Raw genomic sequence first — 72,089 nt, forward strand, 5'->3', positions numbered from 1 at the left:
TCATACTCCCCCTTAGCTTATATGCTCACCTGTTCTACCCCTCAATTCTTCCAGTGCAGCCATGAGGAGGAGATAAGAAGTTTCCATTAATGTTCTAGAACAGATTAATTGTAATTTAGGGTGTCTTCCAAACCTGGACAAACTGTGGTTAATCATAACCAGTTAGCTTATAGGAACTGAAAACCATAAATTTTGGTTACATTCCCCAAGTAATATGGACCGTTGCCACCAACGTTGCTTTGTCCATCTCAGTCACTTATTTTAATAGTTGGAACTAATATAGGAGATGCTTGCAGTATTTACCATAAAAACTGCTTGCTCACTTCTCTGGCTCAAACAGACTATAGGGACAGCAAACTTTCCGTTCGTTGTTTTGCCAAAGAAATGATTTCTTTTCCAGTTACTTATTTTGCTCCTGCAGAAAAAAGACACAAAATTAGTATAAACTAAGTTAATCCAGAAAGTTGGGTGAGCTATAGGCAAAGGGGGCCCAATGCATATGTATGCCAAAAACATCTATGGTATTCATGGGTAATTCATGGAATTAAAGAGCAACATTTTTGCATTTCCCCCCCTATGGCAACATTGGGGAACGTATTAGACTTAGGTCTTCTACTATTCTCTTTTTTAAGACATTTTGATCTGGTATTCTAGGTGAAATAGCCACAATCATTTCTTTCACAGGGTGGAATGACTAATTTAGAGATCAATGTTGTCAACACTTGGTTAATGTTATATCTGGTAATCTAGTTTCATCTAGTATTTTGTTACTTGCTTATCCAACTGTGTGAGCTCCTTCTGTCTATGAATTATTCTTGGTTGGGTTGGGTCCCCCCCCCTTAATTAATCAGTGAATTAATCATTTAAATTAGATTTGAATTGTTGGTTTCCAGCACATGTCTCTGGTCACTCTCACCTTTCCATTCTATTATTTGGGAATCAGCTACTGTTCAGCTGCTGGGTGACATTTAAATTTATACTTTGCTCCTGATTCAATATAAAATCTTCTTTTGTATTTGGGGGCTGGCTGGCACAATGGTGTTCATTGCTTGACTGCTGTAACATCAAGTGATAATTGAATGAACTAACAGACATTGAGCTTTCATATAGCTTCACATCACTTCAGCATTTCAGTGCAAACAGGTGAAACATTCAACTGTCCATCATCTAGCATACAGTAATTTTAGAAAATCATCAGAGTCCCCTGGCTCCGGATAGATGACTTTCCGGAACACCCAGGCATGCCAGCTCTAGGGGGCGGATATGTCCTCAACCCCTCTATATTTCTATGAAGGGAGTCCAGCCCCTTACCCCATTTTGAGGGGGCCCGGCACTGTCTTGATTGTTCTCTGGTGGTTGGTTGTCAGAAAGTGTGTCCACAAAAATCTGCTGAATATTGGATACAACCCTATTTCCTGCAAATCTTTCATGAATAGCCATGATACAGCATTGTCCCCATTGAGCGATTCTGTGGGACAGAAGAATGCCAACATCTTGTGTCATTGCAAATAGCAACAAAGCTTTTTAAAAAAAAGTAAGGAAGAAAAGCTATCGTCCTCTGCCACCCCCTTTACTAATACTAACCTCTCCCAAAATTTGCAGATGCCCCTCCCCCAAGTCACAAAAAATGCCTCCCCTTTTGTTTGAAACACAATTGAAGGAGGATGATATTCAGCGCAGCACTATATGTGATGGTTGTTGTTGTTTAGTCGTTTAGTGGTGTCCGGCTCTTTGTGACCCCCTGGACCAGAGCACGCCAGGCACTTCTGTCTTCTACCGCCTCCCGCAGTTTAGTCAAACTCATGCTGGTAGCTTCGAGAACATTGTCCCACCATCTCGTCCTCTGTCGTCCCCTGAGAGGCTCAAATATTCTTTCCTAGATAAGGAGATGTTTCAGAGTCTTTGGTCTGACGCAGGTGGGGGCAGAGGAGAAGCCAGCTAGGAGGAGACTCTGGAATTTCATCCAATGTAGAAAAAGAAACTGAAGCAATAGTGCAATCTGTAAAACAAACATTAAAAGAAAAATACGAGCTTGTCAAAGCTTTTACCAATGTAGAAGAGGCAAGCGCAGCCAGGAAGCTGTTCCAAGCATCCAACCTTGCCAGTTGGCACCTTTTGAAGAAAGCAACTGTGATTGGCCACTTTGCTTTGCTTTTCCTTCTTCACTGACCATAGCAATATTTATCGAAGTCTTTTGCAAAGTCTGTTATGTGAATACTAGCCAAGAAATGGAAGCCATACGTGCTTCCAGCATTTGTTATACACTGACAGGTATCAAAAAACAATATAGTTTTTTAAAAAAAAAATGGGGTGGGAATATGCAACTTGAAAAGGCTGGCTAAGAAAACTCTGAGGAAAGTTTCAAATAACTATGAAGGGCTGTCTGCAGTATAGATTCACATTGTTCATATTTTGTATTATCGTAAGTTATTATAGGGACGCAGGTGGTGCTGTGGGGTAAACAACAGAGCCTAAGACTTGCCGATCAGGCGGTTCGAATCCCCGTGACGGGGTGAGTTCCCGTTGCTCGGTCCCTCCTCCTGCCAACCTAGCAGTTCAAAAGCATGTCAAAGTGCAAGTAGATAAATAGGTACCACTCTGGCAGGAAGGTAAACGGCGTTTCCGTGCGCTGCTCTGGTTCGCCAGAAGCGGCTTAGTCATGCTGGCCACATGACCCGGAAGCTGTACGCCGGCTCCCTCGGCCAATAAAGCGAGATGAGCGCCGCAACCCCAGAGTCGGCCACAACTGGACCTAATGGTCAGGGGTCCCTTTACCTTTACTTTAAGTTATTATAATCAGTCTGCAGCATTCAAAAAGTGCCACCAACTCTTAAAAGTGAACAAAAAATAACCTCCGAAGTCTTGAACCTGTAGCATGTGATTATAGCTTTCTGCAGACCCAAAAGGATAGAGCAAAAAGGTGAAAACTCAGCATTTGCTGTAAAATAAATAAGTCTTGGTTTTTCAAACAAGTTTGCCATGGATATAGATCAGAATGCTAACAATGGCTTCTACTCGTCTTGGTAGGGTTAAGTAACAGGCAAGTATGATTGGGATCCAACTGATGTATTTGTGCCTATGAGATCGGTTTTGGATCCAGTGGTTACCTCAGCTACCAGAATAAGAAGGTTGGCAGTTTGGACTGATTCTTCCTCCCCACTGCAGCATCCCTCCCCCTCCCACCAAAAAATCAGCTCCAGAGAGTATTAGATTCACCCTCCGGAACCGGGGGGCTGCAGCAAGGAGGGTGAGCAGACAAAAATTGCTTTCCCCCCCTCCCCTTCCATTTGTGGAGGGGGCCACTGGGTCAAAACTCACTGTGCTCACAGAAAATACACCCGTTACATTACCCCCATTTTTAGTATCAAGATTAAGCTTTCTGTTCCAAAATTACCGTATTTTTCGCTCTATAAGACTCACTTTTCCCCTCCTAAAAAGTAAGGGGAAATGTGTGTGCGTCTTATGGAGCGAATGCAGGCTGCGCAGCTATCCCAGAAGCCAGAACAGCAAGAGGGATCACTGCGCAGCGCTCCCTCTTGCTGTTCTGGCTTTGTCCCTCAGTCCCTTCCCCCACCTCCTGGAAAAGCCCCCAAGAGCTGCGCTCCCTTTCACGAGCCGTGCGGAGCGTGTGTGCGGCTCTTGGGGGCTTTTCCCCAAGGGCAGCTCATCAGTGATGGACTGCCTTTCTGCCTCCTCAGGGAAAAGCCCGCAAGCGCTGCACACATGCTCCACGCGGCTCGTGAAAGGGAGAGCTGAGCAGAGCCTGGGATGCATACAGGCTCTGCTCAGCACTCCCTTAAAAGAATTTTTTTCTTGCATTCCCCCTCTAAAAACTAGGTGCGCCTTATGGTCGGGTGCGTCTTACGGAGCGAAAAATACGGTAGTATTAGTATTAGTTTAGGGGTACTCTCATTTTCCTACACATTCTGAAATACTGCCCCTCAATGAGGCCAAAATTAGATTCACAAAATATTTAGGGGTATGCGTACCCCTGCATCCCCCCCAGAAAAAAAGCCCTGAGTATTACACATTTGAACCTTTGTGCAAACTGGTCTCCATTTGTGATGGCTAGTGATAGGTTGTGCTGTAACAGGTATTTGCATTTTCACACAAGTGAGGAAAAACTGGAAAGATAATTACTGAATTAAATCCTCTCTTACTTATCAAAATCCATCCAACAAAAACCATTCAGGTATCATTAATATATATACAGTGGTGCCTCGCAAGACGAAATTAATTCGTTCCGCGAGTTTTTTCGTTCTACGAGTTTTTTTCGTCTTGCGAAGCACCATTGCATTTAAACACTGACAACGGCGGGGAGGGGCGGGGAGAAGCAGGACAGCTGCCGCAGCCGGTACCTCAGACTCACCCGCGCATTGTGGCCACCATGCGACGCGGCTGCTGGAGGGCGGCGGGGCTCAGGAGCGCGACTCGGCGGAACCGCCACCATCCTCTTCACCTGAGGGAGAGAGGGAGAGAGAAGCGCTGGAGGCAACGGCTCTCTGAGGGGAGCGCGCGAGGGGGGTGGGCAGCGGCGCGAGGCACCAACCGTCAGCGGGAAGGTGGGAGGGAGCCGGAGGAGCAGGGAAGCGAGTGTGCGTGCATGCAGTGACCGTCACCATGACACGAGAGGCAGGGCCGTTTCATCTAGCAAAGCAAGCCCATAGGGAAATCCGTCTTGCGAAGCACCTCAGAAAACGAAAAACTCTTTGGTCTTGCGAGTTTTTCGTCTTCCGGGGCATTCGTCTTGCAGGGTACCACTGTATATTATGGGGGGGGGGCAGCAACATTAGTAGTTTTTGCCCTTTCATTTTAAAAATACCAATCTGCTCAGCGATGTAAGGGAAGCATGCTAGGAAGACTGAAAGACTTCAGATGATGCAAGGCTAACTTTATATTCTGAGATCTCATCACCTACCTACTGTTTTTATGATCTAGAAACCAGAATATTTTGTTTACGATGGTAATAATGCACTGTGCTGCAATAACACAGCAGACGGTTTTCAAATTACTGAGCTAAAACATTGAAGATGGTGCTCAGGACTCAGATTAAGGGGTAATGGTGGCAATGCAATTCCCGTTGGTAAAGTAGTGCAATTAGTTTAATAAATAAAAGGAGAGCAATTAGTTTAATAAATAAAGGGAGTTACTTTCTTAAACAGTTATTTTTTTCGTCAGTTCTTACTACCCTGCATATGCAGAGCTACAGCTATGGGCACAGTCTTGCTTGTGGAAAATTCCTTCCCTAATTGCTATGTTCTATTATATACATGCAAAGTTATTGCTTTAAATAAAACTGGTGGTTCAATTTGTGTCATCGTCATCATCCACCCATCCACCCATCTAAAGGAATGAGATATTATTAGGATGAATGCTATTTCTGTACTGGCCTTTCTCCCAATGGGAGCTCAGGGCAGTTGTACAACTCCATTAAACCACCATAACAAAACAAACAAACAAGTGCCATATATTTACAACTGTTGGGTCCCTGGGACACTTAATTTACAAAGGCCCAAATGAATAAGTAGGTCTTTAACTGGTGCCTAAAGGCCAGTAATGAGGACGACAACCATATTTCCATAGGGAGAAAGTTTCCGTTTGGGCACCAACACTGAGAAGGTATAATCATACAAGCTGCCCGTGGTGGCACCGTGAGCTGAGCCTCCATAGCTGATCAAAATACATGGGTCAGTAGATGCTGAGAGAAAGCTAAGGCTGAAGAAGAGAGAACCAGAATCAGAAGAGAGTGACGAAAGAAAAACTGTCACAGTCTTAGAAAGAGCTCATTCCAGTCTTTTCCTGGGCCATTGGTAAGAGATAATTCTGCACAGTTGTTGAAAATAACTATAGGTGACATTCAAAGGTGTCCACACAAACACACACACACCCCAGTTCTCCATACTTCAGCGAATTGGACCACCATTGATGGAATGCTACGTATTTTCCCCAAAGCTGTTCTAGTAGGTTGGAGGATCCACTGGAGCAGATTGAATGTTGGGGGTTGTGGGCTGGGGGAAGGAGGAAGGAGGAAGGAGAAGTCCCCTCATCTAAGGAGAAGTCTGCTTTCATAATGTCAGATGTCACTCTATAATAAAAAAGATGCATGTACGTGTTTAGCAATTTTAATAAATGTATGTAAGAAATATAGACCAAAAGTAAAGACTTCAGTAGATGATTAAGATGACCTACAATGAAGGGCTATTAGAAAGAATTAAATTTTAAGGGGGGGGTGTTTCCCCCTCTGATCATCATGCATCAATCACCCTTCTGTCATGAAGAACTGAAAGCTATTTCAGTGGTAGTGTCCCCATTTTCCTTTATATTCTCAGATCGTTGACCCCTTTTGTAAAACTGATCCTACTTGCACCTGCTTAACACATGGACTTTACACGGCATTGTCTGGAAGTAATCAGACTTCAAACGGCAAAGTGTGCACTCAAAGGAATGTTTTAAGCTTAAGACTGAGATTATAGGTCAGTTGATTTTGATGTTCTCAGGCCCTTCCATTTTATTGTTGGCTTTTTAAGACTTATAATTGTTTGAATTTATTGTTTATTTACATTGACTTTCATACCTTGGTAGAAATACAACTAAGGTAAAAGAAGATTGAAAGAAGTATTTGCACAATGAAGTAGTGCCAGGATGAATGCTTTTGTTTTAACCGCAAATTCTCACATATCCTTTGTGCAATGTTCTGTTTAGTACCCAAGCTATATGGAAAGACTCAAAGGAGGCCCTGACTCCTTAAATTTATGTTTTGATAGTTCTCATAGCTCCTACTTTTAGAAGGATTTGGTTAAAACTGATTGAGAGTGAAGACAATCTTTCTTCAGTTGGACACATGGATGACCTCAGTCAAACCATCTCTGCTTCATTTTTTACGAGTGAACAATTTCACCCACTTTTTATGTGAATGCCAAAATATCACAGTAGTGCTGAAAATGTTCAAGAAAACCATCCCACTTTGGTCTCAGCCTAGAAACTGAGCATAGTCATGTCCTCATTTCCCACCAAGGCAAGATCTGTCATGAGTTGGAGTGAGGCAGATGCTACAGGTGCCAGTATTTGAGTGTTGCTTACAGAAGACAAATAATCAGTCATTTAACATAACTTTCTTTTTTACTTACATTATTGCAATTGTTGTTTAAATATATTGTTGCTGGTGGGACTGACGTATGCCCAAGTACAAAATAATATTATAAAAGGCCCCGAAATGGATCTCTATCAGTACAGCAGCCAAGACACTGGAAAATGTCCAGGGTACAACTGGATGGTTTGCCTTGCTATTGGCATCATCCTACAAAGTATGAGGTTAAGATATCAGCAGATCAAGACTGAGGTTAATTCTCTGAGACCCTCTGAAACAATGTGCAGGTGAAAAACCTAGGGCCCCAAAGGCCGTGTTGTAAAGAAGCAATCCTTAGTTTATACCCCTGGGGTTACTGATAGCAAAAGACTGCAGCCAGCGTCCCTCTGACTTGCAGGACACATTCTTCTGGGAACTGCCTTTGAAACAAAGAAATGTCTATGGTCCACTTCTCTACCCACATCCAGAGACCACAGGGAACAATGGCAGATAAATCATCTGAAGCTCTTTTGTTTCCAGGTCAAAGGTTGACAAGCGGATTTTGAACAGAACCAGAATGATCAATCAGGGATGCATCCAACTGCCAAGCCTTCTGCTTAATAGAAGCATGTATTTGCCTTCCTTAAATGTCTTTCCATAATTCATTATACATTTTTATGCATTCCTTAACTAATGATTCAATTAATATCAAGCACCAGATGATGGTGATTATGACGACGATGATTAAAGATCTTGCCTTTGTGGCAAATTGTAATAAAGGGATTCCTCCTAAGCAGGTGTCTCCCTTAGAAGGCTAAGGAGTCCACCTGCTTCCTTTGTCAGGATTGTGTCTTAAGCGGCTGTAGCTGTAGCATATATTCTACTGGCATGAGAGAAATCACAGAAGGAGGTCATGAAAAATCATAGAATCATAGAATTGAAGAGGTGGAAGAGATCCTGAGGGTCACCTAGATCAACTCCCTGCAATGAAGGAATCTCAATTTAAGCATGACCATCCAATGACAGATGGCCATGTCTCCAAAACTCCAAGGAAGAAGAGTCCACAACCTCCTGAGGGAGACTGTTCCACGGTCAAACAGCTCTTACTGTCAGAAAGTTCTTCCTGATATTTAGTCGGAATCTTCTTTCTTGTAACTTGAAGCCATGGGTTCGGGTCCTACCCTCTGTAGCAGGAAAAAATAAGCTTTCTCCATCTTCCATGTGACAGCCCTTGAGATATTTCAAGATGCCCATTATGTCTCCTCTCAGTCTCCTCTTTTCCAGGCTAAATATACCCAACTCCCTCAACCATTCCTCATAAGGCTTGGTTTCCAGGGCCTTGATCATCTTGGTTGCCCTCCTCTGCACATATTCCAACTTGTCAATATCCTTTTAAAATTGTGGAGCTCAGAACTGGACACAGGACTCCAAGTGTGGTCTGACCAAGGCAGAATAGAGCAGTACTTTGGATTCCCCTAATCGAAACTCTATACTTCTGTTGATGCAGCCTGGATAACATTAAACCTTTTTTTGCTGCTGGGTTTCAGTGATGGCTCATGTCAATACTTCTGTGGCATTAGCTACCACACCTGGTTTGGTGTCATCTGCAAATTTGATGAGTGTCCCCTCAAATCCAAGTCATTTAGAAAGATGCTGGACAGAACCCACTTGCAACTTTTTTCCAGAATGGTGAGGAACCCTCAGCAAGCACTCTTTGGGTTCAGTCAGTCAACCAGTATAAGTCTACCTACCAGTTACCTTGTCCTGCTCACATTTCACCAGCTTGTCTGCAAGAATATCATGCGGACTTTGTGAAAAGCTTTACAGTTCTTTGGCTTTGCTAACTACAGCCAGAGAGAAAGAAGTTAGATAATAATTGGCCCGGATCTTGTTTTTGCTCTGTGAAGGAAAGAATCTACCACCCACAGAAAGAGGAGCTGGGCTCACATAAGGATCCTGTCTTAAATTCACACAGAAGCTCCCAACACAAATCCTGCTGATTGCTAAATTCATCATATTGAGGTGTACCACCAAATGCTATCCATACAAACACACCAAGTTCTGAATGGACCACTAAGATAATTTAGGGTTACCAGACGTCCCCGTTTCCCGGGGACAGTCCCCGGATTTGTGAATAAGTCCCCGGACAAATTCCATCCCCGGATTTCATCTAATGTCCCCGGGAAATGAAGCAGCGGCAGTCTCAGCACCCCAGAGCGGTTGGCTCTGGCTGGCTTCAGGAGCTGCTTGGAAGTCCCCATATGATGGTGGTGCAGGAGCTCTAAGATACAGCTTCTGGGCTGCCTCCACCTTCCCTGACCCCAGCAACTAAGCTGTGAAGGGAGGCTTCATGCTAGGCCTATCGGAGCAGCCTCCCAACTCCTACTTGCGTAAAAGCAGGATCGGGGCTGGGATCTCTCAGCTGTGAAGCGAGGCTTCATGCTGTCTATCAGAGCTTGTGTGCAAGCAGGAGGGGGCAGGGGTCCCTCAGTTAGGCAACGAGAAGCCTCCCTTCCCAGCTGAGGGATCCCCGCCCTCTCCTTACACGCAAGTAGGAATGGGGTTGGGGCTGCTCCGATGGGAAGGGAGGCATCACGCTGGCCGAGCCTTGCTGCCACTGCGACTCTCGGCCCTCCTTCTCGGCCTTCCATGCCTGACCCACCACGCGCTTCCCCACCACCACCACCACCGAAGAACCAAAAACTCAGGGGCTGCCCAGGCTCATGGAGAAAGGAGATAGAAGCTTCGGACTGACTGGGAACAGTTATGGACCACAGGTATGAAATTTACGGCATGTAATGCCTTAAGAGAAAATTTAATGAAAATGATTTATAGGTGGTACATGACACCAGTCAAGCTTGAAAAAATTTATCATTTGCCCGACAATAAATGTTGGAAATGTAAAGAGACTGAAGGTACATTCTTTCACCTTTGGTGGACGTGCCCAAGGATTAAGGCATTCTGGGAGATGATTTATAATGAAATGAAAAAGGTATTCAAATATACCTTTCTGAAGAAACCAGAGGCCTTTCTCCTGGGCATGGTCGGCCAATTGGTGCTAAAGAAGGATAGAACTTTTTTTATGTATGCAACAGCAGCAGCAAGAATACTTATTGCGAAGTATTGGAAGACACAAGATCTACCCACCCGGGAAGAATGGCAAATGAAGTTGATGGACTACATGGAACTGGCGGAAATGACTGGCAGAATCCGAGACCAGGGAGAAGAGTCGGTGGAAGAAGACTGGAAAAAGTTTAAAGATTATTTACAGAAATACTGCAAAATTAATGAATGTTAAAAGAATGGTGGAATGAAGTTATATGGCTTTAGCAGAAATGTTATAAGAATTTAAGTATAAATAGATTAATAGAATATTATAGGTAAAATAAGGTTAGAATGTGTTAAGAGAATTATAGGACAGAAAACAGAGAAAGATGGAAAGGAATTGCTGAAATAATTGATAGAAGTGGAATACAAAAAGGGAGGTGCGAGGAGGTCGGTGAAATAAGTGAATGAAAGACAAGATATTGAAACTGTCTGAATGTTTTAAACTGTTTTTGTTTGGCTTTGTTAGTTTAATGTGTTAGTGTTATGTAGTGTTTTTGTATTGTATTGTATTGTTCTTTTTTGTTTTTGTTTTGTATTGTAGTGTTTAAATTGTTCAAAAAGTAATAAATATTATTTTTTTAAAAAAAAATAGAAGCCTCGGAGGAAGGGGAAACGTGACGGTTGAGGTCAAGGCGGCGGCCGCTCTTCTGCCACCGCCATCGCTGCAGCATCAATGTCCTGAACCTGTAGTATTTAATTAATTAATTAAAGTGTCCCCGGATTTCATTGGAAAAAATCTAGTTACCTTAAGATGATTAACTTTTAATGAATATATAATGAATAGGCTTCTTTGTAACGATAGTTTCTTTGGATTTTGTAATACATAATTTTTATGCGGAAAGAATGCGACACCCAGAACCTGGCTAAGGTGTCTGTTGCTTAGTTCCACGGTTTCATATGGTTTTGATTTTAATCATGAGGAAGATGAAAATGTACATCTTGCTTTCAACTCCTTGGCTGCTTTGCCATCCATCTTAGTCTATGTGTGGTTGCCCGGGACACAGCATTAATGATAGCTGTCAAAATAATAGTCAGGGCAGAAGGGTTAGAGGTCAGGAGAAAAATGTAAAAGACTTCAGGGTTGAACCAGATGATAAAGTAACTCATTTAGGCCATTAATTTCGGGAAGAGTATGGACTCAATGGGTTCAGAGGTTACTAGAAGCAAGAAGAGTAAATGGAGACGTCTTCAAGTAGTTTACTCTTGTTAAAAAGATGAAAAAAGATGATAATAGCAATACCAAACAAGCATGCTAAAGGCAATTTTCTTAATTACAGTGCTGACCCAGCAGTGCATTCAAAGTAATCTAGCTATTAGAACAAGAGCTTTTTCTCCTTTCAAAAAGAATTAACCCTTCCAAGTACTGTATGGCTTAATTAAGAATATTTCTTGAGGTTCTGCAACTTTTAACACCCCATTGCCTCAGAGCTTGAGAAGAGGGGAAATGTGCAAATCTCTCTCAATCTCTTCCCAACCCCTCTTGGATGGAACTGAAATTTTTATTTCTCGGGCAGGTTTCTTTTTTTCTACTTTCCCCTGAAATCATGATAAGATGCCATGCTGCATTAAAAGAACAGAACATTTCTCTAAAGTGAAACGGATTGTGGAACAATATGTGGGGTAGGAAAGAATGTGACTTTATTTATTTATTTTTTAAACAAATTGCTGGGCACTTCACTTGGTAGGTGGGCTGAGTCCTGGTTGCCCTAATGACCAGCCTTCACTGCATAGAGCAGGCACGTCCAACAGGTAGATAGTGATCTACCGGTAGATCACTGGACGTCTGTGGTAGATCACTGGTAGACAACTGGCTCCCCCCAAAGAAGCTCAATAACTTTGGCTCTCCTAAAGAAGCTCAACATTTTAGTCCTGCACCCCCCCCCAAAAAAATGGTGCTTTCTTTCCTCTTCCCTAAAAAAAATCAACAACAAGGGGGTAGATCACTGCCAGTTTTTAACTGTGAGTAGATCGCAGTCTAGTAGATCACAGTTGGCCACCCCTGGCATAGAGCATTGTTTTTAATTATTGGCTTCGTGTCTATTTTAGGAAATCTGCCCAGTTGGTTGATTCAAAATTTACAGATTCTTTCATGAGTTTGGGGAGTGGGTGGGGGAATATTCTACATGAAACACATCTTTGAGATTTTTTTGTGGACATTCACCCTGCCTTTCATTATGGGAAAACTAACCATGTATTTAAACAAATAATTAAGGATATCATAGAATCATAGAATAGAATCATAGAATCATAGAGTTGGAAGAGACCACAAGGGCCATCGAGTCCAACCCCCTGCCAAGCAGGAAACACCATCAGAGCACTCCTGACATATGGTTGTCAAGCCTCTGCTTAAAGACCTCCAAAGAAGGAGACTCCATCACACTCCTTGGCACACTCCTAATTCCAGTGTCGAACAGCTCTTACTGTCAGGAAGTTCTTCCTAATGTTTAGGTGGAATCTTCTTTCTTGTATGGATTTATAAGATCTGGAGGCCTTTTCTCTTGGAACTTGCTACCCAGCGTATTTGGGTTTGGATAATGGGAAATGTTATCAGTGGGTTTCAGCTAAATTTCAAAGGGTCTTCATGCTGTAATGCTTTGCCAGGAGCATTGATGAAGAGTTGATTTAACTGGAATGCCTAGATTGGTGGTGGAAAGCCTTGTGATAAAGGTTATCGGGACTCTTTGTCATTGTGTGGGATTCATTTTGTTGATTTTGTATTTTTGCAAATGCTAGACTGGAGCTAGGAAGGATTTCATCCTCCCACTTTTAAAATATTTATGTGGAAGACTGAATGGTGTTATGTTGGGATTCTGAATGGCAGGAGAGAACAAGCACATCACTAGAGAAGAACCCCTTTGTAAAAGTTCTGTAACCAAGAGAAGAGCTCAGATGGTCTGAAAATGAGTTTGAGATGGACACCTCATTCTGCATGTCTTGCTTGTGTTGTGCTTAAAACTGTGGGGATACTGCCAAGGAGACGGAGCCATCAGGCAAGCCCCAATCATCTCTGGACGATCACCGGTCTCCTGTGGAACACCATCGGTCAATTAGCGACACGAGCCTCAGAGATATTCCAAGACTTGTGCACACCCTTTCTGCAGAGTCTCCACAACGAAAGAAGCTGACAGGAGAGCATATTTACAACTTTATTCAGCGTAGATCAGAACAAAGGGAAAACATGACTGCTTGCCTCCGTGTCCAGGAAAACAGCCAGAACAAAAGCGATATACAAAATGGAAACACCCAGCGAGCAGGAAGTAAACAGGCATGTGACACACAACAGCCTGTTCCCTTTTTAAGGTGGAACGGAAATATCCTAACAAAAACTATATGTACCCCCTTATTGTTTGGTGGATGATTCTCCTGTTGAATTCTCCAGGGGGACCATATAAAGTGCCACTGTATTCTGCTCTGGTCAGACCTCACCTGGAGTACTGTGTCCAGTTCTGGGCACCACAGTTCAAGAAGGACACTGACAAACTGGAACGTGTCCAGAGGAGGGCAACCAAAATGGTCAAAGGCCTGGAAACGATGCCTTATGAGGAACGGCTAAGGGAGCTGGGCATGTTTAGCCTGGAGAAGAGGAGGTTAAGGGGTGATATGATAGCCATGTTCAAATATATAAAAGGATGTCACATAGAGGAGGGAGAAAGGTTGTTTTCTGCTGCTCCAGAGAAGCGGACACGGAGCAATGGATCCAAACTACAAGAAAGAAGATTCCACCTAAACATTAGGAAGAACTTCCTGACAGTAAGAGCTGTTCAACAGTGGAATTTGCTGCCAAGGAGTGTGGTGGAGTCTCCTTCTTTGGAGGTCTTTAAGCAGAGGCTTGACAACCATATGTCAGGAGTGCTCTGATGGTGTTTCCTGCTTGGCAGGGGGTTGGACTCGATGGCCCTTGTGGTCTCTTCCAACTCTATAATTCTATGATTCTATGATTCTAAAGCAGGCATAGGCAACCTTCGGCCCTCCAGATGTTTTGGACTACAATTCCCATCATCCCTGAACACTGGTCCTGTTGATCATGGGAGCTGTAGGCCAAAACATCTGGAGGGCCAAAGGTTGCCTATGCCTGATATAAAGAGATATAATAACAATAAATAAACTAGCGATTACATGGAAGATTACATACTATAGACAGCTAGCATATCACAACAAAGCAGCATATTCTAGCTTCTAGTTGTGACTCTAGCTTTGCAATAAAAAATACTAGCTGAGCAGGCATAGAGCTTTTCAGTCACTAATGGAAACTTTTCCTTCCATCTAAATGGTGCAGTTGTCTAATTTGTTTAGCTAAACAGCATTAGCTATACTGAAAGTTTTATTAGCACAGCTGAGAGCAGGAAACTGAAGTGGACGTACCATATATATTTTTTTAAAAAATAAAATAAAGCATTTTTTGAAACAAACTCAGCTTGTTCATTGATTAGCTTATTTGTTAAACTAAAGTCTCATTGCTTTTAATAACGGGCTCCTTGTTGATACAGATGGGGGTGAGGGGGGAATCTTTGAATCCTGCTCCATTACAAAGCCTATGTGTATCAAATATTAAACAAGCACTATACAATAAATTTTTCCATTTCCTTTGCCGACTGCTGATACGTGATGCTAATATGCTGTCTCTAAATCTACTTGGACAATCTACTTACTCAGGTAGGCTAATGCAACATTTGCAAGACCATGTAGCTCCTCAGATGAAGGAGCTGTTTCCGTAATGTGCGTGGCCTTTGCGTGATTGCGCGCGGGACTACAGTTCCCAGGGAACCTACTAGTAAAAGGGGGCTGGCTTGCTTCTCAGGTTATTATTCAGAGGCTCACACCCAACCTCAGTAATTAGTTCTTGCTGAGAGGTGGGGCCAGCCCCATTTATAAATGGGAGGCGGAGCCGACAACAGCCAGGCTGTCGGCTCTCGAGATTCATCCTCCCTACTTCCCTGTACAATGATACCTTGGGTTAAGAACTTAATTCGTTCTGGAGGTCTGTTCTTAACCTGAAACTGTTCTTAACCTGAAGCACCACTTTAGCTAATGGGGCCTCCCGCTGCCTCTGTGCCACCGGCGTGCGATTTCTGTTCTCATCCTGAAGCAAAGTTCTTAACCCGAGGTAATATTTCTGGGTTAGCGGAGTCTGTAACCTGAAGCGTATGTAAGCTTTGTCCCCCGCCCCCAGAGGGGAGTGGGTGACCACGTGGTCCACCGCAACTTTTCCCCACTGTGAAGTGGAGCGGATTTACCATGCTTAATAGTCCAACATGAACCTCACAAGCTGCAGCAAATGAAATGTCATACAGAGCACTTCTTACCAGCTTAGTTCGCACTTTTGTTTCAGTGACGTTTATGTTGGGTTGGCCATGCCCACCAAAGGGACGACGGGAAGCCTGACTTCAGCCAGCAGGCCCAACCCTGCATTATAAAGATGTCTGCAAATGTGACATGAAGGCTGACAACATTAACCCTGCCACATGGGAATCCCTTGCACATGACCACAGTTTCTGGAGACGGACAGTCAGGTCATATATCCACAGCGTTGACCAGAGAAGGAATGACCACTGGGAGGAGCACACAGACAAGAAATGCCGTGGAGCATCTGTAACAGCAAAAACAGTTGCCTTAATCTGCCCTGCCTGCAATAAAACATGTCTCTTCCATATTGGTCTTTACAGCCACACCAAGCACTGTAATTCTCAAGCTGTTTGACATTACACTCTTCTGTTGTCTGCTGAGACAGGTAGATACCAACAAGTGTTTATGCATGAGCTTTCACAAAGATGTGCAAAGAAGGCAACATACAAGTGTGTTCCCAGTACACATCTTTTAAAGTTTTGACTAATCCTCACACTTTTGCAAGCAACTTCCTAATATAATGCATTTCTGTATGTTATTGTTCTCATATTGTTTCAGAAAGTGCTAGTTTGATTGAGTTTCCTTTAAATGGGAACTAAGTGGAATTTCTCCACCATTTCTAGTCATGATTAACTTAAGTCCCGTCGATTTCAATGGGTCTCGTGCAAATAAAATCACGTCTGGGTGCAACTCCTGCAGTTCACAATAACATTTATAAAAAGTTTACCCAAAATTTCCATCAACGACCAAATGGAGACATGGCATGACAGATTCTAGAAAATGGGGACTATCCTTAATAAATGGGACAATTATAGTATATATAGAATGGATCTCAAACTGAATCTCATTTTATTAATTTTTAGCGCAGTAAATTCAGTGGCTTCTGTTACTGCAAAACAGCTGCTTTTCAACAAGAGGTAAGGAAAATGCAAGGGCTTTATAGTTGTAAGTCACAGTGCACTGCACATGCCCAGAAGACCCTGAGTCCCTTTCAGATTCAAGGACTAATAAAAATTGGAAGCACTCCAGTAATTTTAAATTACTTTGCACATTGAAGAGTGATTTAAAACCAAGGAGGTGATTCCATTAAAAAACACCACACACACACCCAAGAACAACAACTATGTGTAGTTCAGTTTGTAACGTGAATCTGATAGACAAGCAAACACATCACAGAAGGTTCTGGATGTATTGAACAAAACCAAACGGTTTAAATTCAAGAAGTAAAGGCAAACCAAGAGCACCTGCAGTTTACACCAAGGAGCAAGTCTGATGAACTCCCTTCTGCATCGTCACTGATCAAATAAATGTCTGTAGCCATTGGAAAAGGAAAACAGTAGACTGGTCCTCTCCTAAACTCGTGAGGATGTGGCTTCTCTAATTAAATTAAGAGGTGCTTAGAAGTGGTAGGAGCAGGCAACAGTGCTAAATGTTGCTCGATGTTGCACATAAATACCCACTGGTATTTATACAGCTACTTTTGTGCTTCTCTCAGTGTCCTGGGATAATTGGCTAAACTAGTTGCGCAATGCATGGTGATAGCACTGTGCTGAACATATTCCACCTTGTATGTATGTGTGTTTGAACAACATTTGCCTGCCAGCACGTGGGCTTAATTTCAATATTGTAAGTATTCATTAATAAAAAGGATTCCACCCCCCTGCACTTCTGTAAGGCAAATATTGTTCTTCCTCGTACTTCTTGCCATAGCAAAGTACACTGAGAGCCAGTTTGATGTTTTATTTCTGGCCTAGAAGACAAAACCTGTAAGGAAGGTCTAGCCAGTCTGGTGTAGTGGTTAAGAGCAGTAGTCTCGTAATCTGGGGAACCGGGTTCGCGTCTCCGCTCCTCCACATGCAGCAGCTGGGTGACCTTGGGCCAGTCACACTTCTTGAAGTCTCTCAGCCCCACTCACCTCACAGAGTGTTTGTTGTGGGGGAGGAAGGGAAAGGAGAATGTTAGTCGCTTTGAGACTCCTTAAAAGAGAGTGAAAAGCGGGATATCAAATCCAAACTCCTCTTCTTCTTCTTCTTCTTCTTCTTCTTCTTCTTCTTCTTAGACAGGTGTTTGTGTTCTAAAGTACATACAGTGTTACCTCGGGCTAAGTACTTAATTCGTTCCAGAGATCCGTACTTAACCTGAAACTGTTCTTAACCTGAAGCACCACTTTAGCTGATGGGGCCTCCTGCTGCTGCTGTGCTGCCGGAGCACGATTTCTGTTCTCATCCTGAAGCAAAGTTCTTAACCTGAAGCACTATTTCTGGGTTAGCGGAGTCTGTAACCTGAAGCGTATGTAACCTGAAGCGTGTGGAACCCAAGGTACCACTGTACGCACAAAATAAATGTTCTCATTGATGGTAGTATGCTAATCTGTTTTGGGGTGTGTTATGTCAAATCCATCCTATAGGCTTTTCTGTTACATAGGTATTTTTCTCACTTGCAATCTCCCATGGTACAAAATATAAACTGAGTGTTGATATTGTACCAAATACTAATATGGTACAAAAATAAGCCGAATTGTAGTGTTGATCATTCTGGAGCCATGAATCGCACTCCAGTAAATCAGGTAGAATGGATACCCTGTTGGGATGCTGCCGGGAAGACGGGGGCATCAGGCAAACCCCCAGCTGGCTCCAGCCACTGGCCGGCAACTGGGCGAACTCCGGTCTCCCTTGGAACAGCATCAATCAGCGATTCATAGCTCCAGAAGCCTTCAGAAACTTGAGCATTGTGATGGCCTGGGATTCGGACTCGGATGCTGAACCTGAGGGATCCCAGCCTGCACAGGATTTCTCGCCTCTAGAACCAGCTGAGCCGGGGCTGGGGCATGAGCCTGAAGGGTCCTCACCTGTGCTGGATCCTCAGGTGCAGGCACCAGCTGAGTCTGCTCTGGCTCCTGAGGTGATGGAGGACCCATTGCCTGCAGGTGCTCCACTCTCAGCCCCGTCAGAGGAAGCTGAGGTTGCCTCTGGGTCCGGTAATCCTCCAGCCTCTCCTGAGCTGCAGAGGCTCAGGGCAGAGAGGCGGAGGGAACTAAGTTCCCGCAGGAGGAGTGCTCGCCTCCAGGCCAGGAGAGGCAAGTCACCAGAGGATCAGGGGCCCCCTATGCCTCGGGGCAGATAAAAGCCGGCCAGCCCCAGTCCCAAGTTGCGGGAGCAACATTGTTGGTTGCTAGTTCCTGCCTGAACCCTGTCCTGCTTACCTGCCTGAGCTCCTGACCCACCCTGGCTCCCTGCTTGCATGCCTGTTCCTGACTTCACCCGACTCCCTGCCCTGCACCCAGCTTCAGCTACTACGGACTGTCTCCACGTTGCACCTTTGACCTCACCTCTCGGGTAACCCACAGGACCAACACAAGCATGCTCTGTCAGCAGAGTGAATAAATCTTCACAATGGAAGTGGCAGACAGAGATGTGTGTAAGAATATTTACAGCATTTTATTCAGCAGCAGGACAAAAGAAAAACATGTCTGCTTCCCTTCGTGTCCAGCAATATACAAAGGAAGTTCCCAGCAGACTGTGCTGGAAGTAAACAGACATGTGACATGCAACAATCCACACATCTGTTCTAAAGGTGGAATGGAACTATATCCTAACATACCCAAGATTTTTACTTGATCTGTTATCAGCTAACAAGGTGTCTCAGATTACGCAAGGATACAGAATTATCATAGAATTGCAGAGTTGGAAGAAGAGAAGAGGAATTTGGATTTCATATCCCACTTTATCACTACCCGAAGGAGTCTCAAAGTGGCTAACTTTCCTTTCCCTTCCTCCCCCACAACAAACACTCTGTGAGGTGAGTGAGACTGAGAGACTTCAGAGAAGTGTGACTGGCCCAAGGTCACCCAGCAGCTGCATGTGGAAGAGCGGGGAACCAAACCCGGTTCACCAGATTACGATTCTATCACTCTTAACCACTACACCGCACTGGCTCTCAAGAGTCATCTAGTCCAATCCTCTGCAATGCAAGAATCTCAGGAATCTCTGCTGTGTCCTACCATGCCCAACTGATAGTCAAGAAACCAGGTAAGTTGGAGTATCATGTTGTTTGGAAAGAGCAATGGCGGTGACAGGGAAATATGGGCACACACAGCTCCCTACACACATAATTTTGTGCACGCATACTTTGCAATATTACAGTGTCGGACTAGGAACTGGGAAACCAGGGTTCAAATCGCCACTTGGCCAATAAGCTCACTCGGTGACCTTGGGCCTGTCACTACCTCTCAGCCTAACCTACCTCACAGGGTCGTTATGGGGGTTAAATGAGGGGGGAAACCTTATGTGCCATCTTGGAGAAAGAAATTGAGATATAAATTCAATTAATCAATGAGTCACTGTTCACTGCAGTATATAGTTCCAAATAAATGTGAGTAGCACAGGACTTTAAAGTTTTGCTTTTGCAAGGTCACACAGGTGAAGGTCCTGTGTGAGTGTCTGGAGGCGGTTGGAGGATGGATGGCGGCTAACAGATTGAGGTTGAATCCTGACAAGACAGAAGTACTGTTTTTGGGGGACAGGAGGCGGGTAGGTGTGGAGGATTTCCTGGTCCTGAATGGGGTAACTGTGCCCCTGAAGGACCAGGTGCGCAGCCTGGGAGTCATTTTGGACTCACAGCTGTCCATAGAGGCACAGGTCAATTCTGAGCCCAGGGCAGCTGTCTACCAGCTCCATCTGGTACGTAGGCTGAGACCCTATCTGCCTGCAGACTGTCTCGCCAGAGTGGTGCATGCTCTGGTTATCTCCCGCTTGGACTACTGCAATGTGCTCTATGTGGGGCTACCTTTGAAGGTACAACTAATCCAGAATGCGGCAGCTAGACTGGTGACTGGGAGCGGCCGCCAAGACCATATAACACCGGTCTTGAAAGACCTACATTGGCTCCCAGTACGTTTCCGAGCACAATTCAAAGTGTTGGTGCTGAACTTTAAAGCCCTAAACGGCCTCGGTCCAGTATATCTGAAGGAGCATCTCCACCCCCATCGTTCTGCCCGGACACTGAGGTCCAGCACCGAGGGCCTTCTGGCGGTTCCCTCACTGCGAGAGGCCAAGTTACAGGGAACCAGACAGAGGGCCTTCTCGGTAGTGGCGCCCGCCCTGTGGAACGCCCTCCCATCAGATGTCAAAGCGATAAACAACTACCTGACATTCAGAAGACATCTGAAGGCAGCCCTGTTCAGGGACGTTTTTAATATGTGACATTTTAGTGTATTTTTCATCTTTGTTGGAAGCCGCCCAGAGTGGCTGGGGAAACCCAGCCAGATGGGCGGGGTACAAATAATAAATTATTATTATTATTATTATTATTATTATTATTATTATTATTATTATTATTATTATTAGCAAATGCCAGCCACTGTAAACCAATATCCCATCAAAGACTACAAGTGATAGGATGGGTTGCTGTATCATTAAAAAAAAAAAATCCCTGAAAGCTAGCAAGTGAAGGTGATGGCTTGTCTCGAACCCATCCCCCTAAAAGGGAATGATTTTTTTTTTGTATGGAGAACACATTCATGTACCTCCAGGATGAGCTTGCAGTACTGAACACACAGAGAAGTATCCAGTATAACCTAATTCCAGTCTTTATTACTTTCACATAAATTCATTCACAATCCACCCCATTTGTACATTAATCTGGAAAAAGGGTTCCCCCACAAAATGATGCAACTTTCAATTTCAGTGCATATTTTGAGTATTCTCAAGCATTTCTAAACATATTTCCCCCTCAAAATAAGACTTTTATAATGTATTTCATCCTAAAATACGTGTTTTAAAATTCATGCTTTTGAGCTGAGAAGTATGTTGGAAAATTTGGAGAAACGAGAGATCTGAAAGGATAAATAAATTCTAATCTGCACATTAGAGGGCAAGATCAGCCATTTCATGTCAGAATCCACAAAAACAGACTTCCTCAACCACCACAGCTGTAGAGCTATGGATTATTATTTTATTTCCGTATTTTTCTGAAAGCTTCTTACCTTCGTTTAACGAGGTTTTGGCTACCTCTGATGAGCTTCAAAAATGCATTCACGTCCACCAAATGTGTGGATTTGTATCCCATCCCAAATTGTCATACTTCTGATTTCTGGGTGTCTGGCACATTTTGGAACTGTAAGGAGTTTGCTGCCCCCCCCCATTTTATTTCACATTGTAATAGAGTAGCCTTTCAGAGAGAACCATAATTATTGACTTCTGTAATGGCCACTTTAGTTGAAGCTATTTGGTAATTCTGCAATCCAATAGTCCAATACAAGCAAAAATTATTACCCACCGTAAAGGCTTGAATTGTAAACATTTAATGCGAAGAATTTCCTTCTCGCCTCTGGCCTGCTCCAAAAGTATCCCATACACACTCCTGGAAGGTAGCTATCTTGGCTGCTTTCAGAAAGTCCAGGAAAATTGGTTCTTACAGGAGACATTGACTTCTCCCTGCCCTTACCTATAGAAAAATACGGGCATTTGTGAGTATTTGGAAGATGTTTTCATTGTTTGGTTTAAATAATGTAGACACAATACTCATAGTCTTAAAGCACTTTTGAAACATCCGGGGTGTTTCAGCGCAGCTTTAAATTGGGCTGATTGCCAATTACAGTTTTAAGTGGAAGATGGAGGGAGTCATTTTTCTTGGAGTTCCTTTACAGTTCACTCTCTCGTCTTGGTGCTAATTCTCTTTCTTGCCATTGGGTAAAGAGGGGGGAGGATTGGAATACCCTGCCGGAGGGCCTCCAAAAACTGTACATCTGTCATAGATCATGTCACAGAACAGAAATGTTTGTTTTTTCACCCATTCATTTCTGCTGGCAGCCAGTTATTATTAGAATGAAAAATTAAGCTATTATGCAGTGGGAAGCCTTGCTGGCTCTACAAAATTTATGGCATTAATACAAGAAAATTATCCTTTATAGCTCGTATAAGCAGCTGTATGTATAATGCAGGCTCCTTCTGGATAACCCCACAACAAAATGGCCACCCCATCCATCCTTTTTCTTATTTAAAAGATCTCTCTGCATCAGGATTGCATTCCAAAGGGTACGACGAAGGCCGAGTGAAGCCATATTAAGAATGTAGGCCATCCCCAGAAGTACCGTATTTTTTGCTCTGTAAGACTCACTTTTTCCCTCCTAAAAAGTAAGCGGAAATGTATGTGCGTCTTATGGAGCGAATGCAGGCTGCACAGCTATCCCAGAATCCAGAACAGCAAGAGGGATTGCTGCTTTCACTGTGCAGCGATCCCTCTTGCTTTTCTGGCTTCTGAGATTCAGAATATTTTTTTTCTTGTTTTCCTCCTCCAAAAACTAGGTACGTCTTGTGGTCTGGTGCATCTTATAGAGCGAAAAATACGGTATATGCTTCCAGAGATATTTTCAGCTCAGACTGGACCCTGGCTTAAATTGTAGCTCAGCCCAAGTGAGAAAAATATTAGCTAGCTGACACTGAGGAAATCACCAGGTCTGGTTGATGTAGGAAGTAACAAGACCTTTTTAACAAACCAGTTCTTGGGCATGAAATCTTTTGACTCACCTATTGGAAATGCCAAAAGGAGGAAGGGTCATTTTATCACATGTGAAAAGGCGAAAGGGCTTTGGGAAATGATATCTAATGAATTGAAAAGGATGTTTAAACTGATAATTCCTAAACAAAAACAAAACGAAACAAAAAACCCTGAAACCTTTTTGCTAGGAATAATGGGGACATAAGTCCTGAAAAAGCTGGCTAACTTATTTATGTAGGCGACAACAGCAGCTAGAACTTTATATGAACAGAGATGGAAAAAGGAAGGATTATCAAGGAAGGAGGAATGGCTTATGAAACTGATGGACTATGCTGAAATGGCGAAATTAATTGCTAAATTAAGAGGACATAATGACAAAGTGTTCAAGGAGGAATGGAGACCATGGATGCATTATCTGTCAAAGTATCGCCCAAACATGGAGTCGTGGGCAGGATTTGAAATATAAGCAGTGGGTTATTGAAAGAACTAATGATAGTGAAGTTTAGATAAGAAAAACAGCTAATACGTTGTAAAACAGCTAATAAAAAGAAGAAAAACATCGGGAAAGGAGGGATGGGAAGTCAAGAAGAAACTTTGCGTTAAAAATGTATATGACAATAAATGTTTTGGAATATTAAGATTTAATAAAAATGATATTTAAAAAAAGAAATATTTTGACTCCATAGGCTGAAACACCACACCAAGCATTCCTCAGAGCAGCCCCTTTGAAATTAACAACCATGAGGAAGTTAGGTCCATTAATTTCAGCGGGTTTAATTTGAGTAAAACTTAGTTGACTACAACTGCTTGGGTAGAAAGGGAAAGGCGTCAACCTGGCCTTTACTTTCCACTCTGAATCCAAAGAGCCGCACATCTGCTTAACAAATTCAGAAGTACAGAAGGCAGATGTTCAAGAAGATCATGAATGTGATTCATAGCAGGGCTGGCCCAAGGCATTTTGCCCTCTGAGGCAAACCACAAAATGGTGCCCACCTCCCACCAGAGAAGGGGTTGGGCGAAGCTCTACATCACAAACAAGGGGGTAAGAAAGATCTACGTTGGGAAGAAGGGTGGGCTGGCCCCGATTCAGAATGTGATTCGGACAGTGCCACGGACACAGTCCACATATTCCCTCCCTCTCCTCCTGCCTGTATCCAGTATGGTGAAAGTGGGTCATTGATAATGACACAAAGGTAATTAGAAAAAAGACTAAAACTGCAATCCTGCTTGCTCTGCATGTAGAGAAGGGGGCATGGAATGGCTCTCTTGGAAAAGCAACATTGCTGCCATCCCTATCATGCTTCCTCCTGGACTACAATGGGGCAAGAGCATTACTAGCCAAAGTAGTCAGAGAAGTCTGAATTCTCTGTGACTGAAGGTGGCCCACTACAGTATGGGTTGGAAGTAGAATATTCAGCACCAGCTCCGTGTTTCCTCTTCTCTTTTCCCAACCCCCCAACCCAATATCTAGGGCAGGGATGTCCAACTGTCAATAGACTGCGATCTCCTCCCAGTATTAAAAAAAGACTGGCAGTGGTCGTGGAGCTTTTTTTAGGAAGCCAAAGTTGGGGTGGGTCTTTGTTTTTTTATTAGGAGATCACTGAGGGGCCAGAAGTCACTTTGTTTTAGGGTTGAATTACCTTAGGGGTAATTCAATACCTTAGGGGACGTGGGTGGCGCTGCGGGTTAAACCACAGAGCCTTGGACTTGCCAATCAGAAGGTCGGCAGTTCGAATCCCCGCGACGGGGTGAGCTCCCGTTGCTCAATCCCTGCTCCTGCCCACCTAGCAGTTCAAAAGCACGTCAGAGTGCAAGTAGATAAATAGGTACTGCTCCGGCGGGAAGGTAAACGGCGTTTCCGTGCAATGCTCTCTTTCGCCAGATGTGGCTTAGTCATGCTGGCCACATGACCCGGAAGCTGTATGCCGGCTCCCTCAGCCAATAAAACGAGATGAGTGCCGCAACCCCAGAGTCGTCCGCAACTGGACCTAATGATCAGGGGTCCCTTTACCTTTACGTTACCTTAGGGGTAATTTGTTTGGAGCCAGAAGCAGATGGCAGTGTTGCCTAGATCTTTCTCACCTTTGCTCAGGCTGTATTCAGGCAGCACATCACTCCACCTTCCTGACATTTTCTTACCTGTTAATCTTTCACACAATGTAAAAGCCACTAGTGGAAACCTAGGGGAATCTAGCAGTGGTTTAACACTCATTTCTGTGTTAATTGTTTCCTTGGGGTTGGCAACCCTAAGGAAAATTGTGGGATTTTTGTGTTGCGATTTCACATGATTAAATCAGGGGCTGTTTCCCCGCACACAGTCCTCTTTTGCCATTTAGAAATTAGCACAACGTAGTGGGTGTCAACCAAAAAGCCACCATCCCATAATTCAGCAAATACTGCAATGTAAAAGAGCTGTTCAAAATCAGCACAGAAGCCAGTGTAACGAATGCAAGGAAAGCTAATGCAATAAACCCCATGTCTGAATGCAAGCCCACTCTCATACACACACAATTCCTGGAAGCAATTCCTGGAGGGGTTGTCCAAAGAGCAGGAGTGGAACCATTGCATCTGCTGAGCTGCTGATTCCCTGCCATTAATCTAAGAAGACCCAGCAGGCTTAGTTTAGAATTGTTTCTATAATATTTCCCTACTGAGAAGAACCGTGACGGGGGGGGGGGGAGAGGGAAATGTCTTTCGTGGATTTCCTGCCTTGATACAAAATTCATACAGCTGATGAAGTGACCAAGTGACTTGGCTCCAAATCAGGAATAAAAAGGTAAAGGACCCCTGAGAGCTAAGTCCAGTCGCAAACAACTCTGGGGTTGCAACGCTCATCTTGCTTTACTGGCCAAGGGAGCCAGCATTTGTCTGCAGACAGTTTTTCCGGGTCATGTGGCCAGCATGACTAAGCCACATCTGGCGAAAGAGAGCAGCACACAGAAACACCGTTTACTTTCCCGCCAGAGTGGTACCTATTTATCTACTTGCACTTTGATGTGCTTTCAAACTGCTAGGTGGGCAGGAGCAGGGACCGCACAACGGGAGCTCACCTGCAGGGATTCGAACCACCGACCTTCTGATTGGCAAGCCCTAGGCTCTGTGGTTTAGACCACAGTGCCACCCGCGTCCGTAAATCAGGAATAGTCCCCAGTTTAAATATTTTCTCTGCCTACAACTCACTAGGTAGTACTAAGGAAGCCACTCTGCATCTGCCCCCTCTCTGCAATTTGCAGATACAGTGGTACCTTGGTTCTCAAACACCTTGGTTCTCAAATGCTTTGGTTCCCAAACACTCAAAACCTGGAAGGAAGTGTTCTGGTTTCCGAACATTTTTCAGAAGCCAAGCATCCGATGCTGTTGTCGGCTATATTTCGGGGGCGCCTGCACCAATCAGAAGCCACGCCTTGTTTTCCGAACATTTCAGAAGTCAAACGTACTTCAAGAACAGATTAAGTTCAAGAATCAAGGTACCACTGTATTTGGCGCTTTTGTTTTTGCTATTTATTTTGCGTTTTTGTTTTTGAGGCTTTTTCGGTTAATTAGTTTTTGTCACTGTGTGGAACTCAGTTCAGCTACTGATTAATTGATTGTGTGACTGCGGAAATGGATAAAAGACGCACATCCAAACAATGACTATCATCAGTGCAGGTAAGAAAGAAAAATAATTTTAATTTTCATCATCTACAATACTGTCTTATTTATTTTATAGTACAGTACATTGTTTATTAGGGACGCGGGTGGCGCTGTGGGTAAAAGCCTCAGCGCCTAGGGCTTGCCGATCGAAAGGTCGGTGGTTCGAATCCCCACGGCGGGCTGCGCTCCCGTTGTTCGGTCCCAGCGCCTGCCAACCTAGCAGTTCGAAAGCACTCCCGGGTGCAAGTAGATAAATAGGGACCGCTTACCAGCGGGAAGGTAAACGGCGTTCCGTGTGTGGCTCTGGCTCGCCAGAGCAGCGATGTCACGCTGGCCACGTGACCCGGAAGTGTCTCCGGACAGCGCTGGCCCCCGGCCTCTTGAGTGAGATGGGCGCACAACCCTAGAGTCTGTCAAGACTGGCCCGTACGGGCAGGGGTACCTTTACCTTTACCTTACATTGTTTATTGCTTTCATTTTATGGATCAATGGTCTTGTTACATAGTAAAATTCATGTTAAATTTCTGTTTTAGGGGTTGTTTTTAAAAGTCTGGAACGGATTAATCCGTTTTGCATTACTTTCTATTGAAAAGCGCACCTTGGTTTTGGAACGCTTTGGTTTTGGAATGGTCTTCCGGAACAGATTAAGTTTGAGAACCAAGGTACCACTGTAATAATACTGACCAGGAAAGTTGTAAGCCTGTAAGGACTGCATCAATGTCTTATTAGTTAGTTATTGTTATGAATCAGAAACAGGACTTTGGACCCACCTTTAGGCCCAAACCATCCTTTAATTCACTGTTTCCCCAGAACTGATGGTCATGTCATAAGGGTTTGGTTTTTTTAGAAAAAGTAAAACCAGCTTAAAATACTGCAGTGAGAGTGTTGTCAGTGATGCTGAATAAATAGGGATGGACTGAAGAAGTACAGTGAACAGCAGATGCCGTGGCTTTTGTTCTGAAGCGACTTCTGCCTGCCAGATTTTGCCCTCCAGGCACAATGGCAAAGCAAGGCTTCCACCTGTTATCTCTCACCATTATGGGCTGTTCTTTCCCCCCAGTTGAAGTTTGGGTTTAAAATCGTACGTCTTCCCAGGATTTAGAGCTCATCATCCCAGCTGTGTTCCGCACTGTCCTTACATGAAACATCTGGAGACATAGTGTAAACAAAGTTCACCTCTTCTTGCTCATATCTAAAAGCTGTTATGTGACTTACTTGGTCATTGCTTTATGGAGGAGTATTTTTCTTTTATCATTTTTTCTCAGAATTTTTTTTTAAAATATATTTTGCACTATATTTGCATATATGTTATATACAGTGGTACCTCCGGTTAAGAACTTAATTTGTTCCGGAGGTCGGTTCTTAACCTGAAACCGTTCTTAACCTGAGGTACCACTTTAGCTAATGGGGCCTCCCACTGCCGCCGCACGATTTCTGTTCTCATCCTGAGGTAAAGTTATTAACCTGAGGTACTACTTCCGGGTTAGTGGAGTCCGTAACCTGAGGTGTCTGTAATCCGAGGTACCACTGCACATATTTATGCAAAGGGGTGGAGCAACTTTCCTAAGAGGAAAGGCTGCAAAAATTGGGGCTTTTCAATTTAAAGAAAAAGAGAATAAGAAGAGAAATCATGGAGGTGTATAAATGGTGCACATTGTGGTGAAAGTGGACTGGGGGAATTTCTTCTCCCTCTCCAATAATACCACCTGGGGACTGAACATTGGAACATTGGAAGAATCAGGACATATGAAAGAAATTCTTCTTCGCACAGTGTGTAGTTAAATTACAGGATTTGCTTCCAAAAGACGAAGTGATGACCACCAACTTTGTTGTTGTTGTTGTTTAGTCGTTTAGTCGTGTCCGACTCTTCGTGACCCCATGGACCAGAGCACGCCAGGCACTTCTGTCTTCCACTGCCTCCCGCAGTTTGGCCAGACTCATGTCTGTAGCTTCAAAGACACTATCCAACCATCTCGTCCTCTGTCATCCCCTTCTCCTTGTGCCCTCCATCTTTCCCAACATCAGGGTCTTTTCCAGGGAGTCTTCTCTTCTCATGAGGTGGCCAAAGTATTGGAGCCTCAGCTTCACGATCTGTCCTTCCAGTGAGCACTCCGGGCTGATTTCCTTCAGAATGGAGAGGTTTGATCTTCTTGCAGTCCATGGGACTCTCAAGAGTCTCCTCCAGCAGCATAATTCAAAAGCATCAATACTTCGGCGATCAGCCTTCTTGATGGTCCAGCTCTCACTTCCATACATCACTACTGGGAAAACCAGAGCTTTTACTATACGGACCTTTGTTGGCAAGGTGATGTTGATGTCACCAACTTGGATGACTCTAAAAAAGGCACACCAGGTCACCTGTAAGCAACACATGCCTTCATCTTTACGAGAAAACTCAGTAAGTGTGCATACCTAATAGCAAGTAACACACCAAGCCCTGATCTATATCCAGTTAGGCATAAGTGGAACAAAATATTCAAAAGCCACCTAACACAATGTGGAAAGGTCCTCCATAGTATTAAGCTAGGCATTGTACTGAGCTTAATCCCACAGAAAATATTCCTCTGGGCCAACTGAACTCCAGCTTGTCTTAAACACATAGGCATTGCACCCATGGGGGGCTACTAGAGATGCATACAGCCACAAAGAGACCTCATTCACCTCCTATGGAACAGCCTGAACAGAACCTTCCTGAACACAAGGGCAGGCTAAAATTTACTTGGTCCTAGACAAATCCACATTAATAAGAGGCACCAGCATAATACTTGACTTCATAACTGACAGAAAAAGACCATTGTAAGGTCAGGAAGGATGTTTCCAGCAAGCCAAGCTGGTAGCAAAACCAATAATGCTCTAGCAATTGAAAGTCTGCACCACACAAGCATGGAAAACCGGATTTGAGACCTCCTACAGGTAGTTGTGGATGCGGGTGGTGCTGTGGGTTAAACCACAGAGCCTGGGGCTTGCCGATCAGAAGGTTGGTGGTTTGAATCCCCACGACGGGGTGAGCTCCCATTGCTCAGTCCCAGCTCCTGCCAACCTAGCAGTTCGAAAGCATGTGAAAGTGCAAGTAGATAAATAGGCACCACTCCAGTGGGAAAGTAAACGGTGTTTCCGTGCACTGCTCTGGTTCGCCAGAAGCGGCTTAGTCATGCTGGCCACTTGACCCGGAAGCTCCCTCGGCCAGTAAAGCAAGATGAGCGCCGCAACCCCACAGTCGTCCGTGACTGGACCTAACGGTCAGGGGTCCCTTTCCCTTTTACAGGTAGCTATCAGAGAAAAAACTGCTCTGTAAATGACATGAAGGGTCGAAACAGTACTTTTGAATAGTTTCACATACATTATCCTCTCTTCCTCAAAATGCTTACATTGCAGGCTGAGACTGAAAAGAGGTTGCCTAATGTCACCTTGTGAGTTCATCGCAGAAGCAATATTCAAAACTGGTGCTTTTTGATTCATAGCTCAGTCTCTCAACCGCCACCAAGTCATGGCAATCTGTCACGGTAACTGCTGTTCTTCCTAGGCAGACAGTTCTCACCCTGGGACCCTTTCCATTTAAAACCCAACTCTCTCTAGATGAGCCACACCCAGCCCTAGATTGCAGTACTTACAGGCCGTTCGAAGGAACAGCATGATCTCATAGTAAAACATTTTGGCGGATGCTTTTTGAAAGAGTGGTTGCTTGTTTAAAAGAGATAGCAATCATCTTTGCTGTGTGTTGTCTCCGTTCACAGCCCGGCTCCTGTAATAATCAACAGGTCTCTTCCATCTGGTTGTCTTACCAACTATCTGCTGAAAACTGTGTGCCACAAAAAGCTTTGGATGGCATTGAGATGGAGCTACTCTTCCATCACAAGGCTTTTGGTTGTCATTCTTAGGAGGGTTTTTCGGGGGGGGGAGGTTTTTGGTGGGCGTTCTTTCTTAAGCTGAATAGGTGCCGTATTTTTCGCTCTATAAGACGCACCAGACCACAAGACGCACCTAGTTTTTGGAGGAGGAAAACAAGAAAAAAAATATTCTGAATCTCAGAAGCCAGAACAGCAAGAGGGATCGCTGCGCAGTGAAGGCATCAATCCCTCTTGCTGTTCTGGCTTCTGTGATAGCTGTGCAGCCTGCATTCGCTCCATAAGACGCACACACATTTCCCCTTACTTTTTAGGAGGGAAAAAGTGAGTCTTATAGAGCAAAAAATACAGTAGTTTGCATGACTAAACTCCATTGGATTCCAACCATTTCATTCCATGAGGATGAAGCAGATTCTGCTCTTTGCTTTCCATCTTGCTTTAGTGGCACAAAACTGTGACTCATCGTTTTATAATTCAGTTCTATAATTTGTCTGGCATTATATTGCAGTAGACACCAGTCAGCAGATTTCTAAAAGATCAGCACCAGTGGGGTTAATAAATTATTCCCTTTCCTGGAAGAAAAGGAAAAAGAAAATGGCCCTCAGAACCCTTGCGCTGCCGTCCCCTAGCGTGGTGAGTAAAATATAATATGCTATTAGAAACATATTTTATTTTAAAAAATGGTGCTTCCACAAAATTATGTGGCAGGAAATACCATTTTAAAAGGTTATTTAAAAATAATTTCCCATTTTTGTTTAAATGTGCCTTCATAGAGAGGAGTAGTTTGACTTCCGTGCTCTTTTTCTTAGGGCAGCATTTAAAAGAAATACTTTTGACTTTTTTTCCTCTCTCCCGGAGATAATCTTATGAATTAACTTATTCAATTTCACAGGACCAGAAAAATCAATATCCCACCCCGGCATTTAAAACTCCCCATGCTCCTACTTGAAGGCTAAGGAATATCAAATGATATTGCAAGCATATTTGCCTTGCAAAGATCCTGATATCTGAAAAATGTATCTTTCCCAAATAAGGGTTTCATGCAGGACTCACCGTGCATTGCCAAAACTGTTTTTTTAATTATTTTTAAAGGGCAAGTCATGCACAAATTATTATTTTTGTTTATTTCAGAAAGTGTTAACAGAGCTACCCTCTCTTTTACTTTGAGGTGCTGCATTTGGTGAAGAAAACTAGGAGAGGTGGTATTGAGAATTGTTAGTAGCTTGGTGCAGGGCAATCTTTAGCATATGCCCCCCTGGGGTGCAAAGATCCACCCAGTGCCCCCAAATTTAGTTTAGCCACCCTCTAATTTTTTTGGGAGGGGGCAACTCAAAGTTGTTGACTTTTGGGGTGGGGAAGAAAATCGCTCACCTGTAACAACAACACAGTGGAAATAACTGCTTAGGTTTCCTGACTCGTCGGGAATATTTGACGCTACGGAGTAACAGAGCGACGGAAGAGGGGGGCGGGGACTTTCGCTCCATTGCTTTTCACTGCCGCTGATCAAAAGCGACTGGTATACAGTAGGTATACATTTGGAACCCATCAGAATACATTTGCTGCCCCTCAGAATTCAGTGACCCGGGTGCACTGCACCCCTTGCACCCCCTGATAAAGACGGCCCTGGCTTGGTTGGAAATTACGCTGGATTCAGGGTGTTCTCCTGAATTCTCTTCCAGCTTATTAAAATTGTTCATTAGATCATTTCTCTTTTTGAGGTGTTGAAATAGCTTCTTCCTTTAAAAGTCTTTAGCTATGCAGTCACTTTCCTCTGCAATGCATAGGATGAAGGCAAGCAGGCCAAAGAGGCTGGTCTGATGCCAAGACGAATGACAAGGTGGCCTCGGCCGAGCTGTGAAAATCAGCAGCATGGGAGTTTTTTATAGAGAGTCCCATGGACTGCAAGAATATCAAACCTCTCCATTCTTAAGGAAACCAGCCCTGAGTGATCACTGGAAGGACATATCCTGAAGCTGAGGCTCCAATATTTTGGCCACCTTATGAGAAGAGAAGACTCCCTGGAAAAGACCCTGATGTTGGGAAAGATGGAGGGCACAAGGAGAAGGGGACGACAGAGGACGAGATGGTTGGACAGTGTTCTCGAAGCTACCAGCATGAGTCTGACCAAACTGCGGGAGGCAGTGGAAGACAGGAGTGCCTGGCGTGCTCTGGTCCATGGGGTCACGAAGAGTCGGACACGACTAAACAACAACAAATAGCACCTGATTTGCCCTCCCATATCACCCAAATTCCCAGGCCAGGGAAGATTGTGATGTTATTATGAGGCTCTGAGTTGGAATTGTCTCTACCAGCTATTGCCAACTTGAAGTCATCCAAGTATTTTGGACCACATAGGATAACTGCCTTATACTAAGTCAGACCATCTAGCCTGGTATTGCCTACACCAGCCTTTGCCAAGCTGGTGCCTTCCAGATGTTTTGAATTGCAACTCCCTTCAGCCCCAAACAATCTGAGCACTGGCTGGGGGTCAAGAGAGTTGAAATCCAAAACATCTGAAAGGTAACAAATTGGTGAGCCCAGTCTGTAGTCTCTCTCCATCCACAATAGCCAGCAGCTCTTGCGAGGCAAGCGTAAGCTACCCAGGCTCCATCCTTCAGCCCTGTGGCACCTGACACTCTGATGTGTACACAGAGCTTCCAGGTGTGCAAAGGCTTTCTCATTGGCTGCTATGAGAGCTCCTACACATAAATCATTGTGAACACTGGTGCTTCCATGGAGCTTTGGACTAGGTTTCATGTCTCAAAAATGTATCAGCCTATAATGTCTGGTCATGAAAGCTTTAGGATGTAAGCAAGGTAGTACTGGTATGTGACATAAATGGATTTAGGTGTACTCTATATATGCAATAGGGCTTTGTTCTGATGAGCACACAGAGGAAATAGAATGGGTTAGATTTGTATTGTATCCATGTCTTGATTGCGCCTACACAGTCAAACTGAACATAACTTAATGCTGTATGGGAAGCAGATCCCTATGTACAACAGATAACCTGCCCTAAAGCTGAAGAACACTGGTTTAAGAGAAGAGTTGGGGGTACTCAAAAGCATGAGAATTGCAACCTAAGACATTCACACTTAACCTCTGTGGTATGTAAGCAGTGAGCTTACATGAGCCCCAGATGAGTATGGTCAGCATTCCTCCTTCTGTCTGCTTAGCGGCCGTGATTGATTGTCCATTGCAATGTTGCTGCCTGATAAAGTCTTAGATAACTGCCTCCACATTTTCTTTTCTAACTTTCTTTGTAGATGTCCAATTGACTTACATCTTTAAAACATGAAAGTGAAGAGTCAGGAGGCCCTGCTGGTTCAGGACCTGGTACCTGTGGACCCCCTGTACCCCCCTGTCAGTAGCCCTGGTGTCCTGTGGAGCCTATTAAGACTGCTAGACTATAGAGATGAGTGTGAATGAAATAACTGCTATAGTTGAAACATAAAACATGCTGTCTCCAGGCACATGTTTAATCTACCAGGGATGCCCTTCTTTGCATGTCCATCTATTGTCTAAAGTTGCTCTCTTGTTGTCTTAAGCGCTGCAGGTAAATTACCAGATTAACGGTAGTGTGCACTCAGCCTTTACGCAGATAGCTAAGATCTTCCTCTTTTGAAAGTTCTTTTCTAGGAAGAAGCTACTGGTTAGGTTTTTGAGTAGATTTTATGGGTTTTGCTGGTGGTTTAAAGTATGTGTTTCATTGCTGTGACATTTGATTCATAGCTGATGCACTTTTATGGATATAGTGTAGTGTTTCTTTTCATAATGTTTTCAGAAGCTATGGTTGGGAAGCAGAGTATAGGTTGGTAAATAAATAGGGAAGAGTTCAAGTTATAGGCTGTCATCTTAAATAAGTTTATATGAATAAGTTATTTTCACCATATTTTTTTATTGGGGCTACACAGGCCAGCCTTAGTTACATAAACATACAGCACAGACAATATTCCCCCAATCAATATCAAAAATAAATGAAGAATATATTATCGCAAGTGATGTGGTTACATGGATTATATTTTCACACCCTCTAAAAGCTGTCAGTCGATATTAGATATCAGATTTTGTATTAAACTATCAGAATTAAGATGATTGGGAGGAGCAGGGTTGTAGAAAAATCACACTTTTGACGAAGTGACAGTTGCACCTAATTGCCAAATAAGACTGTGTTGTGGAGGGGAGGCAAAGAATACTGTAAGTCAGGAAAGAAATGAAATCATTACTGGCTTAGAGTACCTCCAGGTGGGAACCTTAGATCACAAATGGATCATTCAGACCTGATCTTTATGTGTGTGCGTTTGGCGCATTAGCTTTGGCGCACTGCCATTTTTTCAGTCTTGGATAAGGGATGTAGGAGAGGGGGCTATTGGCTTGTGGGGGGTTTGCCTTGTTTTTCTTGTGTGTTTTGTGTTTATATCTTGTATTTTTATGTTGTGAACCACCCCAAGATCTATGGATGAGGGTGGTGTACAAATTTAAAAAATAAATATTTTGCCACTTGCCGTTTAGCCCAGCGGGTGATGCTTGATGGAATGCATCCGGAATGTATTTTTGTTCCTCCCCTCAGTTACTTTATCCCAACCCTCTACCACCTGCTTTCTATTCTAGAAATTTTTCACTTCTGTGTGCATATATTTTAAAAATAAAACAGGTAGTACCCCACCATGTCATCGCATCTGTTCTTGGTTCCTATTGGCTCCATTGCTCCCACTGTGCTCAATGAGATCAGAGCATAGCACACACAAGGGAAGATGTGTACCTCCTCTTCATTCAGAAAACGTTAGGACTTGCCATTTGTATTTCTCTAGCAGAGAGAGAGAGAGAGAGAGAGAGAGAGAGAGAGAGAGAGACTGGCTATATTTTGCAAATACCCAACTTGCTCTATCTGATCCATTAAATATTTATTAGCCAGTGTCTGCCCATTGAGGACTTGGAGGGAGGGGGGAGGTTAGTGTTATTGTCTGTCTGGTCACAGACTAATCTCATTGGCCAAAGATAAAAGTTGATTAGGATCATAAATGTAGCCTCCCTGCAAATGTCATTTAATGATGTAAGATGGGGGTGAGGTGGGGGGGGGTTACTCTTTCTGATCAGTCCAAGCAGCAGTTTCTCAAATGAACAAAATGTTTGGGGAGGGTTGAAGCTTAATGACTCTTTATTCAACTGAATGGACAAGCAGCAAGCTCTTGGCATATACTCCCCCAGATCACTGGAGGCAGAACACTCTCCGGAGCTGGCACAGGCAGCAGGCAAATGATAACACTAATGTACTTTCCTTTTTCTGAAAACAATTAAACCATGAGAGACTGAGACTCTTTGTGACACGTAGCGATTTGTTGAAAATCAGTTATCTGCTAAAAGGGGGTGGGGGAGGTCCGTTAGATTAATCAGACCAACAAAGTCATAAATTTATTTTCATAAAAGAAGGGCCCTTGGACCTGGACAGTGCTGATTGCGATGGTGATTCTCATGCACACCATCAAAGCGATTTACTATCTATGGTATACTTAATAAACACTATAGTGTGGCTTTCTGTGGCTAATAAAGCTTGCTTCACATTATGCCCCTTGTCTGCTAAGATTTGCCTCCTAGGGCTCACTTAGAGTGCATTAAGAAGTTGAACACCAAGATCAGGGTGATTTGCTGCAAAACCTAAATAATTCATGCTGCTTTCAGCTGGTGTTTTTGCAAATGCTGTAACGAGACAAGCTGCAAAATGTTTTACATGGAGGAAAAACACAGATTACCACTAAAGGAAAACCCTTTTGCACACAACTTCCTCTTGGGGCCCTGTCTCATGTTGCCTTTGCGGTGTGGGAACCCTACAGCGGAACAGCACGGCTTCTTCCCACACCACAAAGGTGATGCCAGAAGAACCTGGCCATGTTGGAAGAGCTCATTTTTGCAGTTCCTCTCCGTGCCAGAATTGCCCCTTCTTGAAAAGATGGAGGGGGTTTCAGTGTGTGGGCTTTCCCCCTTGCTGTGGGGCTTCTGGTGTTACCTTTGCCATGCACAAAGGAATGGTGCTGTGCATAAGAAGAGCCCTGTGGGATCAGACCAAAGGATGTAATCGAGCGTTTTGTTCCCACAGTGGCCAAACAGATTTGCATGCAAAGCCCAGAAGCAGGACATGAACCCAATAGCCTTCTCTTGCTCAAGATCCCCAACAAGTGGTACTTAGAGATTTTCTTCTTCTTTGGCGATCACTCGTAGCCGAGTAAGATTGTCTTCCATAAACACGGTTTTAACAGTGAGTCCGTAAGTGACTGTGGAGGCCAATTCTGGATCCACACGTCCTACCACAGTGGAGAGATAGGTTTCTGGGCAGGAGCTGAACATAGTGAGGGTTTGCCAAGCGTGCCTTCCTCTTAGCTTCTAAAAAAAAAAAAAAAATGTAGTATAAATACCAACAACTGGGGAACACTGCCCTGCGAGTGCTCCAATTGGAGAACAGCCTTTACCAAAGGTGTCAAGGGCTTTGAAGACTTGGAGATATATCTCCTCTGACACTGGACATAATATATCCAGCATTCATTACTAGTAGCCATTGATATACTTATCTTCCAAAACATTGTCCAATCTACTCCTAAAGCCATCTAGGCCTGTGTCCTTCATCACATCTAGGAAAACCAGATCCCATCCTAGCAAAGGCCTGTGTGAAGGAGTGCTTCAGTTTTTTTATGTCCCAATTGTGATGGGGACGCCAGCTTTGAATGTTACGAAAGAGAAGATCTCATGCTAAAAAGATAACATAAGAAGAAGCTTTTAAATGTCTGCTGCAGCACATTCAATGAAGATTATTGGAAATGTCCAAGCAGTGGTGGAGCTTCATGCTCCAGCACTGGGGGGCGAGGAGCAGGTGGAGGCGTGGCTGGTGCGCGTCCTGGAGGCGTGGAGCGCTGGCCGCAGGGGCGTGGCATGCGTCCTGGGGCATGGCACGCTGTCTGTGGGGGCATGGCGCCCAGCACGGGCGAGGGGGCAGCTGCGATGGCACCCCACCGGGATCACGCTGCCGGGGGCGGTGCGCTCCCCCCACACTCCTCTTCCTCAGCCAGTTTCTCTGAGGCATATTCTGGAACCCAGAGAGGGACGTCTATTTCCTTGTTCTCAAGGACCAAATATTCTGAACAACAAGTGGAATTGATGGGGACATTTCATAGAATCATAGAATCATAGAGTTGGAAGAGACCACAAGGGCCATCGAGTCCAACCCCCTGCCAAGCAGGAAACACCATCAGAGCACTCCTGACATATGGTTGTCAAGCCTCTGCTTAAAGACCTCCAAAGAAGGAGACTCCACCACACTCCTTGGCAGCAAATTCCACTGTCGAACAGCTCTTACTGTCAGGAAGTTCTTCCTAATGTTTAGGTGGAATCTTCTTTCTTGTAGTTTGGATCCATTGCTCCGTGTCCGCTTCTCTGGAGCAGCAGAAAACAACCTTTGTAAGAAACTGAAGAAGTCAGGACAGAACTCTGGCCCTGCAGGGCAAGTGAGGGAAGGAGCGGTATCCTGGCTGGATTCTGGGTAGGACAACCAATGGTTGCTGGAGGAAAGGAAGAAAATACATGCATGTAGCAATGAGAGACGTGGTGGAATTGGCAGGGTGAGAGGGGGCATTCATTAATTTTACCTGTGTTAAGCAAAAATTAGCACAAAGGCTGCATAGCAGGAGACCGCAGTCTATAATACAAAAATATCCCCCTCTTCTCTAAACAGTGAGAAGTCTAGGATGGGAATGAAGGATTTCGTTTCCGTTGGATGATTTATAGTGTCTTTGTAATATATGTTTATATGCTAATATACAAGCAGAGTCTATTGAAAACAAACAGACTTAGATACAAAATATAACAGGCAGCAAAACCACTAATCCTTCACTAGGTTCCCAAAATAGCAACTGCATCCAGATTTTGGCTAACTGCTGCTAAAAACTTTTGTACTTCTCACCGTTTCTTAAAGTTTTGATAAAATTTCATCCTGCAGAACATTACCCAGATAGCACACATCAATCTTCTTTTCTCCCCTGCAACTTTGGAGGGGGGAAAAACACTTAGAGGTTTTCTTCGTGAAGCAGTACACAGGTTTTGCTAAATAAATAAATAAGATACAGCACATCCCATTCATATTTACGATTGTATGCCAATCCATATTTTGTGGTTCAGCTGCTTCAGCTGAACAGTGTTGCTAAGTCTCTCCTTCTTTAATATACATGTATATACAACCTGCATTTCCTAAACACATTAATCAGTATTTCCGCCATCTGTTTTATAGTTTGTTTTTAAAAATCCATGCAGCATGCCAAATGGTAAAGCCAGCTGAGTTCTTGTTTTGGGAGAACGGCTGTAGGACAACACAGTAGTGAAAACTGCTAAAAAGGAAGAAGCGTTGAACAGCTCAAGATGTTATGCTGTTGAATCAACAAGCAGTGACCCAAAACCTACAAAACACAAGATGCTGAAACCTGGTGGCATAAGAGCACTTCTTCTGAAAGGGTCAGTTCTGCACCTTACATTTAGAGCAGTATCACACCATTTGGGGGAAGTCATGGCTTCCCCCGAAAGAATCCTGAGAACTGTAGTTTAAGGGTGATTAGGGTTGTTGTGGTGTAGTGGTTAAGAGCGGTGAACTCGTAATCTGGTGAACCGGGTTCGCTTCCCTGCTCCTCCACATACAGCTGCTGGGTGACCTTGGGCTAGTCACACTTCTCCGAAGTCTCTCAATCTCACTCACCACACAGAGTGTTTGTTGTGGGGGAGGAAGGGAAAGGAGATTGTTAGCCGCTTTGAAACTCCTTAGGGTAGTGATAAAGCGGGATATCAAATCCAAACTCTTCTTCTTCGTCTTACAGAGCTGCAATTCCCAGAGTGCCCCGGGAAGAGGTATTCGCTGTCCACTCACTCTGGGAATTGTAATAGCACACAAAAATGTATTATACTGGGGAAAATTGCTTGCAGAAGATGTATACATTAGTCAAAACTGCATAGGAAAATTAATAGAAACTCACACTGTAATGCCAAATTATTTTAATGAATTTTGGTTTCTTTTTGTTTTGCAAAGGAGACGCTGAGGGTGAGAGATAGTGACCAGCCTAAAGCAGCTTAGAAACTTTAGCAGTAAACGTTGGGCTGGATCTGGAGATGTTGTTGTTGTTTAGTCGTGTCCAACTCTTCATGACCCCATGGACCAGAGCATGCCAGGCACTCCTGTCTTCCACTGCCTCCCGCAGTTTGGTCATACTCATGTTGGTAGCTTCGAGAACACTGTCCAACCATCTCATCCTCTGTCGTCCCCTTCTCCTTGTGCCCTCCATCTTTCCCAACCTCAGGGTCTTTTCCAGGGAGTCTTCTCTTCTCATGAGGTGGCCAAAGTATTGGAGTCTCAGCTTCAGGATCTGTCCTTCCAGTGAGCACTCAGGGCTGATTTCCTTCAGAATGGAGGATCTGGAGATACCCCAATTCAAATCTTCCCTTAGCCATGAAAAACCACAGGTTGACCTTCATCCAGTTACCATTTCACAGACTAACCTGCCTCTCAGCGTTGTTTTGAGGGAGGTGCTTATTTTCTCGAGCTCCTTGGGTATATGTGTAATCAAATTAAGTAAATAAAACAAGATGTATTATAACAGTGGCAAGGGTCTTTCTGGTCCATCACTCAGGCTCTTAGTCTCTACGCTATATCAGCCAAGACTCCAGTGCCTCCTCCTCCTCCAGTGGTGAGGCTGTTTTGAATTTTCTCACAACCAAAGGACGACAGAACAAAGGCCTCTTCCCCACTTAAAAGGGAAGAGGGCTATTCACACGAGAGTGTTTTAAAAGAGCCTGACCTCCTGCTCTGCACACTTTTAGTGGCTGAGCGGCTGTTTTCTCCCCGTAGACCTTTTAGTCCTGTTGAATAAGTATCTAGTTCCTTTCAATAAATTCTGCGCATTTTGATGGCAAAGTGACTACACGTAGCTGAAGTGACAGCTGCTAGCGACAGGCGAGAGCTTGTTAAGCCCAAAAAGATGTCACATCATTTTCATAGCGCTGCTTGTCTTCTTCTTTTTTCAGCAGCTCTCTGCAATGAGCATAGAGTAATGTCATATATATATATATATATATATATATATATATATATATATATATCAGCCAGAAACAGGTAGTCAATGAGGGTGTTTATTCATTGAAGGTCAGGCTTTTGTATTATGAAACTTCCAGCAGATGCGATAAGCAGTAAATTGCAGATCTATCACTGCCCCCCTCCCTTCCCAGCGAGCGTGCGCGGGAAATCAACAGAATCCTGCCTCTGTTTGATTTATAGCCCACTTTTGACCAACCCTTATCTAGTTCCCACAAGCCCTTTTCTGATGCAGCTCATGTCTGAATGACAATAGACAACCACTGCCATTATGCTCCAAAATCCCTCTCTGCATTCTAGACACCTAAGATTACATCTGGGCTATTGATTTATTACTGCCTCCCCCACCCCACTACCCCTCCCGGGACCAGTTTGTTCACCCTGAACAAGATAGACTATTATTAAACTGAGCAAACAACTCCATGTGAACTTGCTAAGGGAAATAATCATTTGCAGCCACCTTTCTCAGAACCTGGATGCACAAAGCAACAGAGGCGTTGAAATATTAAGGCTATTTTTATGTCTGTAGCCACCAGTTGTGCTTTGCTCAGATTATATTTAATTGATGCACAATGTGCGATAGCATAAACATGCTCTCCCCCCCCCCCATCTTGTAGTGCCTCTCTCAGAACCTTCAGATGCTGCAGTCCTCCTGCAGATACTTTCCAGTTTGAATTAAAACCCAAATAATTGCAGGACTCTGCTTCCCCTCCTGTTATGGTAACACCTTCCACATCAGAGGCAAAGAGGTTTTACAGCACCTCTTGGAGCCTCAGCAAAACACACACACACATCTTCTTTCAATTTCTGAGAGATTTCTGGGAGATATAAATATCCTACAGCTATCATCATCTCTGTAGTCCCACTTGCACATTGAAATGTGATGTGAATAACAGTTGTGTTGTTATTTGTTTGTTTTGTGTTAGTTGTGTTAGTTGTTGTTTGTTTGTTTTTATTTAATATCTTCCATCTCAGCTTCAGCAGTAGCATATGATGCGGTTTCTCTTGGGTGCTAACCATGCTGGTGTTGCAGAAAGGCTTCTCCCTGGATAGAACAAAGACAGTCCTGTTTCGCCTCCAGAGGGGTTGCTAGGCTTATAAAATTTCCCTCTGTCACCAGCTGATCACCTGGAGTGCGATATTTCTGCCAACCACTGTTACCCCACCATTGTGGGACTGTAATGTTGTTGTTGGTTGCTGGCATCCACCTCTCTCAGGAAACAGTGGAAGAGGGACCCTTTGGGGACAACGTCAAATCATTGGAGAGTTACAGTGCTTGCTGCAGATCGTGTCCTCCCTCAAAGAGGGGACATGTTGCAGTGCGACCTGACAACCAAACCCTGTGTTGTGGGTGAGTACAACCCAGTGGCATAGCGTGGGTTGTCAGCACCCGGGGCAAGGCAAGTAATTTGCGCCCCCCCCCCCCCGCTGCACTGTCCCTCCCCCAGATAGTCCCTCGCTCTCTCTCCGCACTGCACCACACGCCTGGCACCCTCCCCTCCACAGTGGGCGGCGACCCGGCGGCTCGGATCGGATTTGCACAGCCAGCACTGCAGTGAGAGAGAGTGAGTGAGCCAGGTAGGGGCAGAGAGCTGCAAGTGCGAGCGCCCCCCCCCCAGATGTTGCGCCCGGTGCGGCCAGCCCCCCCTGCACCCCCCATGCTACGCCACTGGTACAACCTCACAAGTTGTGACAATTTGCTACGCGGCAGGCAAAACCCAATGGCAGCAGCCAATCAGCCAAGTGGGGGAAATTCCTGCCGTGCCCCTGTCCCAAAGACAGACGACACATGACGGCATAGCAAGGTCAATCACAAAATGCCCTAAAATTAGGGAGAGGTGGGCGGGTGTTCCAATGCATGAGCGAAAGAGGAAGCTCTGGGACATGTGCATGGGTTTATATAGGTCCCTTGATTCGTTTAGACTGCACCCCATTGGCCAGATTAAACCCAGCAGCGGGGGATCTACCAATCGGGTGTTGTGGCTATCCAATAGACCCACCCACAACCAGGAGGTCAGTCTCCAGGTCTCACCACAACACGTCCTCTTCTAGGGAGGACACGATTTGTGTGCAGGAAGAGAAAGGGACAAGGAGCTTGGACATGGGACCTTTTGATAACCCCTGCCCACAGAAGCCCAGCAGACCCTCCCATTGAAATTATGAGATCTAGCCATGAATTCCTTTGGTCCTTGGGCAGGTTAAAGTTGGTGAACCAGAAAGCGGGTCAGATAGAACCAATTTCAACCTCTTGCCTGTGAGTAAGGAAAGTGCTGTTTACAGCCCAGCCACGTGAAAACTGTTGTCTGCAAAAGATTCCCATGATGCTGTTGCTGCATCTGCAAGATGCAAACATCTGGGCAAGGCTGATTATTAAATGGGCCTTTTCCTGGAAATCAACACCCCACCCAGAGGGAGGAAGCCAATTCCCAAAGAAAAACTGGCCCCACCCATGTTGGTGGGTTATTCTGAGGCAGCCAGCTTTCAGGCCCTCCGGATCTCCTCATGGAGGAACAGCTTTCACATGCTTAAAGCAGGGGTGGGGAATCTGTGCCCCCCCCCCCTGAAGTTGCAGGATTTCAGCTCCCATCAGCCCCAAGCAGCATGGCCAATGGTCAGGAATGGTGGGAGTTTTAATCCAGCAACATCTGGAAGGCCACAGTATCTCACAGGATCTAGAATTCCACACTGTTGTGCTACTTTAAATAATATATTCAATAAAACCCACCGGGTTTCTTTTCTCCTGTTATTGAAGGTGGGGAGGTTGTATTTTGTTTTGCTTCGCTTTGCTTACTGTACGTTTTACGTGTGTTCCCCTCGATCAACTTCCTTGGTAAATACTGATGCATCTGAGAAGTAGTGCCAAAATTCATCCTATTTCTTCTCCCTATCCATCACTTTTCCATAGATTATAACTCTGAGGTGATTTACTGGCTTATTAGTTATCATTTTAAGCTGTTCTGGGATCCTTTTCAGTTGAAGAGGACATACATACGTACAGTGGTACTTCGGGTTAAGTACTTAATTCATTCCGAAGGTCCCTTCTTAACCTGAAACTGTTCTTAACCTGAAGCACTGCTTTAGCTAATGGGGCCTCCTGCTGCCACTGCACCGCCGGAGCATGATTTCTGTTCTCATCCTGAAGCAAAGTTCTTAACCCGAGGTACTATTTCTGGGTTAGCGGAGTCTGTAACCTGAAGCGTATGTAACCCAAGGTACCACTGTATGGGTAAAGGGAGCCCTGACCATTAGGTCCAGTAGTGGACGACTCTGGGGTTGCGGCGCTCATCTCGCTCTATAGGCCAAGGAAGCTGGTGTTTGTCCGCAGACAGCTTCCAGGTCATGTGGCCAGCATGACTAAGCCGCTTCTGGCGAACCAGAGCAGAGCATGGAAACGCCATTAACCTTTCCCACCGGAGCAGTACCTATTTATCTACTTGCACTTTGACGTGCTTTCGAACTGCTAGGTTGGCAGGAGCAGGGACCGAGCAACGGGAGCTCACCCCATCACGGGGATTTGAACCGCCAACCTTCTGATCGCCACCCCTAGGCTCTGTGGTTTAGACCACAGCGGCACCCGGGTCCCAGATACATACATACATACAAACAAAAATATTGGACAAACACTGTGGTTGAACCAAAAAGGTGCTGGCACCTCCCAGCTGCTGCTGCTGCTGCTGTTGTTGTTGGCTTTCTAAAGGTAGCCAAAGTGCTTCATTGTTCTTATTATATTTACCCTTCCATCAGTCATGTGGAGCAGCGCAAACTCGTACAGTCATACCTCGAGTTGAATGCGCTTCGGGTTGAGCGTGTTCGAGTTGCGCTCCGCGGCAACCCAGAAGTCACGGAGCGCGTAACTTCCGGGTTTCGCCGCTTGCGCAGACGCTCAAAATGACGTCGCGTGCATGTGCAGAAGCGCCGAAACGTGACCCACGCAGACGCGCGGACACGGGTTACGTTTGCTTCTAGATGAGAATGGGGCTCCGGAATGGATCACGTTTGCGTCTAGAGGTACCACTGTATACCTGATGAGCTTCATAAGCAAGAATCCTGTATCCATGCCCATCAAACTCCACTGCAGAATTTTCACCATCATCCTCATCACACTTAGTTAACTGCCCACATGTTCATAACTCAAGTTGGCAGCCCCTGGCACATTCAGATTCCATGCTGCTTGAATTCATTTGTGCTAGCCAAGAGTACTTTTGCATTGTCCAGTGCAATGACACATCTCAAACTTTTTAAAGGAGAGTTTGTATTTTCATTTCCCTTTTTTTAAAAGGGAATGATGTTTTGTTTTAATAAGCTCTCCCCCTCCTTCCCCCTCATCTTTTCTCTTTGGTTTTTCTCCTTCCTTGGGGAGAGAGACACCAGTTAAGGCTATTTTTGAAGATATATTATGGTATTTTTCTTACCAGCTGAGCTGTCTCTTAATCCAGCCCAACATGTTGTTTGCTTTTTTGACTGCTGCTGGGCCTTCAGCAGGTGCTTTCATCAAGCTGTCTACACCAATGCCTAGCTCCTTTTTCCTGAGTGGCTACATTTAATTTAGAACCCATCAATGCGTATGAGCAGTTCAAGCAGATTCTGTCCATGGTGTATTCCCAAGCAAAGTCTGCTGTGGATTTCATCTGCTGCTCTTGTCCAATTTCTACATATATTATGAAGTCTACTTCCAGCAAAGCATTTTGCTGCATGAATACAGATGTGCATTATTAAACTAATATTATTGCAGAATAAATTATTGATTACAAAGAATACTAGACGATTAAAAAATAGCTTTTCCTGTTTATAAAGGGAAAGGCTAACTTTGTCTTCATCTTATTATTACCATTTGTATTATTTGTATTAAATTTCTTATACATGTGACTGGCATTTTTTAAAAAAACAAAAACAAACTCCTATAATGTTGATTATATGTAGCTGTTAATTATAAATCAGCATCTTTAAGGGTGCATTTTAAAAATATATATTACTCATGTCGTACATTTCCTTTTTTTATCCTACCCTAAGTGTGCTTAACTGACATCTGAAGGCAGCCCTGTTTAGGGAAGCTTTTAATGTTTGATGGACTACTGTATTTTAATATTTTGTTGGAAGCCGCCCAGAGTGGCTGGGGAAACCCAGCCAGATGGGCGGGGTATGAATAATAAATTATTATTATTATTATTATTATTATTATTATTATTATTATTACAGTGGTGCCCCACAAGACAAATGCCTCGCAAGACGGAAAACCCGCTAGACGAAAGGGTTTTCCGTTTTGGATGTGCTTCGCAGGACAAATTTGCTATGGGCTTGCTTCGCAAGACAAAAATGTCTTGAGATTCCTGGGGGGTTTTTTTCGCTCCCCACCCCCTTTTTCTAAAGCGCTAAGCTGCTAATAGCCTTTTAGCAGCTAATCCGCTAATCCCTTAAGCCTTTAATAGCCGCTAATAGCCGCTAAACCGCTAATAGCGCTAATCCGCTAATGGGCTTGCTTCGCAAGACGAAAAAACCGCTAGACGAAGAGACTCGCGGAACGGATTCTTTTCGTCTTGCGAGGCACCACTGTATTATTATTATTATTATCTTCAATGGTTGGGCACTTTTGTGGTACAACACCTCAGGCCCCCCAAGGTCCAGCCAGGAAGCAGCTATTGGAGGTTTTCCCAGGCTAGCGCAACTACCCAATGGGTCTTGTTTGGGCCGGGGAAATGGGTTGTGGCCTGCCTGATATTTGACCTATCATGGGCAGGCTACTCAGCTGACTCCACTTCAGGGGTCTCCTCTGAGGTCAGGGCCTTTTTAGTGGTGGTGCCCCACTTATGGAGTCCAAGGGAAGCTGAGCTCACACCTACTGTTATCCATTGAGAATCAGGGTAAGACTTTGTTTCCCCAGGTCTTTAAAGGTCTCTCTCTTCTTAATGTGCTCAAACTCCTGCTTTCATGCTGGTTTTATTATGATTGGCATGTTTTCCTGCAGCGCATTGATTGTTGGCTGCATTTGTCATCATCATTTTTTATTTGTATGTCGCCTTTCCATAGTTAAAACAATGCTCAAAGCGGCTTACAGCATGACAGGATTTACGTAATTACCAAGTCATAAACAACGAATAAATGAAGCACAATCAAAAGGAACACAACCAAATGGAAAACAATTCCCACATAAATCATAAAATCTAAAACCAAAAAAATACAGTATTAATATCAATAACAATTTAGAATGATATAGATAAAAAATAAAAACTATTTTAAAAAAGATCCATCTGTGTCGAGCAGCAGCAGCAGTCCTTTATGGAGCTCGCCAGGCCCCACCCCAAGCCAGGGGTTGAGACACAGAGCAGGGCCCTCAGGCTCCCAGCAGGTCAGTCGTGAACTGCGAAGGACCCATGTTGTCACTGGGTGGTATATAAATATAACAATTCCAAGTCAAAACTGTTAATAAACAAAGGTGGCAAAGGAGTAAGGAGGAGTTAGAGCAGCAAATACACTTAAGTTGAAGATCGGTCATCAAACTACAGTGGTGCCTCGCAAGACGAAAAGAATCCGTTCCGTGAGTCTCTTCGTCTTGCGGTTTTTTTGTCTTGCGAAGCAAGCCCATTAGCGGATTAGCGCTATTAGCGGTTTAGCGGCTATTAGCGGCTATTAAAGGCTTAAGGGATTAGCGGATTAGCTGCTAAAAGGCTATTAGCAGCTTAGTGCCTTAGAAAAAGGGGTTGGGGAGCGAAAAAAAACACCCCAGGAATCGCAAGACATTTTCATCTTGCGAAGCAAGCCCATAGAGAAATTCGTCCTGCGAAGCACCTCCAAAACGGAAAACCCTTTCGTCTAGTGGGTTTTCCATCTTGCAAGGCATTTGTCTTGCGGGGCACCACTGTATTGAAAAAGAAGCCTTCTGGGTAAATAATAGCCACGTGGCAGTTTTGCCATTCATATACTAATTCTAAATTTCAACCACTGAGAAGCTACCTGCCTTCCAAACTATTAAAAAGTAGTAGCCTTTATAAACACTGATATAGTTACATCATTTTATAGCAGTAGTAATCGTAATAGTTTATTGATTTATGAATTGCCTCATGTAAATTTACAATCATGCCATCATATAATATATACATACTATATAATACATATTATTGACTGAAGCAAACTCTTTTTCCTGCCCCTTTCCAACAGAAATGTAGCAATCGTATTGCATTTCTGTACAGATAGAATAATACACACAAAGGGGAGGGGGGGGGAGAGAGAGATCTTTTAAAAACAAAAACCCTATGACGTTCTTAATGCATTTCATGACCTGAAATATTTGACTCCAGACTTTAAAGGTTTGAGGTTGGCAACAGCTGTCTCTTTCTCCCATTAGGAAAGGCACCATGGAAGTATTAAAGAAACTGTAGGACAGAAAGATGTCTGCCATCAGCACTGTCAGTCCTAGCAATCATGGCTGGTTTGACGGCTTTTATATGAGTTCTTGCATATGTTTCTGGAAATCGGTGGGCTATTGGAGAATGCTGACTGTATCTTCTCAGTCCGAATTGTGTGTGAATAGGAATTAAGGAAACATACACAAGGAGAGGGGTGTCTAATTCTCTAAGAAACACATTTCCATTCATGTGGGAGTTGCAAGACATGCCAGTGGCCTTTCATAATCTTTCAGTCTACTCTTTGTTTGTCATTTCATTTCCTTTGTGGTGCCAACATTACTAGACGGCTCAGTGACACAGATGCTCAAGCAGTGAATACTCAACTCCCTTTTCCCCTCTCTCTATCCCCCCCACAACCTACATCTTTTTTTTCCTTTTTGGCTTAGTGAAGGCTTTTCCCTTAGCCATGGAAACACCCTGTTCCCTTATTGGAGTTGACCGGGAAAAAATCTTGATTTATCTGTCTAGAAGCATTTCCTGCTTTAAGTTTTGTTTTAGAGCAGAAGCCTGTTCTCTTCCATTTGCCTCTGCCTACGTCCTTAGCAACCCAGAATATAGAGAATGTCCTGAACAACCATTGCATTGCCATAATGTGGTTGCAATAAAGGTCATAAATGGAGCCTGCCTGGGAATTAATTCAAATAAGAAATTGACGTGCCAAGTTCAGTCCTCTGCTGGGCATGTTAATAATGTCACTTGTGTGATTGCTGCCAGAGGACATCCTAAAGCCAGGACTTGCAGCTCCCTGGCCCTACCCTTGGGGCTACCTTACTAGGACAAAAGCAGAGCCCAGAGGTCAGAAAGAGACTGCGGCGGCGGCATCACTGCCGGGAGATAACTATTCATCTCCTTAAAGTATGGGCTAGCTTCTTGAAAGATTAATGTTGCTGGTGTTCAGGCATTTAAAAAATAGCACTGATTTCATTCCTGGACGGACTCCAGTGAAGTGACAACAGGGGTGAACTGGGAAGCTGCAAAGTCCTTGAGTTGCCATATGGCAAACATTTATAACTTCAGCAAGGCTGTTGCAATATCCTAACAAGTCATTCAAATGGTCTTTTTTTGGGGGGGGGGAGATTCAGCAGTCCGATCAAAAGAGCCAGAATATGGGGTGGTGGGGCAGTGGGGCGGGTGGGGGACCCTTGCATCAGCATTTCTTGCACAAGTAGGGAAGAGAAAGAAGTAAGGGGACAAAGGCGGAAAATGCGACTAAAGAAATGGTGCGCGTGTTTTTAGTAATGATAAAGGAGATTACTTACTTGGCTGCGTGTTTGTGGAAATGTTTAGAATGAGAACAGTGGCTTCTTGTTTTAAAAGGGGGGGGGACTGAGGAAAGAGTGGACAGTCCACAGGCTACATACCGTAATTTTTGCTCTATAAGACTCACTTTTTTCCTCCTAAAAAGTAAGGGGAAATGTGCATGCATCTTATGGAGCGAATGCAGGCTGCGCAGCTATCCCAGATGCCAGAACAGCAAGAGGGATCGCTGCTTTCGCTGCACAGTGATCCCTCTTGTTGTTCTGGCTTCTGACATTCAGAATATTTTGTTTTGTTTTGTTTTGTTTTCCTCCTCCAAAAACTTATGGTCTGGTGCGTCTTATAGAGCGAAAAATACGGTATGTACCAGGCCTTACTAGGGTTGTTGGAACCTGATTTCATTATCAGAGCCCAGTGACAGATGTGCTGCAACAGAGGAAAGAATGATTCTCCGAGTCCACCCACACAGAACTGGGGCTTGGAGGAAGGCAGTTAAGCTTTTGGATTACCATGTATGACTTCTGGGCAGGCTTCGGTGCCAGCACCTCTTTTTTTTTTGAGAATCCTGAAATCATAGAATTGTATAACCGGGGCCGTCTTGGCCCTAGGGGTGTGGGGCACCTGGGCGCTGGGCTCTCAGGGGGGCCAGGCCGAGAGTCCAGGGCCCGAGAGTTGAGTCCAGGGAAGAGCCCATCTGTTGGTTGGAGTGCTACAGTGGGCTCTTCTGCTGCGGCTCTGCACAGCAAGTTCAGAGACAACTAAGCCAGCGAGATGCTGAGGCGGCCGGCCAGTCAGCTCCGCCCTCCTAAGTGCCTGGGACTGGGCAACCCGGGGGGGGGGGGGCACTGGGCAGATCTTTGCACCCTGGCACCGCATATGCTTAAGACAGCCATGTGTATAACTGTAGCGTTGGAAGGGACCACGAGGGTCATCTAGTTCAATCCCCTACAACGCAGGAATGTTTTGCCCATTGTGGGGCTTGAACCCACAACCCACAATCCTGAGATCAAGAGTCTATACTGAAAAATTAAACCCCAGCTGCCTTTTCAATAGGCATAACCAAGTACCCAGTGCTTTCTGAATGTACTTCAAGTAAGAAAGTAGTGACTCCCTGGTAACTCCACAAGCGCTGGTTCAGATTTACATTCTCAGCAATTCATTTTTTTATAATAATATTTATTACAAGTTTTATAGTTACAGAAAAAAAGTATAAGAGAAAAAAAGCAATAAAAAATTAACAAACAATACATCGAAAATAGAAAGAAAAAACAATACATCAAAACAACAAGAAAAAACAAAAACATTTAAAAACACATCCAATTTCCATATCTTTATCTTTCATTTACTTGTTTCCTCGACTTCCTCACACCTCCCTTTTTTGTATTCTAGTTCAAATTAGCTAATTCAGCAAATCCTTTCCCTCTTTCTCAATTTTTTGTTCTATAATTTATCTTAACACAGTCTAACTTTAAATTTTCCACTTTAGCCCATTAACAATCAGTTTTTGCTTAATTCCTTATAACATTTCTGCTAAAACCATATAATTTTATTCCAGTATTCTTCTAACATTCATTAATTTTGCAGTATTTCTGTAAATATACTTTAAATTTTTTCCAATCTTCTTCCATCGACTCTTCTCCCTGGTCTCAGATTCGGCCAGTCATTTCCGCCATTTTCATGTAGTCCATCATTCTCAGCAATTCATGACTACACCATCAAGTGATGGCCTGGGGATGGACCATGACAGACATATCTGTGACAAAATGCCCATGTTTCTGCATGTCACCTCAAGCACAATGCTTTACAATTGGAGTCCGATATCTTCACTTGCAGTCACCAGGGACAGCAGCTTTCCCCAGCCCAGGGCCTTTCAGAAGTTGTTGGACTACAGTTCCCATCATCCTTGACCATTGATCATGCTGACTGGGGGTATCGGAGTTGAAGTCCAACAACATCTGGAGAGCCAGAGGTTAGGGAAGACTGAAGAGCACAATAATACAATGATGTAGATGTGAACCAGCTGCAAGTCTCAGCATGTTAACAATGGTCTGTGCCACAGCTGGGGAAACTCAGGTCCTCCAGATGTTGTTGGACTCCAATTCCCATCACCCCTGATCATTAGCCATACTGGAAGTTACATTCCAAAAATGTCTGGAGGGCCAGAAGATTCTAAACCATAGCATAATGTCCCGTTTTGGGCCATCCAGCCATGCTTGTTTGTTTATTCACATACCTGCCCTGCTCACATCTGAAACAGGGGACAGCATATGCAACATACCACAAAAACCACACCACCTGCTACTGGTAGGCTCTACCACTTTGGATTGCAACCATAGAATTTCTTTTCTTTCAAGCTTTCCTGCTGCATGTGGGATAGGGTGGGAGGTTTCACAAAATGGCATCTGGGAGGGTGGAATGTAGGCCAGAATATTTGGGCAGATGGCTTCTTCAAGCTCTGTCCAACCACAAATCAGATAGATAGACAGACAGAGATAGATAGATAGATAGATAGATAGATAGATAGATAATAGATAGATATAGACATCTATATAGACAGATAGACAGATAGACAGAGACAGGCATTATTGTCATCATTGTAGTTGTAGGTTTTTAAAATATATATAGCACTCCTATTTTGATCACTTCCTAGGTTAATCGAAATTTGGCCAATTCATTTATCCACCCTCCTTTGGTCCATGTGAGGCTGCAGTGACAGCAAAAGAGCTACCCCCAGCTGGTCTTGCTCCCTTGCCAAGCTCTGGAAGTCTGTCACTGCCTTTCATGCTCCGCTTAGAAGCATTCCATATTGTGTTAATCCTTGTGGTTAGCAAGATCTTTCTGGCAAGTCTGCCAAATTCTTTCTAGTGCTTAACAAGACAATTCTCTCCCACTGTACTGTAGGTTACGGGGAGAGCCGGGGTCTTAATTCAACCCATGCCTACAGTAACGTGTGTGGAGATTACCCCCAGAATCCCACTGGCTGCATCAAAAGTGCCTGGATCGGGTACCTGCTGTGCTCAGGACTCAGCAAGGGTACGTGTTCATCTAAACACATATATTTTATGCTTTGCCAAAGCAAACTCTGCTGTTTTTGGCTGAGTTCCTAGTTCTGTTTCAAATGCCGATTTCATGGCTCACCTCATCGCCCCCATACATGGCTGAGCACTAGACCCACTGCACCAATTCCACTTTCCTTACTGCCCTGTCTCTTCCGAAATGAAAGGACCAGGGAAGAGGGTTCCCCCCCCTTCTTTCTTCTCCTCTCCTTCTCTGTTTCTTTCTCCCCCTGTTTCTGGGCTGGAACATGCTGTGTTTGGATGCCATGTCCCAGCTGATTGAATGCCTTCCTCTTGACACGCAGTGTGTGGGTGATGTGGCTGCCTTTGTGCAAAAAAAGAAAAGGGAAAAAGAATGAGAGCTTCAATATCCTGTTCTGAACCCCCAAAAGAGAGGCAGACTCATACAGGTCCCTCCCCTGCTAGCAGCAGCAGCAGATCTTGTTTTCATTAAAGGAAAAAGTGTGGCCACATATATTCTCGATGAGATTTAAAGACACGTTTGCATGCTCATGATTGTGAAGCAGTGACTCAAAATCAGTAGAGCAATGATAAAGTTTGTGTACTTTTAACAAAGCACTGAAACCAACATCATGGCACTTCAGGTGCATTTTGGAAAGGGAATTGTCTCCCAGGCTCCTTCAGAAAGAAAGAAAAACCAGATGGACCTTCCTGTGGAGAGAAGAATGTGATGTTTTCTCTAATTGCTGGTGGAGGTTGGTGTGTCTAACTGCTCTCCTGCAAACACAAACCCCAGAACCTTGTATGCAGAAAGCAATGTCATAGTCCATGGCTGATTCTGCTATGCCACTTTTAGGAACTGGGCTTTTAGACTACAGCTACCATAGAAGGTAAAGGTAAAGGGACCCCTGACCATTAGGTCCAGTCATGACTGACTCTGGGGCTGCGGCGCTCATCTCGCTTTATTGGCTGAGGGAGCCGGCGTACAGCTTCTGGGTCATGTGGCCAGCATGACTAAGCCTCTTCTGGCAAACCAGAGCAGCGCATGGAAACGCCGTTTACCTTCCTGCAGGAGTGGTAACTATTTATCTACTTGCACTTTGACATGCTTTCGAACTGCTAGGTTGGCAGGAGCTGGGACCGAGCAACGGGAACTCATCCGTCACGGGGATTCGAACCGCCGACCCTCTGATCAGCAAGCCCTAGGCTCTGTGGTTTAACCCACAGCACCACCCGTGTCCCTACCATAGAAACACAGACTTAAATCATTTGGGTAAGTTGCACTTATTTTTGTTTTCTTAATAGTGTTTTCAAACCCCTCAATAGAAGCCTACAAACTTTTGGATCTGAAAACTGTACAGCAGGGAGCGAATCATTTTTCTTGATTCAGTTTCGTAGCATTTAGATAAGTGCATTGCGCACAAAAAAGAGAGGGAGTCAGCTGTTTGTTTGGTCATTGCAATCGCAGTGCATCCTCCCAGTGAACACAAGTCGTTAACCAAATTCCTTTACAACACACTGTGCAAGAGAGAATTTTTGTCCGCGGGAAGCATCAGCAATGTGCATAAAAGGAGTGAAGCTTCTCTTGCCTGCACTTGACAGCACTCCTCTAATCAGCAGTTTTCTCATCCTGGAGATCCTCCTTGAGGTTTGCAGATGACCACACATAACGATGCGGTTTCTTGTCAACTAGCAGTAATTTCGCCGGACAGCAAAATGTACTGCGAGAGACGACTACTTTGCAAGTGAAATGGGGATGACCTACTTTTCCAAGTCTGCATTTGCACAGCGCCCCTCTAATCTCTTTCAATAATATTTAGCTAGTGGTAACAGGATGCTGAGCACCACAGAAAACAAGTCATAATTCAGTGGAATTACAGGGGTGGGAGGAAACAGAAAACGAACAAATAGCACTTTGTACACGGCATTGACTTGCTTTCATTTGTTATTTACACTGCCTCTTGTTTTTCTTTCAAAGAGTGCAAAGTGGTATATAATATTCCCTCTACCCCCATGCTGACCACAACCCTTTCAGGTAGTTGTATTAAGCTTGCCCAAGTAGGCTTCATAGCTGTGTGAGAATTTGAACATCGAACTCCTGCAATCCTAGACAGACACATTAGCCATGGCACCAGTCCATTCCCCCTCCCCAACATGTACACACACCAAAAAAATAGTCATTGTGCCCCCCCATTGGAGGATTTATAGTGCTCATCACAATCTGGGGTTTGCATGTAGACAGGGTGAGAGATGACCCAAAGTGAAGGCAGGTTTCACACCAGCAGCGGCCAAGGCATGGGGGCGAGAAGGGAGGGGTGCTGAGAGGGAGAAAGTGGTGGTTTAAAACAATGGGAGAAGTTTAAGTAAAGCAGGGATGAAGGGACCTAAGAGGAAAACAGTGATTTAAATCAACAGCAGAGGTTTTAGTGAAGTACTATGGAATATTTTAGGTCTTCACATCCTTCATCTCTCTCACATGGGGCAGCTGAGGACTGGACAAGGGAGAAGTGTGAGAGGGAAAATAAAAGGGAAATAGTGGCTTTGAACACAAGTGGCTTCGGAAATGGGGCTGGGGAGGTGGAAAGCAGGCTTCATTGTTGCATGCTGTGGTAAAGGGAAGCTCATGGGAGGCCATGGTTCTGATGGGGCTTCTGGGCTACAGAGCTGTGCCAGAAATATGGGCTTCTGGCCTGGAGTGTTGGGACCACTGGGGTTGGGTCTGAGGACAACTCCCTCTCTTCCTCTGATTTTCCTTCTAGATTCCAGGCCTCATCCCCTGAGGATGGGGAGTCAAGCTTTTATATCCCGTTCAAGTATGATATGCTACAGTATTATTAGTTTAACATTTTGTATACAATAAGAACTTGTAAAAAGGTAAAGGTACCCCTGCCCGTACGGGCCAGTCTTGACAGACTCTAGGGTTGTGCGCCCATCTCACTCAAAGAGGCCAAGGGCCAGCGCTGTCCGAAGACACTTCCGGGTCACGTGGCCAGTGTGACATCGCTGCTCTGGCGAGCCAGAGCCGCACACGGAAACGCCGTTTACCTTCCCGCTAGTGAGCGGTCCCTATTTATCTACTTGCACCCGGGAGTGCTTTCGAACTGCTAGGTTGGCAGGCGCTGGGACCGAACAATGGGAGCGCACCCCACCGCGGGGATTCGAACCGCCGACCTTTTGATTGGCAAGCCCTAGGCGCTGAGGCTTTAACCCACAGCGCCACCTGCGTCCCTATAAGAACTTATACCCATGTTATTTAGGATCAAAAAGGTGTCTCAAAATAAGAGACCTTGCATACCTTTGTTCTCTCCAGTTTTGTATGCTGCCCTTATTATAACGTGATGCAGTTGTAAAATGCATAGTTTATGTCTCGCACACCCAGATAAATATTCATAAATTTCTCCAAAGCCTCTAGGTGGGTATGTGCAGTTGCTGTTAGACTACTCACTATTCCTGTTTGTCACCATAGGTTTTTAATGTCACTCTTCGCTCCCACCCTTTTATCTTGCTCACTGCCCCCTACTCCAGTAGTATATTCTCAAGTGTTTTGTCCACTCTAGTTTTAAATAGATTAAATATGGTACTTTCTCACCGACTTGTCAGAATCTGTCAGTGAGTCTCCAAGGCAATTGACACAGGCAATTTTGAAGGTGCATTGTAGACCTCAGCCTACTTGTCATTTGGCTCTAAATACAATGCTTTCCTCTGGCTGTCATGAGCCTGGCACAATGGCATTTTGAAGCCTTAGCTCTCCCTCTCCCTCCAAATGCAATCGTACAAATTGCCTGCAACAAATGACCTTTGCAGTTGGGTCCGGTGCTGAGCCAAAGAAATGAAAATATATATTTGGCAGGCAGGTGTACAGAAGATCGATTTGCAGCGTGGGGCAAAAGTTTCAATTCCGAAGCCCGGGCACTTTGGATATTAAGTGATAAAAGGCTTTGGGTGCTAATAACACACCCACCACTTTTGTTTTTTGTTAATAGCATTGGATATGGACCAACTTTAGTTAAGTTTCATTACAGCTTTCCCATTGGAATTTTAAAGTACATACCTCTAGCTAGACCATGACTACTGGATCTTAAGAATTGGCATAACAGTAAGTACAGCTACTGTTGGAACTCTATCAGTGCATTGGTTCACACACTTTGAGTGGTGAGGCAGCAGCCCACCATGTACCTAAAGTAACTTGTGGTTTTTTTGTGATTCTTCCATCTGCAGAAAAGGCGCACTCTCATGTTGCTACCCTCCAGACCTCACACAGAGGAGGCACATGAAGAAGAGCTGTCGGAGCCTCCGTACGACTGAGCTGTAATGGCTACTCCTCCGACGTATCTTCAGAACCCATCCAGGCTCTCCTCCGATGGTGATGAACGACCTAAGCCTTTGAATGAGGCTCCAGGCACGCTCTCCAGAAGGAGCCAGAAATATGTGCTACATTGCTACTTTATTTCTAACTATGTAAGACAGAAAAGAATATGCATCTGCTCTCTGTGAGAGACAGAAAAACAACAGAACAAAGAAACAGGAAACCAGTAACATCAACATCCGTCTCCCGTGAGACTTCCAACAGTCTGGAATGTCAACAGAGTCTTGTGACTCTAAGAACTGCACAGTGGCATAACAGAAACCTAACAATCAGATGGTGATTGCAGGGTCTGGGTCATTTCATACGGGGTGAGGAGGTCCTCTCTGTTTCATCTTCTGAATGACTGGTCCAAGGTCACACATTGAAATTTACTTCATTTCTTGTCAGAACTAAACATAAGAACCTGAAATGTCCCGTGGATGTTAACATAGAACAGTTTTATGCACTGGTTAAAACTAAGAGGAGGAATTCAACATTGCACTATGTTAACCATTCCATCATGGCAAGCTGAAACATCCCCCCCCCTTTCCTTCTCCCACATGGTGTTCTGAAGGTTCTCCTGACCCCAAGCCAGTTGTAGGTGACATGCAAGGGGAGGAAGGGCAGGAAGCCCCATTGTGCAACCAGAAGTCCATGCACAGGCCTGTAAGTTGAATACAGTGGTACTTCTGGTTACAAATGCTTCAGGTTATGAGCTCCGCTAACCTGGAAGTAGCTGCTCCTGGTTGTGAACTTTGCCCCAGGATACAAACAGAAATCATGCAGCGGAGGCATGTGCACAACGGGAGACCCCATTACGGAAAGCACACCTCAGGATAAGAACGGTTTTAGCTTAAGAATGGACCTTCGGAACGAATTAAGTTCGTAACCAGAGGTACCACTGTACCTGATTATAACTGAGATTTTGCCACTTGGACCAAAGGGGGGGGGGGAATGAAAGTTTAATATAGAAACCAACAGCAAACAGGGGTTTTTCAAATGCCCATAAACCTGTCTCCTTATTTTTCTGCATTTCTACCATTGCAAAACATAGGAAAAATTGGGGGGCGGGGCAGGGAGAAGACTCAGTGGCCTTGGTACCATATTGCAGGAAATATATGCTTGACAGACAGTGAAGTTCTTTGTATTCTGAAGCAACTGAAGTAATCTTTCAACATTGCCTTAGAAGTGTTGATTATTTAATAATCCATTCAAAATCCGTAGAAACATTATCATTTGACATATTCTAATTTAAGTCACTTTCAACCCTTTGATAGTCAGAAAATAATAATGACGCCACAGTTTAAATTCTAGATGGGAAAAAAAAGAGGAAAACATCCTTCTCCATTTCAGTAAAAACAAGGGATGAGTTTTAAGGCATGAAAATACTTGCTACAACCCAAAACATATTTACTCAGAAGTAAATTTCTCTGTGTTCCATGAGGCTTACGCCTAAGTAAATATGCACAGATCTGCAATCCCAGGTCCATTATACTTTCACCTCATGAGGTGAAGGTATCTCCAGCTATTGCCAGTCTATCCTATCAAATGTTCTCTCAGTGACAGATTAAATGGCGTCCAGAGGCATTATCCATTGGAGGATGGCAACTGTTCCTTTTAAAACTCGCTTGTTGTGAACATTGTCTCTTAACACTTGTGCCAGAAATTCTGATAATGCTCATCAGTAGTCAATAAAGTAATGGAAGGTTATTACGTTAATTAACTGAAGTGTAGTTTTGGAGCAGTGCTTTTGAAATGAATATATACAGCAAATATGGTTGGAATGAGCACTCTTGCTTATTCTCTTCTCAAGGTATCCAGTCAAGTTTTCTGAGGTAATATCTGACAGGATTGAAGTAATTGGTTTAAAGCTTGATGTGCATATTAAAATAATTTATATTTTGCCCTGAGTTTGGGGCACAACAGATGACTCATAACAAGTCCAAAAACACTCTGACAGAGCAATCCTACCAGGCCAAGGGATGAAGATTAAATGGCAGGCGAACCAGCAAATCTAAAGTCTTATCTGTCTGGTGCTAGCAGGGAACAAGTTGTGAGGGGGTTGACACTTTCTCTCTCCTTTCTTTATCTATTTATCCGGTTGGTTGGTTGGTTGGTTGGTTGGTTGGTTGGTTGGTTATTTATCTAGCTAGCTATCTAGCTATACACCAGTTGGAACCAATGGGAGGGAAATAAACTATGCCAGCTCCAAAGATTCCACAATTCCCCACTCCAGGGCAACAGGAGAGCTTTGGATCCCTCAGATGCACTTTTAAAGAAGCAAAAATCTGCCAAATGATGTAGCTCCTGTCCAAGGCAGGAGGCAACAAAAAGCTTTCTACTCGTAGAATGGTGCTCCACTGATCCCAAACACAGAAAGTTTTATGAGATGCAGAAATATGCTCAGTTCTAGAAATCAGAGGCCTTTCTTCTTGGAATAATAGGTTTGGAATTGCCCAAGAAAGATGTTAAGTTGTTTTTGTATGCCACAACTGCAGCAAAAAAAATTGTTAGCTAAGGATTGGAAAACACAAGAAGTCCCAACAGTGGAGAAATGGCAGATGAAGATGATGGACTTTTCGGAGCTAGCCGACCTGACCGGAAGAGTCCGCGACCAGAAGGAGGAGGAGTACCAGGAGGAATGGAGGAAATTTAAAGACTATTTACTTAAATATGTTAAGTTAATTTAACGGGAAAAGCTTGCAAATATCAGATAGGCTTAGGATTTAAATATGTAATGTTAGGAATCAAGATGTTTAATGCCAAAACAGAAAAAAAGAAAGATGTTAAGTGATTAAGTTAATTTTATGAGAAAATTGGTTTTGGAAAACTGTTAAAATGATATACACTGAAATTCAACCAGGGGGATACGAGGAAGTCACTTAACAATGTTACTAAGATTGGTTTAATTATGGATGAGATTTATGTTTGTTTGCTTGTTTGTTTGTCTGTTTAATTTTTGGGGGGAAAATCAATAAAAAAAATGAAAGAAAGAAAAAGAAATATGCTCAGTTCTACTCCATCATTCACAAAGGAATTGTTAAGTATTTGTCTAAATATATACTAGGAAATAGTCTGGGTGGGATTCAAGTCTGCATTGCTCTAGCTTTACATGCTCCTGTAGGAAGACCTGACTCACCCTAGAACCATAAGTCTATATAAATGTACAAATATGTACAAACTTTGTTGAGGTACAGCTCCCATCTTTCCTAACTATTGGCCATGAACACTTATTTTGAAATACAGTGGTACCTCAGGTTACATACGCTTCAGGTTACAGACTCTGCTAACCCAGAAATAGTGCTTCAGGTTAAGAACTTTGCTTCAGGATGAGAACAGAAATCATGCTCCGGCGGCGCGGCAGCAGCGGGAGGCCCCATTAGCTAAAGTGGTGCTTCAGGTTAAGAACAGTTTCAGGTTAAGAACAGACCTCCGGAATGAATTAAGTACTTAACCCAAGGTACCACTGTACATGAGGTAGCTATGTACATGAGGTAGCTATGGACCTCTAGGCAACCAGAGAGGGAAATCTTTTGTAATATTGGGACAAAACAGTTCCTTTCTCTCAGGCTGTCACAGTCACTAATATGGGTGCATATGGGTGATAAATATATTTGTGGACCAAGAACCTTTGTAGCTGTGTTTGCAAGAATGAAATATACAGTATACCTAACAATATTTCCCCCTCAAGTTCAGATGAAGCTCAATGAACTTTGTACAGGTTCTTGCTATTTCTCATGCCAGTAGGCCCAAGGAAAGGAAAGGGGAAAATCAATCATGGTGGCAGAGAACCTGTCCATTGTTTGCTTTCCTGCTGCCTGAGAGAGCTCCCACCGTAGCCTGCTGTAAAGGTACCCCTGCCCGTACGGGCCAGTCTTGACAGACTCTAGGGTTGTGCGCCCATCTCACTCAAGAGGCTGGGGGCCAGCGCTGTCCGGAGACACTTCCGGGTCACGTGGCCAGTATGACATCGCTGCTCTGGCGAGCCAGAGCCGCACACGGAACGCCGTTTACCTACCCGCCAGTAAGTGGTCCCTATTTATCTACTTGCCCCCGGGGGTGTTTTCGAACTGCTAGGTTGGCAGGCGCTGGGACCGAGCAACGGGAGCTCACCCCGCCACGGGGATTCGAACCGCCAACCTTTCGATCGGCAAGCCCTGGCGCTGAGGCTTTTACCCACAGCGCCACCTGCGTCCTGTAGCCTGCTGAGGCAGGGATTATTCATAGCCCTCTGACTCAGTGCCATCCCTGCCTCTGAGCTCACAAATCCCAGACTGAGATGACTTCATGTAGCACAGCGTTCCTTGGACGTTTAGCACCACATTAAAATGTCATTTTGAGCAATTAATATTTTATTTATAAATGCTTTATAAATATTTATTATAACGGAGCGTTTAAACAGCAGCTCGTCAGGAAAGAGAGAAAAGCAATCTATTACATTTGTATTAAAACATGCTCAAATATTTAATTATAAGAGAGAATATTTAGACAAACCATAAAATATGTATGCTGGCTGTGTGCTCTCGGCCAGCTCCTGTCAAATTGCCAAGCCGAGCTGAAAATATGGGGTAAGTTGTGTTCCTTGCAAAAACCCAGGGATGTGATCTGGGAATGATTCTAAGTTCTCCTCTGCATCCCTCTTTATAATGTCATGACCACCTCCAAAATCCGTGGAGTGCATTTGAGGTGGCTCTGCCTGAGGACTGTCCTGGATGGGAGACTGACCACATCCCAGGGCTTTCTGTTAACATAAAGCCACTACAAATGGCACCAAATGGCAGAAGTGCTGAATTTGCTTTTGCAAAGATAACAAGTAAACAGATCACAAAACTCATGTAATGAAGCAGTCCATGTGAATCTTTAAAGCCAGCAGTTTCTAACAGGCCTTGGCAAATGTTTGTGTATGTGTGTGTTTTTCTAACGGGAAAAGAAAAATAGCTATTGCTCACATTGATCTCCAGTATAACATGTCACCAGGTCCATACCCTGGTCTGGAAATGTAATTAAAAGCACTCTGTTTTGCTAATGGTGACTTACTAAAGTGTAGGAACTGATGTTTACATTTGCTCCCTCTTTTATTGCTCAAACATTGGTACGGAAAGAAAAGTTAATGCATCTGAATTATCTTGAATGGCTGCAACTGATTTATATCAGGCTTGGAGTGCTGTGGTTTACATACATCATTTTCTTTCTGGATTACTTCACCATTTGATTTGTCTTCTTCCTCCGCCTTCTCCGTTTGCTCTATTTCCTGCCTCAGATCTGCTCTCTCTCTCTCTCTCTCTCTCCTCCCACCCTTTGCCATATTTTTATGTTACCTAAAGATAAACATCTCCAAGCTTCTTCTCTTTCTACAAACGCTCCCTTTATGTTACAGATCTTTAGGTGGTGGTGGACCAGTACGGCTAAACAAATAATCCCACTTGCTGCAGTATATTACTGAGAATTGCTGTTCATAATATTTTGTGTTGTTGTAGCAACATGTTCCTTGTCTATATTTAGTTTAATAGCTGCTTTTGGAATATTGCAAGCTAGTTGCAGTATATTATCAAATGGCTTTGAATGACATCATAACCCCAGAGTGCCATCTCTGGTGGGTTATAAAATCCTCCCCAACTCTCCGTGTGTATTAATAGCTTGTAATATAATTTTAAACCAGGTATTAGAGTTTACAGCAGGAGGAATAAAAAGAAATATTCCAGCCCTATGCAGTTTCACGAGGCAAGGAAGAGGGCACAGGAAAGCTCGTCTCTCGCGCTCTTCCAGTACAGAAGTGGTGTGCCTCAAATGGGAGTACACTACCCAGGGTGGCAGAGCAGACACTGCTGGCTGCCAAACACTCTACCATTAGCAATCCCTGATTTGGGGTCATGCTCTAGGGTGCACATTCTGTTTGGGGGGGAGCATGGGCTGGGTCTGATCATCTTCCACTTTCGCCCTGTTTGAATTGAGAGTGTGACCTAGAATGCTCTCCTGTGGCTTCTCATTTCAGGGTAAGAACGAGTGACACTAATATCCTGTTGTTCAAGGCCACTTGCCCACAACTGCTGATCTTGAGAAGCCCCAGGGTCTCCCAGAATACAGTTTGAAAACCACTGATCTATATCTCTGCTGTTGACTTCCCAGCTTTTAGCCTGTGACATGCTGCTATCACCTCCGTTTGATGGCACAATTCCACATTGTCATAATATGCTCAGGATAGCCTGAAGGGGGTAGATGGAGCCCAGTTTCCCACTCTATTTGTCATCCAAACTTCCAGCACACCCAATATTTATCCACGGGAAAATCCCAATGAACAACCCCAAACAGTTCCCTTTGCTATCAACCTTTAGCTGTAATGTGACAAAGCATATCCTCATCCACGTATTATAGATGGACAAAGGTGGCAATTTTGGTTTGTTCAGTTTGGCACATTTCCACATCAATTTGCAAACCATTTTTATAGCCCTCATGAAAAATTGTCTACATTTTATTGCGCATTATATTGTGTACATTTGGCAATTTTGCCGAATATTCACATTTGTGCAAGCAATTTTGCAAGCAATACATTTTTGTGTTATTTTCGCTAATATGTACATTTTTGGCACAATTTCTCCTTACATACTTGTTTTTGTACACACTAGTAGGCTGGAGACCAGCACCAGAAAATTCAGAGAAGTGTGAATTTTGAAAAGACAGCTATGTTTTGGTTTGGTTGTTTCCAGAAACGTGACTTAGCTAGGCTGGCGTTCAAATGTGAACTGCAACGAATTTCTCCCCTTATCCTTAGTCGGGCCTAACTACATGCAAGTAGCACGGTCTTGCTGCACAATCCATGGAATGGCCAATGCAGCAAGACAAGGAGCCTGGCAGGGGGCTGTGAAAATGTAGAGAAAATGTAGAGAAGATGTGATAGTGGTGTTATGCTTCCATCAGCAGAATCTGTCCCAGTGAAAATTGCACCTCAAGAATTCTGCAGAGAGAAGGGCTTCCCACTTCTTTGGTGAGGCCACATGTGCCATTGAGCATTGCTGTGTGTTTGTAAAGAGCTGAAGCTGCCCTGCTCAGATTGCATCCTCATTCTGGAACAGCCCAAGTTCCCACCCTAGGAGTAGCAAGGTCAGATTCACAAGGGGGGAGGGGAAGGACTGGCATTAAACCACATATCTGTCTTTTCCTGAAGAACAAAAGAGCCATCCAGTAAAGGATTGTTCCATGTGTTTAGCCAAAGTCCAACTAACTAATGATTTTGTGCGCTATGGAAAATCTGGAGGGTTTTTTCCCATGGCTTTCACAACAAACATTTCTTTTTAGATTCCCTCGCGATATTTGCCGTCAGAGTTTCATCTGGCGCGCCGTTGTTGCTGCGTGCAGAACAATCGATAAAACGTTATTAAAATGTACAGCCCATGCATATCTAATCCCACTTCTCCACATGCCACCTAATTACACATATCAATTCCTTTCCCTTGACCCTCACAAAACGCGGATAAGTTTAGCAGGAGGCAGGGGAGCATTGCAAGGTGTGAGGAAGCCATGCGCCTTTTGTTCCCAGAGAAAAGACCGGAGGGTTCCCACATCCGGAGCGTTAAATATATTGTGCTGGAAGGAGTGAGCCATCTCTCAGATGCTCTGGATATATTTGATATTCAGTTCCCTCTCCAACCTCCCCCTGCTTCCCGCCACCCCAACACCACCACTTTAATCACACCCACAATGCAGTGCTTGTAAACTGTGCCGATGTCAACTATCCTCTATTTATTACATCTTACACTTTAAATATCACCTCTGACAAACAAAAGAAAAGCAAATGTTCCTAAATTTCCTGAAGGGCTGAAACATCAAGCCCGGATTATTATTGTTTATGTCTCAGCTTTAGCAGCCTCCAATGTCTCCATGGTCTGCTGTGCGCCGTAGCTGGCAATGATGAATGACCATTACGGCAGCTTATTGGAAATGGCTTGATTTATAACCTGCTCTCCCGCCTCAGTCTAATGGCTTCATTTCTTTCCTCCAGTGCGTGATGCCACAGCCAAGGTCATTGCGCCAATGGCCTTTTGTTGTTCGTTTGCTGATGACCAGTGTGCCCGAGAGCCGACACGAAGCAGGGGGGAGGGAGAGGGGGGGAACAGGAGCCAACCTTTCCATTTTATCTCTCCCCCCCCCCTCAACCTCCACTTCCAGCCCCTGATAACTGCAGGAGAACAGTAGATTAAATGCTGTCTTCTTTTTTGCTTTGCTTCCCTTGCTTGCCAGACAAGGGGCCTTGCTTTATGAGCCACACAGGGAAAGTCTATTACTCACATCTACTTTAAATGACCAGCATCAAATATATACAGCTCCCATTAAAGCTGAGATCAATAAAAATGCCATTAAGATAGTAAAAGTTGCTGATATTAGTGAAGCCCCCAAACAAAATATTTGATTTTCTTTCAGGTTGTTAGTGAGATGGAATACAAACACATAAGAGAAAGGGAGAGAAGGAGGCCATGCCTGTGGTCAATAATTTATCTCTGAGATTCATTCAGCCTCTCACCCAATATTTCCCTCCTGTCTATTGATTCCTCATCATTATTTGTCATAAGCTGTCCTAACTCAAGGAGAAAATATGCCCTGTGTGTCCAAGGGGAGTCATACCTGAAGAAATAGAAAGGAATTTCATTAAAAACAAGAAAGGACAGCCTTGGCTTTGAGAATCTCCAGCAGCACGTTACCAGAGAGAGGAGCCATGCATGTGTGTTCGTGTGTGTGTGCGCGCGCGCAATTCTGGATTTTAATGCATCGATTTGGCAGGACCATGACGGAAAGTGCCTGTCCATACCTTGGATTAGTTCTGGGCTGATGTGTTCAGACCAATCAAATCTGGTTCGATTTGAGGTGAGTGGGTGACTGGATTTTAAGACTTGGGTGGGGAATGTCTTGCTTTAGAATGCAAGTGACTAAGGTTCCTCACCTTTCTTTCTGCTTCCAGATGATGGGGTGGTGGGACTGACCCGGCATCCCTCCACACATGTAGCTACTGCTTCTGGGAGGTGGATGCAGTGCAAAGTTGATGCAGTGCAAATGCACTGGCACAGCCATTCTGGTACTCCTGCCAGTTCAATGGTGCTGTGCAGACCTCACCACTGCCTCACCCTTCCCCATCTACCTCTCAATAAGCAGCCATGGCATAAGTGATAGGAGGAACGGCTTATGAGGAACGGCTTATGAACGGCTTATGAGGAACGGCTAAGGGAGCTGGGCATGTTTAGCCTGGAGAAGAGGAGGTTAAGGGGTGATATGATAGCCATGTTCAAATATATAAAAGGATGTCACATAGAGGAGGGAGAAAGGTTGTTTCCTGCTGCTCCAGAGCAGCGGACACGGAGCAATGGATCCAAACTACAAGAAAGAAGATTCCACCTAAACATTAGGAAGAACTTCCTGACAGTAAGAGCTGTTTGACAGTGGAATTTGCTGCCAAGGAGTGTGGTGGAGTCTCCTTCTTTGGAGGTCTTTAAGCAGAGGCTTGACAACCATATGTCAGGAGTGCTCTGATGGTGTTTCCTGCTTGGCAGGGGGTTGGACTCGATGGCCCTTGTGGTCTCTTCCAACTCTATGATTCTATGATTCTAGGTCAGGTGAGCACCCCATTGATTGCTACCGCTATCCCTGAAAGGCTTTGCTTGACTGATTTGAAGCATTTGGGGGATGGAATGCCATAGGAGCCACACTGTCATTCCCGGAGGTATTCTTGCAGTATTCCAACATGGAAGATAGCTGCACCCACTAGCCACAAAAAATGTTCCCAGCATATATACCATATAGTATATATGCTGGGAATCTGCAGCATTTCACTGTGTATGAGAATAGACCATCCAAGGCTGCTAAATTGCTGTAACCTCCAACTCCAAAACCTTTCCCTCTCATATATTCTTGATTACTAACAACACTTTAAAGTCATCTAATGTTTACCTGTGTGTCCTTTTAGATAGGCAGTGACACTGCCTGTATTCTGTTGTTTAGACATTTAGTCGTGTCCGACTCTTCATGTACCCATGGACCAGAGCACGCCAGGCACTCCTGTCTTCCACTGCCTCCCGCAGTTTGGTCAAACTCATGCTGGTAGCTTCGAGAACAGTATCCAACCATCTCATCCTCCGTTGTCCCCTTCTCCTTGTGCCCTCCATCTTTCCCAACCTCAGGGTCTTTTCCAGGGAGTCTTCTCTTCTCATGAGGTGGCCAAAGTATTGGAGTCTCAGCTTCAGGATCTGTCCTTCCATTGAGCGCCCAGGGCTGATTTCCTTAAGAATGGAGAGGTTTGATCTTCTTGCAGTCCATGGGACTCTCAAGCGTCTCCTCCAGCACCAGAATTCAAAAGCACCAATTCTTTGGCAATCAGCCTTCTTTATAGTCCAGCTCTCACTTCCATACATCACTACTGGGAAAACCATAGCTTTAACTATATGGACCTTTGTTGGCAAGGTGATGTCTCTGCTTTTTAAGATGCTGTCTAGGTTTGTCATTGCTTTTCTCCCAAGAGTCTGTATTCTACAAAGACCAAAAACCTGATGTAAAGAAAGCTACTCTGAGGACGGAGATGCTATTCAGGAGTGGTTCTTTGGACTAGATGAGTGGTGTTCAACCTAACCTAGATAGGGCTGCAAGAGCTCAAGGATGCTGGTGGATTCATTTCTGTCACTTGGATCACCTACATCCGTATTAGACAGGGAAACCTAGCTTCATCAATCTACACTCTCGTGTTCCAATTTATTATGTACCCTTCATCCTATGATCCCAAGGTGGGTTACAACAATGAAGGTTAGATTACTGCACTATATCTGGTGGGACTGCCTTTGAAGGCGCTTCAGAAGTTGATGCAGAAGGAAGTAGCAGTCTGCCCATATAACACTGCTTATGGCCCAACTGCTCCAGCTGCCTATAGGTTTCTGGGCCCTATCCAAAGTTCTGGTCTTAACTCAGAAAGCCTCACATGGCTCAGGACCTCAATGACCAAATGGAACACCTCTTCCAACATAAACATACATGGACTCTGAAATCCAAGGCCACCTCTTGGTACCCACCTCCAAGAGAGACTCAGAGTAGTGACAAGGGAGAGGGGCATTTTAAGCTCCCCTCCCACTTACAGAATACTCTCCCCAGTGAGGCTTGCTACAGATGTTCTTAGCATGGTATGGTAGTTACTTTTTTTGTCTAACAGGGGTTATGTTTTGTAATTTTTTGGATATTGACTGTATGTAGCCCAGAGACAGTTAGTTTTTTTTTAAAAAAAAGAAAAACATCTACAAAATTTTAATGATAATAATGTCTTAGGGAAATATTATCTCTCCCCCCCCCCACCTGCACCCTCTCAGCAATGTCTTATCTCATTCTCTTACATTTGATACATGCATACCAGTAAAGGGAAAAGTATAATGTGATATTCATATAGGGAAGAAGTCAAAGGGCGGATACTTTGCCCATATTAGTTGCACTGGTAAACTATTTGTCTCACCTAATGCAGATGTAACCAAAAAAACTGATAACGTTTAAACACAGAGGACCATGTGGGAGACCATGAAATTTCATACTGGGTGGGGAGAAATGGAAAGGAAAACAATTTGTCCCATCCTACACCAAAAGAGGTCAACGGAACAGTGTTCCAAATGAATATACTAGCCCTTTTTAGATTTCATCTGTGGGTAAGATGACTGTGTGGGTAGGAGAAAGGGATCACAATAGAAGGCTCTATCCCCAATCTTACCTGTGTCTTTTTAAGGATCTGAAGAATCCAGCAGGGGTATGGCTATCTCCATTCCGTTGGGAACCCTGGTCACACAGTGAAAGCCTTATGCCTGAACAGTAGGGCACAGGTTGGCTCTCTTCAGACATTCCCATAAACGTGTGTGCATTGGGGCCTCCTTCACCTACACTCGGTGTATCCATCTAAAATATCATTTGAAATGCCTTGTGTATACTTGATTACTTTATGTCTTGCATTCTGCTATGCATGATTGGGCCAGAGTGGTGAAATAGTATTTGGATACAGTTGTAGAAATAGCATTTCCAGAAACTCTTTGCTGTGCTTGGGCCAAAGTTGGCTCCTAGAGTCCATTCACAGCCATTAATTTCTTCCTTATTCTACCACCACCTGTGTCTTCATTCCAAACCCTATCATCCATTTCGCCTCAGCAGAGTGGCTCATAGGATTGGATTGTAAATCTTATTAGTGGCGGGGAATGATTGTTTGCTTTTCTTTTATGCCGAGGTGTTTTTTTTTTTTTTCATTAAGCAATACATTGTTATACGGCTGACTCCAAATGAAAATCATAACAAGGGCTGCACTGTGCTGCTAAATTCTTTCACACACCTTATCTTTCCACTGTTTTCTGCCTTTATTATATGTCGTGAATATATGAGTCTGCTCCGGTATGCTCATAAATCAGAGTGTCTTGGTGGCCAAGTAGATTAAATATCCAAAAAAGCAAGATCTACATTCATCTACAGGTAGCGATACAAAGAAAGACTTTTAGCTAGCGCTCTGTGTGTGCATTTTGTGACAGTCAGAATGTAAGAAGAAATGTCTTGTTGGTGCAGACCAATGGCCTCATCTAATTCAGCATTCTGTCTTTTGCCAGAAGCCAGACAGTTAACTCAGACAGATTAACAACCTGGGCATTATGATGACATTTACCTCATGTTGATAGATCAAGGTACACATTGAAAAATGTGTACAGTGGTGCCTCGCAAGACAAAATTAATTCGTTCTGCGAGTTTTTTCGTTCTGCGAGTTTTTTCGTCTTGCGAAGCACCAATGTGTATTGACGGTCTCCCGTAGGAATGCATTGGCAGTTTAAAAAAAAAGGCGCAAGACGTTTCGTCTTGCGAAGCAAGCCCATAGGGAAATCCGTCTTGCGAAGCAACTCAGAAAACGAAAAACTCTTTCGTCTTGCGAGTTTTTCGTCTTCCGAGGCATTCGTCTTGCAAGGTACCACTGTATATTTTTCCCCCTTGCCTGGCAAATAGCCACTAACATGTCTATCTTTAAAAAAAGCCATTATGATGTAAAGTGAAGAACAGTGCCTAGAAAGAATGGGGCTAAGTGTGGATAAACCGTTAATCATGTTCATTAATTGCAATGCATCTAGTATGTGTAGAACTTAGTTGAATTCCACTCTAGCACATGTATTGGGACATGCACGTTCTTGGACTTCATGAGATACATCATGATTGCAGTGGTTCCCTTTTTGAATTTGGCAAGTTGCAAATGTCGACAGAATGCATGAGAACTTTTCATTCACGTAACCTTTCCTACTTTTGTGAGTGAGTGTGAACACGTGGAAGAAAGTCAGCCTTGGCACATGTCTTGACTGGTCCTAGGTTAATTATTAAACTGACATTATCTCAGCTTTTGTTCTACTGATTTTAACCTCTTAGATTTCTCACCTCTCTCATATACCGTATTTTTTGCTCTATAAGACTCACTTTTTCCCTCCTAACAAGTAAGGGGAAATGTGTGTGCGTCTTATGGAGCGAATGCAGGCTGCGCAGCTATCCCAGAAGCCAGAACAGCAAGAGGGATTGCTGCTTTCACTGCGTAGCGATCCCTCTTGCTGTTCTGGCTTCTGAGATTCAAAATATTTTTTTTCTTGTTTTCCTCCTCCAAAAACTAGGTGCGTCTTGTGGTCTCGTGCGTCTTATAGAGGGGAAAATACGGTACTTAAACTGATTTATGGCTGAATGGAACCTTTACAGCAGAATTGTTTCTTCTTGAATATGACTGATTAAAGCAAGGTGGATCTTCATTTTTCTTCCATTGCATGAGCTCATTAGTATTTATTAAGTGAAATGGCAAAATATAATATTGGCTAACTGGTAGAACAGATCTCCTAAACAACAAGCCAGCACTTTGGGGGTCAAATTAGCCTTTGTTAGGAAGGAAACATGAGAATCCATAAGTTCTCAAGGGAACTGTTTCTCTAAGGGATCAGGAACACCCACAGAAAGAGGCAGAACACTGTCTGGCATTGAGACTGTCACTAAAAGAAATCTAAGAGACTTGTCTGTTCCAAGCAGAAGCCATGACCATCTGGTCTAGAAGGGAGGTGCAGGTTGGCCATGTTTGTTAAAGGATGTGTTATGCATAATATCCAACTAAGTTGTGCACTGGATAGATTCACTGAAATAAATGTAGAATGGGTCTCCTATGAGTATGACAAACATTGGTTATTAACCTATGGCTCTTCTATATCAGGGTAGTCAAAATCATGGCCATCTGATGTTGTTGGACTACAACTCCCAGAATGCCTGACCACTGACCACAATCTCTTGCGCATTGACCATGCTGCCTGGTGCTGATGTGACTCATAGTCAATTAACAACTTGAGGGTATGACATTGGCTACCTCTGTTCTATAGCATATGCCATGTTCATACCTTTTCGTTATGGTGGATTTTTAAAAAAACTATATATTTGGTGCCAGCTGTGTACATATATGAAGGGACGCGGGTGGCACTGTGGGTTAAACCACAGAGCCTAGGGCTTGCCGATCAGAAGGTCTGTGGTTCGAATCCCCGCGACGGGGTGAGCTCTCGTTGCTCGCTCCCTGCCCCTGCCAACCTAGCAGTTTGAAAGCACATCAAAGTGCAAGGAAGGAAAACGGCATTTCCGTGCGCTGCTCTGGTTCGCCAGAAGCGGCTTAGACATGCTGGCCACATGACCCGGAAGCTGTACGCCGGCTCCCTCGGCCTATAAAGCGAGATGAGTGCACAACCCCAGAGTTGGTCACGACTGGACCTAATGATCAGGGGTACCTTTACCTTTACCTTTATGTACATATATAGTGCTGGGTGTGGACAGACAACATAAAATCACACACTCTTAACACATGCACACAACTGCAATGAGACTGGCAGCAAAAGTCAGATGCACCAGAAGAATATGTGCAAATGCCGTTATATATCCTCAGGCTGAGTTTCTGATGGTGGATGAGGAGTAGATTATGCTAGACTCTATTTATAGATCTTCTCAAAACATCATCACAAAGGGAGGAGTAAGGAAGTGAATATGATTCAGTTTTTAAATTCTATGATGACTAATAGCTGTATATTGCTGAAAACGGTTGTACCTCTGCATATTCCCTTTTATTGCAAATTTTATTGCAAAAATCAATTAAATTATTACTAGCAGAAAAGAGGAAATACTGGGATGTGCTACTTAATGTCTGTGGACCTATTCTGGCTATTTCCACAGTTATCACCTTTGAAATAGGTTGGCCCTTTGGTTTGCTGAAATGAGATTTGAGTTTTTCTCTTTCAAACTGTGCAGGAGTTTGCACTGAGCTCCTAGTAAGCTATGATATATTTTTGATGGTCTGCATATAGTCTTAACTTTGGCAGGACTGTAGCACACAGTGCGAAGTACAAAAAGGGCATATAACTAAGACTCAGTGTGAACGTTACAGCTATATGAATGTAAGCAGATTCTTTTCTGGATCAGACAAA

At 44.0% G+C, this 72,089-nt stretch overlaps 1 long non-coding RNA gene across 1 annotated transcript; it reads right to left on the bottom strand.

Moving 5' to 3' along the window:
* Positions 1–21,844: 21,844 nt before the first annotated feature.
* LOC310675275 lies at positions 21,845–49,369 on the bottom strand. The gene is made up of 3 exons (XR_014510020.1): positions 49,269–49,369; positions 35,159–35,299; positions 21,845–21,961 (listed from the first exon to the last, which is right to left on the bottom strand). It is a non-coding gene; the product is annotated as an uncharacterized lncRNA (long non-coding RNA).
* Between the last annotated feature and the right edge of the window lie 22,720 nt (positions 49,370–72,089).

The sequence above is a fragment of the Podarcis tiliguerta genome, assembly GCF_965153285.1.
Source record: "Podarcis tiliguerta genome assembly, chromosome: 3".
Taxonomy (NCBI): Eukaryota; Metazoa; Chordata; class Lepidosauria; order Squamata; family Lacertidae; genus Podarcis; species Podarcis tiliguerta.